The sequence below is a fragment of the Scyliorhinus canicula genome, chromosome 1 (genome assembly GCF_902713615.1).
Source record: "Scyliorhinus canicula chromosome 1, sScyCan1.1, whole genome shotgun sequence".
Lineage (NCBI taxonomy): Eukaryota > Metazoa > Chordata > Chondrichthyes > Carcharhiniformes > Scyliorhinidae > Scyliorhinus > Scyliorhinus canicula.
Genome location: NC_052146.1, coordinates 136,966,221 through 137,038,309, shown reverse-complemented (window position 1 = coordinate 137,038,309; position 72,089 = coordinate 136,966,221).

Here is a 72,089-nt window from a genome sequence, read left to right as displayed (position 1 = left end):
GGGTGGAGCTGGGCTGTGATTCTGTCTTTTACTTTCGTTTTGAGCTGGAAGCTGCTTTGTGGCTCTGAGTTTTTTGGTTTCGTTTTCAGTTGGAAGCTGCATTCAAACAAAGGTGTATTTTAGGTCTCTCTCTCTGCATGCTAAAGACTGTCTCCAGACCACTTGATAACTTCAAAGTAATTCCTGTTGTCTGTAACGAATTCAAACCTACTGTTTTCGTTAAATAAAAAATGGGTGTTTGGCTTATGGATGTTGTTAGGAAAGATTTTAAGAGTTACCTATCGAGTACTGTATCTTGGGGGGGGGGTGGTATTTGTGTTGGTCGTTGATAAGATGTTTACTGTGTGTTTATAAAATGTTAACTGGATTCATAGAATAAATATTGTTTTGTTTAAAAATACTTATGATCTCTGTTGGAAAGTTGGCCCTTGGGCTCATCATAACCAAAATCTATTAAAGGTTGTGGGTCAGGTGAACTCCAGGATATACTTTGGTGTTCTCTAAACCCTGGCCCATAATAACCGAGTATTGTATCAAGGAGCCTGACCAAAACTGGAGACAATGAGAATGAGGGGGGAAAACTCTGTAGCAGTTGGAATCATACCTGGCACAAAGGAAGATGGTTGCTGTTGTTGGAGGTCAATCGTCACAGTTGTGGGACATCACTGCAGGAGTTCCTCAGGGTAGTGTCCTAAGTCCAACCATCTTCAGCTGCTTCATCAATGACCTTTCTTGCATCATACGGTCAGTAGTATGGATGTTCATGGATGATGCACGATGTTCAACGCCACATGGCTGCTCAGATACTGAAGCCATCCATGTCCATATGCAGCAAGGCCTGGAAAACTAATTGAGCTAATAAGTGGAAAATAACATTCACACCACACGAGTGCCAGGCAATGCCCGTCCCCAACAAGAGAGAGTCCAAGCATCTCTTCTGGACATGTAATGGCATTACCATCGCTGAATCCCCCCGTATTCAATATCCTGAGGGCTGCCATTGTTCAGAAACTGAACTGGACTACCATATAAATACTGTAGTTACAAGAGCAGGTCAGAGGTTGGGAATTCTGTGGAGAGTAACTCATCTCCTGACTGCCTCAACCCTGTCCACCATCTAAAAGGCAGAGGTGTGATGGAATACTACCCACTTACCTGGATGAATGTAGCTCAACAACACTCAAGATGCTCAACAATATCCAGGACAAAGCCACCCATTTGATTGGTACCCAATGCATCGCCTTCAACATCCACTCCCTCAACCACTGATGCACAGTAGCAGCACTTTGTACCACCTACAAGATGCACTGCAGCAACTCTACTTCTGAAACCATGGCCTCTACCATCTAGAAGAACAATAGCAGCAGGCACATGGGGACACCACCACGGGAAGTTTCCCTCCAAGTCACACCGTCCTGACTTGGAAATATATCGCCGTTCCTTCACTATCGCTAAGTCAAAATACCGCAACATCCTTCCTCACAGTGCTGTGCAGTGGCTTGGGAAGGCAACTTATCACCACCTTCTCATGGTCAATTAGGGATGGGCAATAAAATGCTGGCCTGACCAGCGACGCCCACATCCCATAAATGAATTTTTAAAAATACCATCAGGAGGACAGAAGGGGTCCTACTTGGCCTATTGCTCTCAAGATTCATCCTCCTGCTACTGATTTCACCTAACTCTTTGTCAACTCTTCCCCTGCTCTGACAGCTAGACAATCATGTCTGGATAATGAATTGAGAATCCGCCACTGATTCTGTGGCATGCTTTTTGTAGTCAGCAGCGAAGGAACACCACTCACTATTTACTATTCTGACAGCTGTTCACAAAGTTCAGGAGACATGGAATCCGTGGCATGTGTAAACAGGGGGGGAAAAACATGGTTCTTTTGACAATCAGATTTCAAAATGCTCACTGAGACAAGCAAGGCAAGAAACTAGGTTTGGTAGTGACTTTATATTGGGTGCTGCAAGTGTCTCAATGTGATTGACCACTTCTGATACAACATGCACTGGACGCCATCATGGAAACATTTGTGTGTCGATAGTTAATGCCCATGGGAAGTACAAAAAGAAAGCAGACCATGGTATCAATCATCGTGCAATGCTAATTTGACACTATCACTGCTATTATGGAGCTCCACCTTCCACTAGCTCACACAGCTGAACATGTGTTAAGCAGCATGTAGAACAACCCTTCCTCTCCCCACACACACACACACACACACACACATATTCCAGCACTATTGAAAGGATCATCAATTACTTATCCGTAATTTGCTGGTTGATTTCTTCATGATGTTGTCACATTTTCACTGCTTTCTATAGTTATTTCAAATTTTAAAGTATACAGGGGACAGTCTGGCAGGTGCTGAAGTATCTCTCTTTGTGACTTCAAGGCTTCTGCACAAGCCAGTTGCTCCCAGATCTGAATGGAAAGGCACAGCTTCTTCTTGGAGCTGAGCTCAACTAGGAGAATGAGCTGTGGCCAAGAAGTGGCTGGTTGGGGGATGGTTTAGCACAGTGGGCTAAACAGCTGGCTTGTAATGCAGAACAAGGCCAGCAGCGCGGGTTCCATTCCTGTACCGGCCTCCCCGAACAGGAGGAGATGACTAGGGGCTTTTCACAATAACTTAATTGAAGCCTACTTGTGACAATGAATGATTATTATTATTATTATTATTATTATTATTATAAGTGCTTGGCAAGCTGCTGGAAGGTGTTGGAGAGGGGGGGATGAGTGGACAAAGGCTCAGGAGGGACACATCTGCCCAGGGAGCAATTCTGCTACCCAAACCTCACCGAGAAGGTTGCGCTTCAGTAAGGAGGTGTCACAATGTGCCAATTGCTGCAGCCACAGCTTCAAGCTTACAGCTGTGCACAGAGAATATTCTCAGTTACTAGGAAGGGGGGGGGGGGGGGGGGGATCACCATGAAGTTTTACCCATCTGTATGCTTCCAGGAATTTGCGGCAGATGCCAGCAGCATCTCACAGTTTGCAGTCCACTTTGCATAAAAGGGGTCAGTGAGGCTCTCTGTTCAAAGAGAGATAACTTTATCTAATTCCTTCTTGCCAGTGACAAATGGAGCGAACATGAGGTTTTGTAAGGTTTACAGGCTTCCCCATGGTACAGGCTGTTATATCTGTGCTGTTGGGTTGGAGTAGTTCCAATGAACACTCTTATAAGCTCCTGACCACTTCACTTCCTCTTTAGGCAGTTCCAAAGTCTCACATCACCTGAGTGTGTGTCACCTCCTTGGATGACATCACTGACTATTACAGTTAACCCTTTATGAGACTTGGTCTCACAGACTCCATGATACTGCAGGTGTCATTGACTGCATACACATTGTTTTGTCAACTCTGCCAGGCAATAAAATTGAAAGGGACTCCACTCCCTCAAAATGCAGCAGACAATTAGCAACTCCTCTTGCCAGTAGACGGCCGAGTGGCCGTCACCAAAAAGTCGAGTCCCTGCCGGCGCCGTTCTAACATCCTCTGAGCTGGCGGGACCTCAGCGTTGAAGGGTCCGGGGGTGGCCTGTGGGAGGGGGGAGGGATCGGGGGAGGGGAGGGTTCCGACCCGGGGGGGTCCTCCCTTGGGGCCCACCGATCGGCGGGCCGGCCTCTCTGTCGTGGGGCCTCCTTTTCTCCGCACCGGCTCCTGTAGCCCTGCACTATTTGACGTCAGGGCCGGCGCGGGGAGGAAGGGCACTGCGCATGTGCTAGTTGGCGCCGGCCCAACTGCGCATGCGCGGACGCCACGGTGCCGGGTTCATGCCGGGATCGGCAGCTGGAGTGGCGTGGGCACCCCACACCCCACTTTGGCCCGGAGAATTGGGTCTCGGAATGGGCACCTACGCCGGAGTAAAACACTCACGTTTTTATGTCGGCGTCGGCACTTAGCCGCCCGATGGGGGAATCCCAGCCAGAGCTAGAATCTCTGAGTCCTCTGGAATTTGTCCTAATTTTTCTGGTGGGCAGCAGCCACAGGAAAGTCTCAACTGCAACAGCACTGGGAGTGAGTCATACATACATGAATATCCACTATTTAAACACGCTTTACTTTCTGTCAGAGGCTTGGGAAAATCTTGGCCCAGTGAGGTTTTAAATGCATCTCACGCCTTGGCATGAATGTGCTCATCCTGTTGGTGACCAGAAAAAGGTGCTTGTTTCTTTCTCCAGGACACCAAAACAAAAGTAAAATACTGCAGATGCCGGAAATCTGAAAAAAAACAGGAAGTGCCGGGAAAAAAAAAATCACCAAACCTAAACATGACTTCTGGGTGACAAGGACTATTGGCTGACACCATGGCTTCAGATTCACAACCCATACAGCGTGCAGTGAGTCATGCTGTCACATCTAATAGGATACAGCAGAACGTTGATGTGTTAAAGCAGCGATTCTGCTACCTGAAGTATTCAGCTGAACAAGTCTCAAAGTTTCGGGTGGCATGGAGCACAACCTGAGATCATGAGGGGAATAAAAATCTCTTGCCACCATCCATCAGACGGGAAGGTGAAAAGCAGGAGCATGAGAAGGTGGAGGCATAGTAGGCAAGGATGAGCTGGAAGAGGGAAGGAGGGAGGGAGGTTACTGGCCAGACAACCCTTTCGACCTTGGCTGTAGATGAAGAACAAATTAGAGTGTTCTCCCAGTGGCCTCAGCACTTACCTCATTTCCAACACTGACCACCGTATCACGTATCCCCTTGGCCACAAGGCAAAAGTAAAAGCCAACACAAAATAAAATTCCAAAACAAATTTTACCAATGAAATCATGTCATACTGTGTCTAAACTAATTACCCCTGTGCATTCCCTCGATGCCCCACTTTCCTGTTTGCTTGCTTGCCCCGGGGCATCAGAGAGTGATGCCCCAGTGGCTGCAGCACGGCTGCAAGGAGGAGACTGCAGATGGCCTTGGGAATGACATCGAGTAGCTCTGGGCCCAGGAAGCCTATCTGCCGTCTGCACTACCTTGGCATGTGGCTGGCAGGCAGCCAGCAAGGACACTGGTAGAGTGGACAACAGTGGGAGGATGAATTTGATTCTTGAGAGAGGACAGCATGGACTTCTGGTGATAATGAAGGGGGAAGATCTGCCCGAGGTGGCTCCTGCTGGAGAACTGTACCCTTTGCCATTTTTCTTGGTGTCAGAGGTTGTTTACTCCCTGTAAGCCATGATAGCTATCGGGTTAGAGTTCTCTCTTTGGTGAAATGCCCCAAAAAAACAAACATCAGAAAGAAAAACAGGAAAAACTGGACAACCTCAGCAGGTCTGACAGCATCTGTGGAGCGAGAAGGGAGCTCACATTTTGAGCCTGGATGACTGCCTGTCAAAGCTTTGGAGATTTAAAAATGGCGTCCCGAGTTATAATCAAGGTATGTCATCACATTATAAACACTCACCAGTTTAGATGCTGCCACTATACATATCTTCGAGATAACATAAAAGATCGGATCAGCACGTGATGAGACACTGGGGACTGGATTCTCTGTTTCTGAGGCTATGTGTTGACGCCAGCGGAGGAAGTGTGGTGTTTTACGAAAGAAAAAACGGTGCAACAGTTGCACCGATTCAGCTACTTTAAATGGGCTAGCACCATCGCCACGTGGAACGCAATCAATCCCATGGAAAATGGTGCCGGATTCACCAGGCCTATGATTGGTGCTCATGAGGCTCACGCTGCAGCTTCACTTAAACGGTCCTTCCCCTGACACACACATCGTCCCAGCCAACAAGATGGCTGGAAGGAGAGCAGCGCCATGGTTCAGGTGCACTGAGCTGGAGACCCTCCTGGACGCCGTGAAGAAGAGGTGGATGACCCTATCACCGGCCCGGGAGGAAGGCCAGCAGGCATCGCCGTCCGCCGTGCCTGGGCGCAGGTGGGAGAGGCGGTCAGCTCCGTGGGCAATGTCGTCCGGACTGGCATGCAGTTCCAGAAGAAATTGCATGACCTCCTCAGGCCAGGGTGAGTTGGCAGCACTGTGCCCCCTGGCACTAACCCCGTCACCCTGCACACACCCATCCCCGGAGGATGGCTAATCCCCCATCCTGCCCACTTGCCAGAACCCATGTCAGCTGCCATAGCCAGGTGCCCTGGCCACTGAGGCCACTTTTACCCAACCCCTGGCTGCATGCGTCGGACCGTCGAACGGTTTCACTGTTTGTGTCTCCCTCCCACCACCCCAGGGGAAGACCGCGCACAACCGCTGGGAGTGGGAGATGACCTGAGGGGGACCAGGAGAGCTGCGATCCCACACCATGCCTGAGCGAAGGGCCCTGAACGTGGCCGATGGCCCAGAGAAAAGCTATGTCGCTGAGGTGGTGTACGGTCACGGGCGAGCAAGTGAGGCCCCACTGACATATGTTTGGGAACACCCCCACCTCACCCCCCCACCCCACCTCACAGCCCAACCCCCTCACCCTCCCGCCCCACAGCCCCCTCAACCCCCGCACCCGCTCACCCCCCACCCCCCTCACCCCCACACCTTCTCTGGCTGATGTGGCAGAGTCGCAGCATGATGTGGTGCAGTCCCAGACAGAGATGGTCCACTCCCTGAGCACCATAGCCGCGAGCAGGCAGACTCTGGTCGCGACCACAGTGGACCTCCAGGACTGGCAGCGCCAGGTGGAGGAGGGTCCTCAGAGGATTGCTCTGCTTGCATCCCCGTCCCGTGGAGTAGCTCAGGGGCATCGGGCATCCCGACGGAGGAGGAGATGCTGGAGCCTGTACCGGTGACCCCTGCAGGGGAGGTGCCGGAACTCCGCAGCACCTTGGATTCCCCCCCCCCCCCCCCCCCCCCCTCCCCCCCTATCGCTGGTGCATCTGGTGGGCAGCAGGCAGAACGGGGCGCACCACGCTGCCCAGGACACCCGAGCAGCAGCCGGGCCAATCCAGGCCGGGTCGCCTCAGGAGACACGCCAACGGGGACCCTTGTCACAGGGTAGGCGTCACAGCAGGCAGCCTCCACTCCTGCTGTACCGTCTGCGGAATCACCTGTGCGTAGTGTTGGGGTCCGTAAGGCCAGAAAGTTAGACACCAGTTAGGTTGGCACTGGTGCAGGTCATAGTTCAGTTATAGGGGTTAGGGCACAGACTATATTTCCACCCAATAAACACCTGTGAACACCGTTAAATCCTGCCTCGGTACTCTGTCTGATGGGTATGGGGGTGGGCTGGCCCGGGCTTGCCGGGGAGGGTGGGGGGCAGGGGACCAGTGCACGCACTGTAAGGGATCGTGCTCCTCCCACCTGCAACCCGATCATCCCCAGCACCCCTATCCCAGAGATTCGACGGGACCGTGTGATGGACTGGGCAGCCCGCATGCAGAATCACCTTGGTGGGCATGAGTCCAACATTGTCAAATGATGTTGAGCACAACAGCTCATCGCAGAGCGGGTTGTCATTATCCTCCATCCCATGGGCCAGACCCGCTGTTACTGCCAACCCAGGGCCCCCAGCTCGTAGCGCCGCAGGTATGTATAACAGAGGGGGGTGTGCATGTGGGAGGTCTGGTGGTGTGGGAAGTGAGTGGGTGTGGTTTGGGATGTGGTGTCTGTGCCCCTGGCCAGCAACCCCCCCCCTCCACCCGCTTCCTCCTAGTCGTTGAACCTGGAGGCAATCAGAGTGTCCCATGCGCGTTGGCCCTGGCGATAACCTTGTCCAGCCCGACCTGCCTGGGCTCCATATCCTGCTCTTCATCCCCCTCCCCCGCATCCTCCTCATCGGACGAGGCCTGCCCTTCCTCCTCATTGTCCTCTTCCAGCACATCGTCCTCTGCTGCGCGATGTTGTGGAGGATGCAGCAGGCCACCACGATGCGGCGACACTCTCAGCATCATACTGGAAGGCCCCTCCAGAGTGGTTCAGGCACCTGAACTACATCTTCAGGACGCCAAAGCACTGTTCGATCACACTCCTGTTCGCTGTATGGGTATCGTTGTAGCGGGTGTACGCCTCGGTATGTGTCCTCCGGATAGGTGTTCTTCAGCCATGGCCGCAGCAGGAAACCCCTGTCACCCAGGAGCCAACCTCTCAGCCGGGGGAGGGGGTGCCCCTCGATCATGTCAGGGATCCTTGAGTGTGCCAGGATGAAGACGTTGTGCACACTGCCCGGGTACCGGGCACAGAGCTGTCCGATGCTCAGCTGATAGTCACTGACCAGCTGGATGATCATTGAGAGATACCCCTTTCGGTTTGTGTACATCGGCCAGTTATCCGTAGGTGCCCGTAGGGTGACATCCATCCCGTCTATCGCCCCATGGACACGGGACATCCCAGCAATGGCGGCAAACCCCGCTGCCCGGGAATCCTGGTGGGCTCGGTCCACATGGAAATGGATGTACTGCTCCGCCCGGACATATAGGTACTCCGTGATGGCATGGATGCACCTACGCACCAAGGTCTGTGAGATCCTGGACAGGTCCTCACACGGCGACTGGAAGGACCCAGTTGCATAGATAGCTGATGGAAAATTAGGATGGTAATAGTAGGGGACTTTAACTTTAACTTGCCCAACATTAACTGGGACAGCCATAGCACTAAGGGTTTGGATGGAAAGAAATTTGTCAAGAGTATTCAGGAAGAATTCCTCATTCAATATGTGGATGACCCGACTAGAGAGGGGGCAAAACTTAACCTCCTCTTGGGGAATAAGGAACAGCAGGATGATGAAAGTGTTAGTGAGGGATCACTTTGGGACCAGTGACCATAATTCCATTAGTTTCAAGACAGTATGGAGAATGATAGTTCTAGCCCAAAAATTAAAATTCTAAATTGGTGCAAGGCCAAGTTTGAGGGTATTAGATGGGAACGTTCAATAGTTGATTGATGGAGCCTGTTTACAGGCAAGGGGACAGTTGATAAGTAGGAGACTTTCAAAAGTGTGTTAACCAGGGTTCAGAGTGAGCACATTCCTCTTAGAGTGAAGGGTAAGGCTGGTAGAAGTAGGGAATCCTGGATGACCCGGGATACTGAGGCCATGGTCAAAAGAAAGAAGGAGGCATATAACATGAATAGGCAGCTGGGATCAAGTGGATCTCGATAAGAGTATAGGGCTTGTCAGAATAGAGTTAAGAAAGCAATCAGGAGGGCAAAAGGGGACATGAGATTGTCTTGGCAGATAAAGCAAAGGAAAATCCAAAGAGCTTTTTCAGAAACATAAAGGGCAAAAGAGTGACAAGGTGGACTGTAGGGCCTCTTAAGGTCTGCTATGTGCGGATCCACAAGGGATGGGAGAGGTCTTAAATGAATATTTCTCATCAGTATTTACTCTTGATGAAGACACGAATGTTAGGAAAATTTGGGAAATAAAAAGTGATGTCTTGAGGAGTGTACATAATACAGAGAAGAGGTGCTGGAGATATTAAAGCGCATCAAGATAGATAAATCTCCGGGACCTGATGAAATGTATCCCAGGACGTTGTGGAAGGCGAGGAAGGAAATTGCCGGCCCCTAGCTGAGATATGTGAATCATCGACAGCCACAGGAGAGGAGCCTGAAGATTGGAGGGCAGCAAATGTTGTGCTCTTCTTCAGGATGGGCTGTAGGGATAACCCTGGGAACTACAGACCAGTGAGACTTACTTCTGTCGTGGGTAAGTTGTTAGAAGGTATTCTGAGGGGCAGGATCTACAGGCATTTAGACAGGCATGGGCTGATGAGGGAAAGTCAGCATGGCTTTGTAAGGGGAAAGTCATGTCTCACCAATTTGATTGAGTTTTATGAAGGGGTAACCAAGAAGGTCGATGCCAGTGCGGCCATGGACTTTATCAAGGCCTTTGACAAGGTACCGCATGGTAGGTTATTGCACACTGAGGTGACTCACACTAGTTAATCTTCAAACAGAAGAATGCAATTTACACCTTTGCCTCTAATGAGGCTTCAGGTGATTGACGATAACTGCCACTCAGCAATTAGGGTGGGGGCAGCTCCAGCTAACTAGACACTAAACATTTCACTGAAAAACAGGAAAATTATATTCACCCATTACCTCTTTAATTACCACACTGCTCCAAATTATCAAGTTTGAATTCTCACTCAGGGCGGCACGGTAGCACAGTGGTTAGCACTGTTGCTTCACAGCTCCAGAGTCCCAGGTTCGATTCCCGGCTTCGTTCACTGTCTGTGCGGAATCTGCATGTTCTCCCCGTGTCTGCGTGGGTTTCCTCCGGGTGCTCCGGTTTGCCCCCACAGTCCAAAGGTGTGCAGGTTAGGTGGATTGGTCATGCTAAATTGTCCCGTAAAATGGTTGCCGGGTTACGGGGATAGGGTGGAGGTGTGGGCTTAGGCATGGTGCTCTTTCAGGGCCGGTGTATACTCGATCGGCTGAATGTCCTCCCTCTGCACTGTAAATTCTATGAATCTGTAGAGGCCTATAAAATAATGAGGAGGATAGTTAAGGTAGATAGCCAACATCTTTTCCCAAAGGTAGGGGCATCCAAAACCAGAGGGCATAGGTTTAAGGTGAAAAGGGAGAGAAACAAAAGAGACCAGAGGGGAAATTTCTTCACACAGAAGGCGGTGAGCATCTGGAATGGCTGCTAGAGGCAGTGTTGGAAGTGGGTACAATTTTGTCTTTTAAAAATCAGTTAGAAAGTTACATGGGCAATGTGGGTATAGAGGGACATGGACCAGATGCGGGCAATTTAGACTAGCTTAGTGATAGAAATTTGGCGGCATGGACAAGCTGGGCCGAAGGGCCTGTTTCCATGCTGTTAACATGTCTGATTCTATGCTCTTTGCCTTTTCTTTTGGCTTCGGGGAGATTTTCTCTGTTGAGGCCGCACTTAGAGGAACTTCCTGCTGGCGAGATGAAGCCAGGGGACAAGGCAGGGAGACAGAAGGAATAGGGTGAGAAGAATGGCAGAGGGAAGGGGAGGGGAGAAGGGACGAAGTGGAGAGGAAGGGAGAGGGAGGGGAGGGAGGCGGGGGGAGGAAAGGAGGAAGGAATGATGGAAAGGAAGTGGAACAGTGGTGAGGGTGAAGGAGATGGAGGGGAAGCGGCAGCGAAGAAGGGGTAGAGGAAGAGGGGAGGGTGGAAACAAGGGAGGGGAGAAGGGGAGGGCAATTATTGGGGTTTGGGAAAGGAAATAAGTGGGGTGGTGGGAGGGAAGGGGGGAGAGAGAGGTTGTGGAGGTTTTGGGGGAGGAATGTGACCCTACAAACTGCAAACATAATAATTTGGGGCTTAAGCAAATTTCAGCCATAGTCACGATGGCGCGAAATGGGCACGGGGCGACCTATTCTGGACCCCACAGGTAGCAAGCTTGGCACTGGAGCAGTTCACGGCGCTCCAACCTCCCTTCCCAGCGCCAAATGGGCACCACGCCAACTCGTGCATGCGCAATTGGGCCGCGCCAACCTGCGCATGCCCGGGGGACTTCTTTAGCGTGCCAGCCCTGACTCAACATGGCATCGGTGTTCAGGGGTCGGCCGCGCCGGAAAGTAGGCCCGGGGGGGGAAGAGGCCGGCACACCGATCGGTGGACCCCGATCGTGGGCCAGACCCCCCCCCCACTGTTCGCGCAGAGTTCCTGCCAGCAGTGACCAGGGGTGAACGGTGCCGGCAGGACTCTGTCGTATCTGCGCGGCCGCTCAGCCCATCCGGGCCGGAGAATCGGCGGTCCCGCCGTTTCCACCGGCGCAAATGGCATTGATTCTCCACACTGCGCTGGCAAGGTCGCTTTACTGGACAGTTCAGGAATTGCTTTCCTTGACTTAGATTGCCCTTATGTCTTTGTGACCCGATGAGCTAGACTGAGGGCTGGCTTCTGCTCCATGTTGTATTTTCTCCCCTTACGAGTGTCCAGATCATACAGTTTAACTAGTTGGATTGTCTTGTCAAGGTAAGATCATCTTTAGCTTGGAGGAGGTCAGTGAGTGAACTGTCAGCAATTCCCACGATGATTAGGGTAGCATGGTAGCACAGTGGTTAGCACAATTGCTTCACAGCTCCAGGGTCCCAGGTTCGATTCCCTGCTGGGTCACTATCTGTGCGGAGTCTGCACGTTCTCCCCTTGTCTGCATGGGTTTCCTCCGGGTGCTCCGGTTTCCTCCCACAGTCCAAAGATGTGCGGGTTAGGTGGATTGGCCATGCTAAATTGCCCTTTGTGTCCAAGAAGGTTAAGTGGGGGTTACTGGGTTACGGGGATCGGGTAGAGACGAGAGCTTGAGTAGAGTACTCTTTGTTCGGGCCGGTGCAGACCCGGTGGGCCAAATGGCCTCCTTCTGCACTGTAAATTCTATGATTCGGTCTCGGATGAGCTCATAGTTTAAATCTCCACACACAAACCCGTCTGACACCCTGTAGAGAACATTTATGAAGGAATCAATAGGTTCTCAGGCAGTTGGACTCTCTTATTAAATTTAGCAGTCTAAATTGGCTGTCTGATGACTTGATTTATTCAGCGAAGTGCGTTGCAAGTAGCGAGGCATTTAAATTAATCGCAAGGTTGCTGTTTAAGGATTTTGATAGTCGTGAGGTTCCTGAGAGTTGAGTAAGTTAATTATTAAATTGCTTTTTTTATTCCTTTCACTTTGGAGGCCATGTGTTGAGGCTCGAAATGAAGGACCAGGATTAACGAGGGGTTTTGTTCAACTGACACTTCTTACTAAATTAGTTAAAGAGGATTCTCAGAACTGGATGTAGCCTAGTAGTTAAAAGGATTTAGCTTTGGATTTGGACTCTGCATTGCTGAAGCTGGACTTCTAAGAGTCTTCTGCTGCTGTAATACTTCTGCCTTCATCTTCCAGGCTCTTCTGTCCAGAGCTTTTACTGGCAAATCATCTCAGCATCTGTAGTTTCCATAAATTATAGATCTATGAAATTGAAATGTTCTCATGTTGTTGAGAACTTTTTTCAGTTAAGAATCCATTGAAGATTTCCTTTTACTTCATGTATCAGTATTCTTGTGAGGTTGAGAGCTTTTGATCCCGAGCGGACACCTGGGGCGGGATCCTATGATCCTGAGGCTAAGTGTTGACGCCGCCGGAAATGCCGTTGCATTTCTCGATGGCGTCAACATGGCCTCAGGATCAGCAATTCAGGCCCCTACAGGAGGCCAGCATGGCACTGGAGCGACCCATGCCAGTCCAGCTACTGATCCTGGCATCACCTGGGCGCCACGGGGTCCGTGCATGTGCAGTGGCACCGGTGCCAACGCGTGCATGTGCAGTAGCTCCCTACTCCGTGCCAGCCCTGCCGCCAAATGGCGTAGGGCTAAAGGGGCCAGCACGGAAAAAAGGAGGCCTCAAGCTCGAGAGGCTGGCCCGCCGATCGGTGGGCCTCGATCGCGAGCTAGGCCACAATGGAGGCCCCCCCGGGGTCGATCCCTCCCCCCCCCCCCCACCTCCCAGGCCACCCCGGACTCTTCCACGCCGAGGTCCCACCGGCTGAGAGCAGGTTAGAACACGCCGGCGGGTCTCGGTACTTTTGTGACGGCCGCTCGGCCCATCCCAGGTCGGGAATCTGCCGGGGGGGGGGGGCCACGTAAAGTGGAGAATCGTGTCCCGGCATCGAGGCGGCGTGGCGCGATTCGCGCCGGTCGTGGGGATTCTCCGGCCCAGCCCTGGGCTGAGAGAATTCTGTCCCACGTTGTAATGGTGCTAGTTACATAACGTGACAAATCCAGAACTCTGCATGGTCTTCTGTACATTCACAGCAGTTTTTTATTGACTACTTGTAAAAATTATTTCTTAAATTTAGAGTACCCAATTCATCTTTTTCCAATGAAGGGACAATTTAGCATGGCCAAGACACCTACCCTGCACATCTTTGGGTTGTGGGGGCAAAACCCACACAAACACGGGGAGAATATGCAAACTCCACAAGGACAGTGACCTACAGCCGGGAGCGAACCTGGGACCTCGGCACCGTGAGACAGCTGTGCTAGCCACTGCACCACTGTGCTGCCCTACTTGTAAAAATATACAAATATTGGGGGTGGCACGGTGGAACCACAGTGATTAGCACTGCTGCCTCAGGGCGCCAGGGATGTGGGTTTAATTCTAGCTTTAGGTTGAGTTTGAACGTTCTCCCCGAGTCTGAGTTAGTTTGCTCCGGGCGCTGCGGTTTCCTCCCACAGTCCAAAGATGTACAGGTTAGGTGACTTAGACATGCTACCATTTGCCCCGTAGTGTCCTAAGATGTGCAGGTTAGATGGGATTGCAGGGACAGGGCGGGGGAGTGGGCCTAGTAGAGTGTTCTTTCAGAGGGTCAGTGCAGACTCAATGGGCCAAATGGCCTCCTTCTGCACTGTAGGGGTTCTACGATTCTATCAATAAAGGCTACAAGCAAGAGGCTATCTCCATGTCTAGGTCTCAACACACCTTTTGCCAACACCACTCTGACACGAAGTCTGTGTTATGTGCCTTCTTACATCACTGTGTGGCCAGTACTGTACTCAGACTCACATTCACCCTGTATACACCAGACCCTTTTAGTACAAATTTTCCCGAATTACAGACCCGTCAGTCAATCATTGAATTAACATTTGCCGCTGACTTGTTGCAGTGAGGCAAGAGGTGAGTCTGAGAGTTGAAGGACTGGGTGATAAAAAGTTCCAATCAACTGATGTTTTTGGATTTCAGAGTTCCAGATTGGAGAGGTTGCACGGCATGTTTAATTAGAATTTTCCATGTGGCTTATATCTGGGCTAGTTTTTCCACAAAATGCGCACATAAAATCTGACTCTCTGTTCTCCGAAAGTTTTATCGCCTTGTCCTTGGTTGTGGTGAGGTGAGTTGGGGGTAGGTGGTAGCGCATGCTTCTGCTGATTAGAGTTTCTGACTCAGAAGGGATTGTGGGAATGAGGGAAGAGAGCGTTGTGAGAAGGGAAATTGGTATGAGGGTTTTCTCATCTTCAGTGGAATCAGGCCCTCCATTAACCACAGCTTCCACAGTGGCCAGGACTGCACTCCTCCATGGAGAGGAGACCAGATAAAAGGTTCTCTCCCCCTCTGTTAGCCCCTGCAGCCTCCAAGGTTGCACCACAGAGAGGGGGAAAATGTGCAAGTGAGTATGCAAAAGGTTTGGCAGAATTGGCTGTCATGATTGAATGGCTAGCAGTGTGTACAAGCTGTGTGGGATGTGGGTGTCAGACTTGCAACAGTTCTAAGAGTGAACCGTTTGAATGTTAGGTATGATTCCTGATTGATGGAGATCCCTACCTCCAGGTAGGAAGCTGCTGTGTAATCTACTCCATAATAACTGTCAGTGTTAATGGGCTCACTGTTACCTTTAGCACAAGATCCGAACCGTTGAAAAGTTCACGTCAAATGATGTTGTACGTAACGTTTCTTACATAATCAATCTCTTTTTCTCACCAACTACCTGACCTCACTGATTCTATTCAGGGGATCTTGGCTATCTCTCACTGATTTGGAAAAGACAGGCGAGGAAATACTTTCAGACTGGACCCAAACTGAATTTAAATAACTGCTTGAATGGAATAAGAGCTGGCAAACAAGCTATTCCTCCAGCAAAGCAAACTGATGTTTTGTATTTGATTTGAAATGGCAGTCTCTTGGACACCTACCCTCAAACAAACTAAAAAAGACCTGCAACAAAATGTTTCAAAAATGAGCTGGAATATTCCTCAATGAATGCTGCTACTTTTTTAAAACTCCGTTTGTACAGTAGGATTTTAAAACATTATATCAAGCAAACCTTAGACAAAAATGCTTAATTTTGCTACACGCGGTCTTTCTAAAACTGTGTTGCATTCTCATTTCTAAACATGATACCGAGCCCGGACTGAATATTTGTTCTTTGTTAATACAAATCTTTTGTGAAATAGGTAAGAGAAATCAAATTAAAATGTAAGGCAATATGTGATTGCACCCATTAAATCAAACAGAAAGCCTTATGGCGCTGAGGACCCGGGTTCGATTCCGGCCTCGGGTCACTGCCTGTGTGGAGTTTGCACATTGATGCACTATCAATTACGACGAGACGAGAGTAGAGAGTAATCGAGGCTTTATTAATCAGAGCTGTGTAGCCTCCTGCAGCTGCTGCCGAAATGGCTGCAGCTCGGAGAGCCCACACATTTATACTCCGCCTACTGGGCGGAGCCAGAAGGCAGGGATCTACCCCCGTACCTGTAGTACAGGGGCCTTACCGTATGCCCTCATATGCCCTCACACCGCTCATATGTGCGGTGACTACCACACATATTCTCCCCATGTCTGCTTGCGTCTCACCCCCACAAGCCAGAGATGTGCAGGGTAAGTGGATTGGCCACCCTAAATTGCCCCGTAATTGGGAAAAAAAGAATCGGGCACATTAAATTTTTTAAAAGATCAAACAGAAAATGTTGCAAATGCCCAGCAGTACAAGCAGCATCTTTGTGGAGAGGAATAAACTGTTAACATTTGATTTTAACTCTGTTTTTCTCCATTGATGCTGTCTGATCTGCAGAGTATTGTCTGTTTATATCAGTCAGATTTCCAGCATCCATAATAAATCATTTTTCAAAGACAGTATGGAAGCTCTCATGCTATAAACATTAGCAGACAATCTGTCATGCATGCCCCTTCTTTAAGAAAGTACAGCTGTGCAGCATCGAATTCCTGCAGTGCAGGAAGAGACCATTCAGTCCAATGAGTCTGCACCGACCCCTCTCAAAAAGCACCTGACCTAGGTCCACTCCCCCACCTGTCCCCATCACACTGTTGTGTTATTCACCCTGGGATAACGCGGACTGCAACACGATACAGTTGAATGATAAAGCATACATCAAACGTAGGCGTTGGTTCAATAAGGTTCATTGAACTCCAGTAACGAAACACACAGCTGCCTGTGGGTTGACTCTCTACTCCTCTAAGTAAACTAACACTAACTATCTCATCCAGGCTGATCCACGTGTAGAAGGTGTTGAATGATTTGTACACCCTGGCTGTCACTACAGTTGTCGCCAGTGGAAAGAGGCAGAGTGCTGATGCCTCATGTGTTTTATAGTTGGAATCCCCCCACCCCCCTCCCCCTCTCCCCCCCCCCTCCCCCCCCCCCCCCCCCCCCACCCCCTGGTGTTCTGACTTGTGATTGGAAGTGTTATGTTCTGTACATTGATTGGCTCACCTGGGTGTCTGTCACTGCCTGCTTTTACCTCATGATGTGCATGGGTGCATATTATGACATCCCCCCTTTTTAAAAATACTTTGTCGGCTGCTTATAGCATATACAACATATTTACAAAAGTAACTATTTACAGCAAGTGGTGAGTGACTGGATATGTACATGTAAGGTGACTAGCGTGCAGAAACATAACAGCATATATACAAAGGAACTATTTATAAGTCCAGTCATTGGGGCTGTCATCGGATTCTTGTGGACTGACTGAGAGGTGGAAGCGGGGACGATGGTGTCGTCTTGACAGGTTGGCATGCAGCCAGATTGGTGGCCTCGTGGAGCGAGGTGTCCGGATATGAAGAACGACATCTGGGAATGTGAGATCCGGTGGGCAGGCAAGTTTGTGTAGTGCCCTTCTGTTGCGCCTGATGATGGATCCATCAGCCATGTGAACCACAAACGATCTGGGAGCAGCCTGTCGAACATCGACAGCTGGAGCTGACCAGCCTCCACCAGGCAACTTGACGTGAACAGCGTCCTTCGGAGAGAGCACGGACAGATCAGTAGCATCAGCATCATATGTCAGCTTTTGCCGGGTTCTGCATCTTTTGCAGCACAGAAAGGTGATCCAGGTCAGGTACATGAATGGACGGAACAATCGTCCGCAGGTTATGATTCATAAGGATCTGTGCCGGAGACATACCGCTGGACAGAGGGGTTGCCCTGTACGCCAGAAGAGCAAGATTAAAGTCCGAAGCTGAGTCCTCAGCCTGACAGAGCATCTGCTTCACGATATAAACCCCTTTATCGACCTTCCCATTAGATTGCGGGTAATGCGGGCTCGAGGTGATGTGCTGGAAGTGATATTGCTTTGCGAAGGCGGACCATTCTTGACTATCGAATTAGGGACCGCTGTCGCTCAAAACCGTGAGCGGGATGCCATGCCTGGCAAATGCCTCCTTGCAGGCCTTTATGACAGTCCTGGATGTTAGGTCAGACAGTTTCACTACCTCGGGGTAACTGGAGAAGTAATCAATTATCAGGACGTAGTCATGCCTGTTGCCGTGAAAAAGGTCCACTCCTACCTTAGACCATGGAGCGGTCACGGTCTCGTGCTGCTGGAGCGTTTCTTTGGGCTGGGCAGGCTGGAAGTGCTGGCAGGCCACGCAAATGAGGACCATGTTTGATATATCCTCAATGATGCTGGGCCAATCAACAGCCTGCCAGGCCCTGCACCTGCGCTTCGCAATACCGGGTACCCCTCATGTATCTGCATGAGCACCAAGCTCTGGAGGCTGCGTGGAATGACGATGCGATCCAATTTCAGGAGGATCCCCTCGACAACAGTGAGGTCATCCATTACATTATAGTATTGGGGGCATTGCCCTTTCTGCCAGCCATTCATGAGGTGATGTATGGCCCACTGCAGAAAAGGGTCCTTGGCGGTCTCTTCTCGAATCATGACGAGTCATTCGTCAGATGTTGGGAGGGTGCTGGCACACAGTTGCACCTGTGCCTCAATGTCGTGTATGAGGTCTACCTGCTCACATGGTGAAGTGATGGCACGCGACAGTACACCGCGATGATTAGCTCCTTTCCAGGTGCGTAAACCAGTTCAAAATCATACCTGCAGAGATGAAGGATAATGCGCTGGAGCCTGGGTGTCATGTAATTTAAGTCCTTGTGTATAATGTGCACTCGGGGTGTGTGGTCCAGCTCTACTGTAAAGGTCAGAGACCATAGACATAATTGTGGAATTTCACAGTGCCAGTGAGAAGGCTCAGGCATTCTTTCTCTATTTGAGCATATCGCTGCTCAGTGGGGGTCATGGCCCTTGACGTGTAGGCCACTGGAGCCCAGGACGAGGCATCGTTCTTCTGGAGGAGCACCGCCCCAATGTCGTCCTGGCTGGCGTCTGTGGAGATTTTAGTCTCCCTCGATGTGTCAAAAAAAGCTAAACAGGAGCGGTGGTTAGTTTAGCTTTCAACTCAAGCCACTTGATGTGTGGGTAGCCACTGGAAAGTGGTGGACGTCTTCACCAGGTGCCTGAGGGCCGTGGTGTGTGACGCGAGGTTGGGAATGAACTTCCCCAAAAAATTTACCATCCCCAGGAAGCGAAGGACCGCCTTCTTGTCCTCTGGGGTCTTCATTGTGTTGATGGCCCTGACTTTGTCCGAGTCTGGTTGCACGCCCTGCTGGGAGATCTGATCACCCATAAACTTAATTGACGACATGCCAAAGGAGCATTTGGTTTTATTTAATTTCAGGCCATTGGCATGTATGCGTCTGAAGACTTGTTGCAAACGCGACATATGTTCCTCCGGGTCGTGGACCAGATGATGACATCGTCAACATAAACCCGCACACCGTCAATGCCCTCTAGCATTTGCTCCATTATTCGATGGAAGATTTCGGAGGCAAACAGCATGCGGTTGTAGCAATAGCTTCCGAAGGGTGTATTAAACATGCAGAGCTTCCTGCTGGACTCATCCAGTTGTATCTGCCAGAAGCCACGCGATGCATTCAGCTTTGTAAAGAATTTGGCGTGTGCCCATCTCACTCGTCAGCTCCGGGATCGGGTAGTATTCCCTCATAATGTTACGATTAAGATCCTTGGGATCGATACAAATGCGCAGTTCTCCAGAGGGCTTCGTGACCCAGACCATCGAGCTGACCCAGTCAGTTGGTTCCGTCACCTTGGATATTATTCCTTGATCCTGGAGCTCCTGCAGCTGTGCCTTTAGACGGTCCTTGGGGGGGGCGCCAGCAGCTGGCGTGGCGCATGGATGACAGACGTGGCATCAGACCTGAGCAGAATTTTATAGTGGTAGGGCAACATACCCATCCCACTGAACACATCCGGGTATTGCAATAGTAGCTCCTCAATGTCGGCCTGAAGAGTGCTGTTGGCAGAGGACATGGCATGTACACGTTGGACGAGATGGAGCAGCTTGCATGCAAGGGCACCAAGCAGAGAAGCTTTGCCGGGCTTGACGATCTCATACCGCAAAGTGGCCTTGATGGCCTTGTTGGATACATGTAGGTGACAGGACCCTAACGCAGTGATGGCATTTCCATTGTAGTCAAGCAGCTGGCAGGCCGGCGGAAGATTTGTTGGCTGCCTTTGGATACGAGTGAGATCTGCTTGGGATATTAGATTGGCCGAAGCACCGGTGTCCAGCTTGAACCGGATGCTACAATCGTTGACTTGTACTGTGGCATGCCACTCGTCCGCATAATCCACATTGAGGATGGGTGTGTGCCTTGCTGAATGCGAGAAGGCCTTGTCATGCATGGTGATGATGCCCACTCGATATGGAGGCAGTCGTCCTCTGGATCCGTGAGGGGATCAGGCTCCAAATGCAGCAGCCCTTGCTGCACACTTCGAACGCTTCTGCGCTGTACCTGGGATCGATGGCCCCCCCATCGGAAGTGTAGTCTCAACCTCTTACAGTTGAGACATCGCCTGCCTCTTGCAGGGCATAGCAACTTTAAATGGGCGGTGCCCCAGTTGGGGCACGTCATTAGGTCGACGTTGTGACGCTCGGTGCGTCGTCGCACATGCGCAGTGTAGTCTTCGGCCGCTTCTGCGCTGGACCTGGGATCGATGGCCCCCCATCGGAAGTGTAGTCTCAACTTCTTGCAGCTGAGACATCGCCTGCCTCTTGCAGGGCATAGCCACTTTAAATGGGCAGGGATAGCGACTTTTTGCCTGTTCGTGGACCTTGCACGTCTCAATGGCTACTGGCAGGGTCATATTTTTTATTTTTAGGAGCTGCTCTCGCAGGCCGTTGGAGTGGACGCCAAACACGATCTGATCTCTGATGAGGGAGTCAGCGCTGTCACCGTAGTTGCAGGATTGCGCTAGAATGCGAAGATGAGTGAGAAAAGACTGGAAAGGCTCATCCTTACCCAGAAGGTGCTCCTGGAAGACATAACGCTCAAAGCTTTCATTCATTTCGACCTCACAGTGACTGTCGAATTTGGCTAAGACGGTTTGCAACTTGGTCTTGTCCTCACCGTCGGCAAACGTGAGTGAATTGAAGACTTGAATGGCCTGGTCGCCCGCAATCAACAGTAGCAGCGCGATTATTTTGGGCATCGGATGCACTTTTGAGGCCCAAGGCCTCAATGTATAGACTGAATTTCTGCTTGAAGACCCGCCAGTTGGCGCCACGGTTCCCCGAGATCCGAAGCTGTGGAGGTGCCTCGATCGTTTCCATGCCGCTAGAAGGCAGTTGCTGGTCGTCAGTGAATTTTCGAAGGTAAATTACTGAGAAGCAGTAGTCACTCCTGTTATCATGTCATGTTATTCACCCGGGGGTAACGCGGACTGCAACACGATACAATTAAATGATCAAGCATACACCAAATGTAGGCGTTGGTTCAATAAGGTTTATTGAACTCCTGTCATTAAACACACAGCTGCCTGTGGGTTGACTCTCTACTCCTCTAAGTAAACTAACACTAACTATCTCATCCAGGCTGATCCACGTGTAGAAGGTGTTGAATGATTTGTACACCCTGACTGTCACTACAGTTGTCACCAATGGAAAGAGGCACAGTGCTGATGCCTCGTGTGTTTTATAGTTGGAAGCTCCCCCCGGTGTTCTGACTTGTGATTGGTCGTGTTATGTTCTGTACATTGATTGGCTCACCTGGGTGTCTGTCACTGCCTGCTTTTACCTCATGATGTACATGGGTGCATATTATGATACATACCACCTAAACTGCACATCTTTGGGCTGTGAGAGGAAACCGGAGTACCCAGAGGAAACCCATGCAGACACGGTGAGAAAGTAGAGACTCCAGACGAGAGTGACCCAAGGCTGGAATCGAACCCGGGTCCCTGGTGCTGTGAGACAGCAGTGCTAATCACTGTGCAACCGTACCACCCATGTAGCTTGAGAATTAGTGAAATCAAGTTGTTAAGGAACGATTATGTAGAAGGAAGTCTTTAATGTCCTTGAAGTCCAGTGTGTGCGTGTGGTGTGTTTATTTTCTCAAGCATTTCATATCATGAACATGCAGACTTTTTAATACATGTGGGTGGTTGTACACCTGTGATACAAAAGATCTGGAGTACTATCAATATTATCAGAAAATATCAACTCACATTTCAGCTCATGCCCAAGAAAAATGTTCACAGCTTTTAGAAACCTCATAACATTTCTGATGGATAAAACATAGTAATATGGGTTCGCACATACCCGTGCATTATAGCCAAAGGTGGTCAATTGGCAGAAAGATCAGTTTATACATACTTAGCAATTTCTATTCACCAAGTACCAAGACTCAAATGAATGGAACTGTTTAAATTAGCATCAGTAAAATGCCTGCAGTAATCTTTACAACATTTATGGGCACCTCTCAGAAAGAAAGTGTTAACGACGAAAATAAAATGAAAGGCAGAGCCAAATTTCCGACAAAGAGGTGTCACACAGCCAGTAGCTACAAGAAGTCTGGCACTTTTTCACAGATCAACTGGAAAGCCTACTGGCAATTTTGGCATCGCGATTGGAACAGTCGTGGGAGCAGATTAAATAAGGCCAAAGACTCTGCCCTTGCGGGGAAGCTGTATGTGCAATATGTGCGCAGTCCTTAGTGGATACAAAAGGTAAAAGGGAAACTTGGAATGAAAGCCAAATTGAATACTAAATTGGTCGAACAAAAGTATTGTTGTGTCTTTGGCCTTCTGGCTCTTTTGTGAATGCAAACAAGAGAGGAATACATGCAGGGAGATCTTTTTATAATGAAGAGCTTTGGGTCAATATTATTTCCATGTTGTTTAAACTCCAATATGGTCCTTGTTACAATCGAGGCTTCTCAGCTCTTTAAAAAAAAGCACAAAACAGCTCATCCACCTTATTCAGTATCAAGCAGAGGAATCTTAAAAATGTTTACTGCTTAAAAGAAAGAAATCCCACTTATCTAGCACAATACCACATTCTCAGGTTAACTGAAAAGCATTTCACATATCATTGAATATTTTGAAGTGCTGCCACTGTTATTATAAACGCAAAAATATGAGTACAATCCACATGACAAGGTGTCACAAGGTGTTTTTGTTTTGTTAAAGGGAGCCTTTGTCAGACATTTATTCCAAGAAGACCTGTGTTTAACAGAAATAAGAACATCTTTTAGCACTGGAGAAGATTTTTTTTTCTGTACTCAATGTGAAACAAAACTGTGAACCCATTCTTTACATAATGGTTTACAGGATACAGGCAGCTTCAAGGAGTTTATAGATAGAATGAAAGAAAGCCAGAGAAGACAGCTTTGAAATAGCCAAATCCTGAGCTGGCAGTCAAAGAAGAGAAATTACCTAGCTTTCAGGGATAATACAAGCATTCTCGAGAACATCGGGTCTAAGGGCTCACTTGGGAAATTATTCTGAGACAAATAAATTAAAAATAAAGAAAGAGAACCTCAAATTAAAAATACAGCTACTATAGGGGTTGGCAACCTTCCTAACTAGAAGAGCCACTTTAAAAAAAAATTTGTCAAAAAATGCTGTTGCTTAAATGGGGGAAAGAGAAGAAAACTGGGGCAGCAACACATTTTAATAACATTTTAAAGTTTTCTTTTACAAAGTGCTGTTAATTGAGCGATACTTTTTCGCAAGTACAAAGTTTATTCAATGAAACGAGCCATTTAATTATCATCAAAATGGACTTGATCGATCAAGGTCAGCAGTTGCACACGAGTCCTTAATGAGCTGCAGGTTGTCAATCGCTGCTGTCCTGAACTGAAAAACATGCTGAGGTGACTTGGTATTGGAATCATATAAGCCTTTTTAAATTGTGATGCAAAGGAAACTATTGCAAATTTGTGTCTTGCCTTGTCGGGATACTAGTCACTTCTTGAAATGGTCTGAGCATCATCTTTTAGGGAGCACCCAAATACCTGTGCAATTCCATGAAACAGGGGCGCTGCAGTTGTAACTCTTTATAACCTTAACTGGATACTCATGCTTTCCACATCTATGTTTCTTCAGTCACTTTGAAGGTAAAGTGGGAATACAATTGATAAGATGCGGAAAAGTGTGAATCATGAATAATCTGTGCCTCATCCTATATGAACAGCGTGAATAACTTCACTTATTTCTACTTGGGTCAGCTGATGGCTCTGGCTGGAAAGAAGAAAAGAATCGACAACCAGAATACAGAGTTTATGGTGAGAGGTTGAAGGTCATGGCTTTCGTCTTTCCAATGCACAGCCGGAGGAAACTGCATCTCACAAATGACTAGACGTTAACGGACATTCTGACAACACAGAAGAAGTGATAGAATAGAGAGAGCTGGTAGTGTTCCTCAGCATTCTTGTGGAAGCAGACCCCATGGGTTGAATCATAGGCCCCAATGGGATCAGGCAGGAACGAGGACTGTCATGGAATTTTGTGCTTCTGGTAAATGTGCCATTTTCCCAGAGGCATGATGTAGAGATGGCTAATTAGCAGTGAGGAGCCTAATTAATCTTGTGAATGGTCTATCAAGACTTATCATCAGAGGGGACAGGAATGTTTGAGTTAGTCTCCATATCCCCAGAGGCATTGGGGAACAATTTAGTTGCCTGGAGGCATCTTAGAACATAGAACATAGAACAGTACAGCACAGAACAGGCCCTTCGGCCCTCAATGTTGTGCCGAGCAATGATCACCCTACTCAAACCCACGTATCCACCCTATACCCGTAACCCAACAACCCACCCCCCTTAACCTTACTTTTTAGGACACTACGGGCAATTTAGCATGGCCAATCCACCTAACCCGCACATCTTTGGACTGTGGGAGGAAACCAGAGCACCTGGAGGAAACCCACGCACACACGGGGAGGAGGTGCAGACTCCGCACAGACAGTGACCCAGCCGGGAATCGAACCTGGGACCCTGGAGCTGTGAAGCATTTATGCTAACCAGCATGCTACCGTGCTGCCCACCTTCTGATGGGAGACTGGGGGCCAGCTCCTCAGACAGGCTTAGGGTTCCCCCCCACCTCATTCCTGCTTGGCCTCAGCTGCAGCCACAGGTTCCACCCTGTGAAGTGGCTCCCCCTTGACAATGGTGTTCCTGTTGAAAACAACTTTATTTATTTGAAAATTTAAGAAGCTAAAATGAGAATCCCTCAGTCTTGGTGCATCCTCTCCCTCACTTACTTTGAAAGAGTCGTTTGTTTCCTCAGTATTGACGAGCCCCCTATTGCTCTCCAGCTTTGAGAGACCCCTTCCCACCATCCTGAATTGGGTGGTGACCCCTCCCCCACCCTCTCTAATCACTAATTGGCAAATTCAGGGAAAATCACAGGTTGTTCCTCACATCGTACGGAATTCTGACCCTCCTATTGACCCTGAAAGTGAGGGTCCTGAAGCCGGTGTGGAAAATCCTGCCCCATATCTTCATTGATGTGGCTAGCAGCTTGTTGATAAGGAAGAAGAGACGGAGGCATGGATAAATCTTTGATCGATTCTGGAGGCAATGGTACAGGTGCATGTTGAAAAGATATTAATGAGAATGCTTTGGTTACGATTGGATTGAGTAGAACCAGGAAGGGGCAGTCTTATTCAGCTGGATAATGGAGGAGGAATTTTGGAGGATAACCGTGTGGTTGACCATGTCACAGCCTGGAGGTTGGGTGAAGAAGCGGAAACGTGTATCATGGCCTCAGTCACAAAGAATGACATTTCTGATTTTGTTTCGGCCATTTTGTTGCCGAGGCAAGAGTGGAAGCAAGGTTGGGCAAGATTCTAACAAAGTTGTAGGGAAGATGAACACGGATTTGTGAAACAACAATATGTGAAAAGACTTTGGCGAAGTAAAGAAAATTGAAGAAGATGTGATTGTTTACAAGTCCTGAGGGTCCAAGTGTGGATTTTAAAGGAGGAAGTGTAATGATGGCAGTTTTGATAGAGAGGGGGGACAATACATGAGTAGGGGGAACCATTCACAATGTAAATTAGCACTGGGACCAGGAAGGATATGGGATATCAATAGTTTAGTGGGAAGGGGGTAATGGGAGCAAGATGTAGATCTCATAGGCCAGAGGGAGCTTGCAAAGGGCAGAAGTAGAGAAATGAAAATGAAATGAAATGAAAATCGCTTATTGTCACGAGTAGGCTTCATATGAAGTTACTGTGAAAAGCCCCTAGTCGCCACATTCCGGCGCCTGTTTGGGGAGGCTGTTACGGGAATTGAACCGTGCTGCTGGCCTGCTTGGTCTGCTTTCAAAGCCAGCGATTTAGTCCTGTGCTAAACAGCCCCTAGTGGAGAAGTGGAGAAACTAGAGAGATGTACAGGAACAGTGCTAGGGCAAGGCAAGATTTTGACAAGAGTTTGCTTTGATGGGCAAGAGAAAGTAGATCAAGGAGGAAAGGCAACTGAGCAAATCTCTTCACTATTAGTGCCAAAGAGATTCTTAAGCTTCTCACATGTTGTTGGAGGCAAGAAAAGGCAGGATATGGGTCTCCATCATGGGAAGGACCATGCTCGTTGGCTGCTAAGCTTCAAGGGGATTCCAGTGGCTTGTTTCTTCGTGTTCTGGTGGATGAAGTAGCTCAACAACTGACTCCACCATATCTACTGCTGTTCCTGCCCACTTTCTGACACTTCTGCTGTCACTCCAACAGGGATTTTAGATTGTGAAGATGTGGGGTACCACTGAGAAACAGAACCTTCATCTAAAACTATCTCGGCTGCTCGGCACGCCCTGGACATGTGTACTCACCAGCAGTTGATTGCTTTGACCCGGAAGCAGTAATAGTAATTAAATATTGTAAGTGTTTGGGGAGTCAAATTGTTTTTAAATATGTTTGAAAAGGACTTTTCGGAGTGTATTTCACTTGTATCGGTATGAATAATAAATTTATGGATAATAAGAAATATTGGCCCATATGATTTGCCAAACATGGACCTAGAAGCAGCACTCACAGGAGGGAAGTTAAAATACAGTGACCGTGCGGTGAACACAAAGTTAGAGAAGCCATGAGAAAAGAGGAGCTGAAAATTGATAAGGCTCTGGAAAAAAATGTGCCACCATTTGGAAGATTTCACGTGGATTCTGCTCCCTGCTGAGAATTGATCAAATCCCTGAAGAAAAAGACTGAAATTATGCTTGGAAGAACTCTGTGGCTGAAAGTGGGGCCTTACAGGTGGCGTGGACTGTCTAGTACCTCCATGAGGTAGTCTTTATTGAGTCTGCTCTTCCATGTGGAATTTAGAGTTCGTTCGTACCCACTCTGCCTGTTCATTAATGTTTAATTTACACTGATTCTGATTCATGTTCAAGCAAATGTTACAAAAAAGTGAAATCTTATTTGGTAAATTTCTTAATTTGGGGGATGTCCCATAAATTTGGTTCTTTGGTTTACAGATCCGCAAGGGGATTTTAACAACATTTAATAAATAGTGAAAGCAGCATTGAAATAAACGAATTCAAAAATGTTGAAAGCTAATTTTTTAAAAAGCTATTGCTCCCCAAAGAGGATTGTCAATCATGAACATTTGTTTATCTCTAATTGTTGTCTAAGGATGCTTTTCTGTTCCCGATTCTGATGAAGCGAAAGTTGGAGAAAACCAACATTTTATTTTGCTTAACACAATAAATCATCAGCAGTTGTCCCCAAATTGGATTTGTGCTGCAATCTCTGTAGATGAAAGGCAATTACCGTCCTTAAGGTGTCTTGTCAGAAAAGCCTAAAGGATTACATTAAATTACCATCTTCTTCCTGTTACACTTGTTAGGGTGGTTTTCTAGACTTCAAATTATTTAAATAAAAACATTCAGTATATTTGATGCACTAATTACATGCTTGATTTATTATGTGTTGAATGTAGGTCACTTAGAATGCATTTAATAGTATTACATATCACTCAAAATCTATTTTACACTAGGCCATGGTTTAGTATTCAACAAGTGAATAGCACAATCCCATTTATAATCACAGGATAAAAGCATAATTCTTTACTTACAGCAGAAGGTTTTCTTTCAAAGCAGAATTTTGATGTGTACCTACCTGCAGGGTTTTAGTCTGTAGTTAACACAGAGCAATCCAAACACGTTCCACTCAGGACATTGAACTTGTTTTTTGACAAGGGTAATTGACTTGCACTCTGGGCATTACGTCCTCATTTAAGAAAAACATTTAAAAGAATTGCACTAAGGTATTCTTATGTCTTTTCGACAGTCGAGCCTGGACCTGGAAATCAGTGAGAAACCTAGCCAGCAAGAAATGTCCGGGGCCACCCACCCAGGAATCTCCACTCTGTAGCCATCTAAGATGGACACTGGGCTACAAAATAGAGAACCGCAAGGATCACAGGGAAAAACAGTCATAGTGAGGACACACAGCTTGAAAAAGACTGTTTTGCATTTTGCACGTACAGAAACCAGTTTCCAAAGAGTTGCAGAGTTTCAGCCAAAGGTGCAAATGGGAAACAGATCTGCATATTAATGAGGTGATCCCGGCCCAGGCCCAGGTACAATAGAAACATTTAAGTATCGATGGATACTTTTCCATAGACGCACAGACAGAATGGCGCCAAAGCAACCAAAACAAAGAGCCGTAGGGACCACCCCAAACATCGAGAAACGACCCTAGGATTGGGGAGTTTGAAAGATATCGATTGGGAAAGACCCAATAGATGAGGGAACCACCCCAAGGGGGCCTGAACCTCCTGGGACCTATAAAAAGAAGGTCAAGCACATGACTCGGTCTGTTGCTTCCAGACTCCGGCCCAGACCTGTTACATCGCATCTTGACTCCAGTTTCATCACCGGCCATTGAGCATCAGCCATCGAGCTGTAAGTGCCAACACAACGATCGCTACGTGATCCAGACCTTGCTAGCTCTTGACAACTTTGCCAATCAGAAAGTTACAGACCAAGAACGGGACGAAGGCCTTGCTCCCTGACCTTGCCTGTTCCTGTTTAGATAAGTATTTAGTTGTTTAGTATTAGAAGTAAGTTAGTCTCTTTAGCGTATGCATGAGTATTTATTATATTTGTTATAATAAACGGCAATCGTTTGGACTTACTAATCGGTGTATGGATTTATTACTTTGAACATGACCTTGATATACTTGTGATGGTGTCTCAATACGACACCTGGTGACTCCGAGCATAATTACACATACAGAGCCATAGTATTGTTAAGCACATGGCCTTTAAACGGAGGCGTGTTAATCACACTCCAGTAAAACGAGCAACATTTAGTGGCGACATCCTGACGGGACGCGGTTACAAGTGGCACCCCCACTCCGTCGAGGACCCAGAAATTTGATTTAGAAATCCAATTGAGAAAAAGGAAAAATCACAAGTAATCAAGGTGTTCAAACCAATAAAGATAATTCGGAAGTGTTTTGTGCATGCGTACTAACAGGGTTGTAAGGTTAACCTGAGAGCTTTTTGTCGCGACGAACTGTCGGGAGTTTTTAAGCGGAACATAGCGAAAGCCTTACCCGTCTTGTAAAACATTACCTCAACACCCCCTGTCCTAAATTAAGAGAGAAAGAGAAAATGGCCATGCAGGAAATGGAACGCCTCATGAACCCAGAACGGTTTGTGGTCGCAGCGACCAGCAGTAGCCGAGTAGGTCAGTGTCCCGTGTGGGAGCTGGAACTCCGCAAGTATCTGAAAGGAAAGGGATGGCCCCTTTGGAATGAGTTCTGTATGAATGAGGAGACAGGTCCCGGAGGTATAGGACATACTTGGTGGGAGAACCTCTCTCAAATTCATAAGAAAAATCTTAGTAAATCACGCAAGCCGATGGCAATCGTGTCCTGTTTGGCACAGTTGCGAGGCACTGAGGAGGTCGTTCAGACGCTCCGAGCAGAGTTAGAAGAGAGAAATAGGATGAGCAAAGTTGATGTCAGGGACATAGAAAAGGAAAACATGGAAGAGGGAAGCTGGCAGAGAAGGGTAGAGAGGTGGATGATGCCAAGAGGGCACATCAGTCATGTCTAGCCCATCTGAGCAGTTCCCAGACCAAGTATGAAAAAGCCTATCAAGACGTGCAACGTGCCGTCCTGATAAGAGAGGAATCGGAAAAACAGGTAGAGGCATTGCAGCGGCAATGCTCTGACCTTAAGGCAGCGTTAAGAGCACTCCATGCTGCCACTACTGAGCAAAGACAAAGCACAGTGGATCATGCCAAGTGTAGGAAGCAGATTGCGGAGCTGCAATCGCTGCTTTCAGTGCAGAATGGGTTCCAAAGCACCTTTGGAACGCAGTTAGATGAGGAGAATGCCCCAGACTGGCAGGAACTGAGTGAGACAGCGCAGCGCTATGTTCAAGGAACATGTGCGCCAGCAGCGCAACAGAAAAGGCAAGCACCCCAACCCCCCACAGATCAGATAGCATCCGCACCCATGAATCCAGTCACCACCCAAAGGAAAGCGACCACAGAAGGCGCACCCGATATCACCTACACCACCCCCTTAACTGTAACCCAACTCAGGGACGCGTGTGAGAAAATCACTCCGTTTCTCCCCACCGCAGACCCCCACCAATTTTTCGCGAAAGTGAAACAACAGGCGACCATGTACGGCCTGGACGAGAGAGAGCAGGTTAAGCTCACGGTTCTGAGCTTAGACCCGTCTGTAGTAGCAGCCCTCCCCGACCCGCAGAACGTTAGCAGAGGCACCCTAGAAGAAATGAACACCGCCATTTTAGATGCAATAGGATACAATAGAGGAGACCCAGTCGAAGGACTAAATAAGTGCCGACAAAAGAGGACAGAGCATCCCACAGCATTTGCAGGAAGCCTGTGGATCCATTTCACCGCAGTTTTCGGCGAGTTAGATAGAGCACATTTGAACCGTGACAATATGGTCAAATGGACGCGCACCATAATCTCCCATGCCACAGATGGAGGACAGAATGCTTGCAATAACTATGACCCCTCAGAAGAGGCCCATAACGAGAAATGGGTTCTGAAAAGATTGTCCCGCGCTTGGGAACAATCGGTTTAGGGCAAAATTAAAATAAAGACCCCAGAGGAAGCTCAGGCTGCAGCGGACATTCAAGCAGTAAAAGCGCACCAAAGCCCCGCATGGGTAAATGAAGGGAAGAACAGCCCTCCACAGAAGTCGCTCGAATGCTACAACTGTGGCCAATTAGGACATTTTGCTAAGGAATGCAATGCACCCCAAAGATCACAGAGAGGCCAGCAGACAGGTACTCTGAACAGAAATAGAGCGAAGCCTATCCATAGTATAGGAATACAGTCAGGACAGACCAATGTGGACGGAACGGACTGACGGTGTTCGGGCTCCCCCACTTGGGTCTGTGACACTCTTTGTGATCAATCCGGAAGGCCGGTAGTCACAGCAAAGGTCAGAGGGAAGCCCATAGAGTTACTTTGGGACACAGGAGGGTCCCGCACCACAATTAATTCCACCACCACGGCACAGGCAGACACGTGGCCGACCACCTCCACCATCACACTTAGCGGCTTTACAGGACACTCGCAGCAGGGACACATTACAGCACCCGTAGCAATCCAGCTAGGGAACATTTCCACCAAACACCCCGTTGTTCTAGTAAATCTTCCCCGTACAGCAGAACACATATTGGGAATAGACTTCATGAATGCCCATAGCCTGTCGTTCGACCCAGTAAACCAGTGTGTCTGGCGAATGGCAAGGTCAGACCAAGCACCCGCTACCCTCACAGTAGGAGAGTTAACGCAGTAGGCGACTATTCTTTCGACCTGACTACACTAAGCACGGACAAACAAGTGAGAGCAGTTTTAAATAAACACAGGACAGCAGTTGCCAGCCACCGGCACGACTGTGGCAGAAGGACTGGACAAGTTCAAGTTACCGGACCTGACCCCCGACCACAGAAACAGTACAGATTTCCCCTAGAAGCAGAGGGAGAAATAGGGAAAGTAATAGATAGCTTATTGGAGCAAGGTGTACTTAGGACAGTAGCCTCGACCAATAATGCTCCTATTTGGCCAGTGAGAAAGCCCGACGGATCATGGCGTCTGACCATTGATTATCGGGAGCTCAACAAAGTAACCCCAGCAGTAGCCCCCACGGTAGCAACAAGTCCCGAGACCATGCTCAAACAGGGACTCCACTCCAAATATTTCACGGTATTGGACATTAGCAATGGCTTCTGGTCAATCCCATTGGCAAAGGCGTGCCAGTACAAATTTGCCTTCACATTCAAAGGACAGCAGTATACGTGGACATGCCTCCCACAAGGATTCCACAATTCCCCCTCCATTTTCCACCGACAGCTGGCAAATGGTTTAGTAAAGTTTTCCCGCCCCGAATGTCTGGTACAGTATGTGGACGACCTATTACTGCAGACAGACACAAAGGCAGAGCACATTACGCTTCTGGCCGAGCTCCTGGAACTTTTAACCTCGATTGGATGTAAAGTTAACCCCAGAAAGGCCCAGATATTAGAAAACAAAGTGATGTATTTGGGTACAGTCATCACGCACGGCAAACGCGAGATCGAATTCAAAAGGATTGATTCGATTGTCAAATTGCCCCTTCCCCAGAATGTTTCAGCCCTCCGGTCGTTCTTAGGACTGGTTGGTTATTGTCGGAACCATATCGATGGCTTCGCGACAAAGGTAGCCCCACTCTCAGACCTCCTTAAGAAAGGAGCCCCATGGGAATGGCTTCCGCAGCATACAGAGGCTGTGGAAGATTTAAAGAAAGCCCTTAGCGCAGCACCCGCGCTACAAGTCCCAGACCAACTCTCTCCCTATGCAATAGAGGTAGCGAGCACAGATCTGACCCTCTTGGCCGTGCTACTCCAGGAACGGCACGAGCAGCTACGACCCGTGGCTTATGCCTCAAGACTTTTAGACCCAGTAGAACAAGGATTCTCAGCCTGAGAGAGGCACCTCCTAGCAGTTTTCTGGGCAGTTCAATACTTTTCCTACATTACCGGACTCAACCCCATCACCATTTTGACCGAGCACACCCCCACACAGTTACTCCTAGACGGTCGACTGAAGGACGGTTCAGTTAGCCAGATTAGGGCAGCTAGGTGGACATTACTTTTACAAGGATGGGACATTACGGTAAAACGGACCCGGACACACACATTTTTAGCCGACAACCTCCAATATCCAGGACAGCCCCATGAATAATTGTAGCACCCCTACACAACACAGGACCCTTCATAGCGAAGACACCCCCCAGGAAGATAGGGAACCCAAGACAAAGCCCCCAACACACAGACACGTGTGGACCACTGAAAATATACGTGGACGGTTCATCCACAGTTTTAGATGGTGAGCGTATCACTGGATGCGGCATCTATGTCGAGGACGCGCAGGGTCGCGCTTTAGAGGAGATTGCATTAAAATTGCCAGGTCACTTAGGCGCGCAGGCAGCAGAGCTCGCGGCCATAGCTTACATAGTGGACCACCCCGATTCTTTCCCCAGCCCGGCAGACATATATTCGGACAGTCTATATGTCTGCAACAGTTTAACAGATTTTCTACCCCTGTGGAGGACACGAGGTTTTGTCTCCGCAGACGGGAAACCCCTTCCATCAGCCCCTTTACTCCGCCACATCCTAGACAAAGCGAAGGATAGGACCTTTTGCATTATCAAAGTTAGAAGTCACCATAGGTCATCCCCCCTGGAAATGTAAAAGCCAACGCACTGGCAAAAGCAGGTTCCAGGCGAGGACACTTTTGGACACCCCCAGCTAGCGCACCAGCTAGCGCCCCTGTGAGTGCAGTTCAAGTCTCACAGACGGACATTAAAGATTTAGCCGAGGCACAGAAGCAGGATGGAGATCTCAGGGAGATTTTTAAAGGGACTTTTGTGCCACAGTACGATAAGTTCCGACACGCTCTGACCACACATGAGGGTGTGATCATCAAGGACCAGCTTTATGTGGTCCCGCAACAGGATAGAAATCAAATGATTGCCTTGTTCCATGACGGTCATGGACATCAAGGGATCGACCCAACCACGAGGCATCTCAGGCAACTCTGTTGGTGGCCTAATTTAAGGACTGATGTTACCCATTACATCGAGAATTGCCTTATTTGCGCCCAGAATAACCCAGAGAGGTATTCCAAAAAGGCACAGCTTCGGCATACTCGACCAGTTAATGGCCCCTGGACAAACCTCCAGATCGACTTTATAGGACCATTGCCCCCTTGTAGGAATGGCTATAAATACGTGCTGGTTGTAATTGATACCTTTACCAAATGGGTAGAGGCATTCCCCTCAAGAACCAATACAGTTAAGACAGCTGCGAACATCCTGACCCACCACATCTTCACGAGATGGGGTTTACCCAGAAGTATAGATTCAGACCAGGGATCTCACTTCACAGGACGTGTCATGAAGAACGTCCTGACCATATTCGGCATTAAACAAAATTTTCACATTATGTATCACCCACAGTCAAGCGGGATTGTAGAGCGCATGAATCGGACCCTAAAATCGACCCTCAGAAAAATGGTTCAGGAAAACAATTCAACATGGGATTCAGTACTCCCATTCGCACTCATGTTTATCCGCAACACGGTTTCAACATCCACAGGTTTCACCCCACACACACTCATGACCGGACGCCCTATGAAAGGTACAGAATTCCTTTTAGGACTGGACATGACTAGCCCCGAAGTGATGGCTCTCATGCATGAGAAAGCTGTTAAAGACCTAGTTGAGACTGTGAGGTCTGCACAGATCGCAGCCGCAGTTCAACTGGGAAAACGACGAAAACAGAGCACAGCTTGTTTTAACAAAAATGTACACCCCACAGAATTTCAGGTTGGGCAACAGGTAATGCTATCTGTGTATAACCCCAGCAGTTTTTTGGCACCAAAATATTCCGGCCCGTACTCAATTTCGGACAAAATTAGCCCCTCAGTTTACAGGATAAAATACCCCAATGGAAAGACTGCGTGGTTTCATATCAACCAGCTAAAGGCATATGGAACACAGTCTAACCACGCACACCATGTCTTACTGGACGCAGCAGAACATCTCGCCCCGCCCACTAGAGACACGTTTCCACCATCCCCCTCACAGACCAGTTCCTCATCGGACTCGCCCACGACTCCGCCCACTGACCACAACAGACCACGCCCCAGAATGCCCACGAGCTGCCACAGCAGAGACAGCGAAACTGACACTGACTTTCAGGACAGCCACAGCACACAACCCTACAGCCCCCACTGTAGCGACTACGACCCCGACTCCAGTGACCCCATGGAGGTCACCTACGTTAAATACCCAGACCCACCACCCGACCCCGACGACCCTGACAATGCCCCTTCAAGTTTAGACCCCACACTTTGGCACAGGGACAATTCATGGAGACTTGTCCGTAATGATGAAAGTGACCCCCGGTCACATAACTCTAAGATTGCATGCCTGATCCACACAAGGGTGTGGGATCCGGGAGAGCAGGACGACACAGTGTCTGACTCCCGATACGGCAACCCCTTTGTGACCCTGTTCACAGAGGCAGAGGAAAAGTGAGGTGTCCAGATGATGTAAAATAGGAACCGCTTGAGGGAAGCGATATCCTTTCTGATGGAACCTGCACGTATGTTTTGTTTGTTTGTGTTTGTTTGCTTGTTGATATGTTAAGGGTTTGATTGGAGATCAGATCACTTTGTTGTTTGTTAAAGGTTTGATTGGAGGTTGGCCATCTTCTTTTCAGCTGAAAAGCTTGTGACTGCCTCGCACGCACGTTAGCTTGTCCGCAGATACCTCTGAGAACTTCTGTTAGGTATCCTCTGGTGAACCGACAAAGTTCACGACTTGTCCCCTGTTTTCAGATGTTGGAGCATCTTAGCTCCTCCCTTGTTTTTCAGCTGCCCCTCTATTCTGTGAATAGAGGCTGCAATCCCACGATGAATACATCCCTACCCGTTCATCTCAGGTTGCTCAGGCAGTGGAGAAACGGCATTGAGGACCCATCCTGTCTGAGAACCCCTTTGGTCGGGTACGGCACAGCACGCCTTACCCGGGGATTCCATCCAAATCTTACCCGTAGCGGCACATACGCAACTCATTCGACCTTTTCTTTCCAAACTTTGGTTTAATTTTTCTTTAGGTAGCCCTTCGGCAGCCATCCCACATGCTATTTACATCCAGGAACATTCGGATGGTAAATTGCAAAGCCTGCGAGACGGCTCGCAGAGGTAAAGTTGTTAGGTGTATTTCTGCTCCTAAATTCGCTTTTGAGAAAAAAAATGAGGGGAGTCACAGGGAGTGACTTGGCCATTCATTTAAGGGTCAATTGGAATGAGAGGACAGATACACTAACAGTACAGATATTAATCTGTGTATTGACAGATACTGTGCTTGATCCCATAGCTTTCGAAAAGTCGAAGGAGGGTTCACGGCAAGGATCGGCCATACAGAAGGAAGAGGACAAAGAGAACGAAGAGAAGACCATGATGGAAGCCTACCTATTAGTTTTAAACGTTGTTGTATTTGTACATGTGGAAGCAAGTCACGCTTCCCCCATAAGCCCCGCCGTTAATGTTTCCCTCACACCAACTTCCTCGTGCTCAGCACTGATCAGCGAAGTTCAGACCTGGTGCACAAAATTCATGACATGGTACTCAATGTCGTATGTGATTGAATCACTGTTGGTAATTGCAATTCTCTGCATCATAGTACAGACCCTCAGGTTGAGGAAATGGAAAAGGAGAGCCTCCCGTTCCTGCCCCTCAACCATTTACAGAGTTCAATCCCCTATTTTCGGTTTCCACCAATCCCCCCAACCCCTTGATGCCTAGGAAATGAATAAAGCAATATGTGAATAAAGAAGATACTAATGTATTATATGGTTCTGAACTCGACTGCCGAGTCAGAAAGTGATATGTACTGTGGTATGAATGGATAAGGTTTTTAGACGGTAATGAAATGTTTAAAGTAAGATAAGGATAGTAGTTATGATAGGTAGAGATTCCCGGTTATTGGTAATGCATGTCCCCTTTGACATAGGGCCAAGTAGAAAATGTGAGTTAAAATTTTCTTGCCATAGTTAAAGACAGAGTAGACGCCCAGGAACTTGCTAAGGTCAGGGAACCCAAAGAGGGCACCCAAAGGCACTCGAAGAAACATGCATAGGTGATCCTTCACAATTTCTCGTGAGGATCACAAGGAGGGAATGTAGCCATCTAAGATGGACACTGGGCTACAAAATGGAGAACCGCAAGGAACACAGGAAAAAACAGTCATAGTGAGGACACACAGCTTGCAAAAGACTGTTTTGCATTTTGCACGTACAGAAACCAGTTTCCAAAGAGTTGCAGAGTTTCAGCCAAAGGTGCAAATGGGAAACAGATCTGCATATTAATGAGGTGATCCCGGCCCAGGCCCAGGTACAATAGAAACATTTAAGTATCGATGGATACTTTTCCATAGACGCCCAGACAGAATGGCGCCAAAGCAACCAAAACAAAGAGCCGTAGGGACCGCCCCAAACATCAAGAAACGACCCTAGGATTGGGGAGTTTGAAATATATCGATTGGGAAAGACCCAATCGATGAGGGAACCACTCCAAGGGGGCCTGAACCTCCTGGGACCTATAAAAAGGTCAAGCACATGACTCGGTCTATTGCTTCCAGACTCCGGCCCAGACCTGTTGCATCGCATCCTGACTCCAGTTTCATCACCGGCCGTTGAGCATCAGCCATCGAACTGTAAGTGCCAACACAATGATCGCTACGTGATCCAGACCTTGCTAGCTCTTGACAACTTTTCCAATCAGAAAGTTACAGACCAAGAACGGGACGAAGGCCTTGCTCCCTGACCTTGCCTGTTCCTGTCTAGATAAGTATTTAGTTGTTTAGCATTAGAAGTAAGTTAGTCTCTTTAGCGTATGCATGAGTATTTATTATATTTGTTATAATAAACGCCAATCGTTTGGACTTGCTAATCGGTGTATGGATTTATTACTTTGAACCTGACCTTGATATACTTGTGACGGTGTCTCAATACGACACCTGGCGACTCCGAGCATAATTACACATACAGAGCCATAGTAGTGTTAAGCACACGGCCTTTAAACGGAGGCGTGTTAATCACACTCCAGTAAAACGAGCAACAACTCCCGGCCTTATTAAAGTACCTGAGGGCGGGAAGAAGTTTGCTTACCTTCATGTTATCAAGGGACACCTGTGCTCCTAACCCACCCCTGCCCTCTCAGACACCAGGGTCAGGCAACAATGCCAATGCATTTGACTCTAAGCCTAGGGTCTACCAGGCAATCTTGCCCTAGCCCACCGGCTGGGAAATGTATGAGTTTGGGTTCACTGCTGGTTAAACACTCCACCCAATTTTATTCTCCATTTAAGTGAATGCGAGGTAATATTGGGCAAGGTGAAGAACCAGCTTCTACCCAATCCAAATCTATTAGTTTCACACTCTTCCTGGTCAGGTTAAAATCACCCCCCCCCCCCCCCCCCCACCTCACCTTCCCCTCCCGAACCTCAAGGTTTATTTTGTTTTAAGAGTTATGAATCATAAAGGAAATGAAATAAGAAACAAGAAAGAAATAGGAGAGATGATTTTGCCTCTCCAAAGATCTCTCTCCCTGAATATTTATTTTGAATAACCCCAATATTTTTCTTTACGAACATAGATCAGAAATATTTGAAAACCTTTTCCTAAAATTATTGGCCGCAAGATTATTACGCAAAAATATTACGCAAGCCGCAAGATTTCCCAATGTCGCGATCCCACCTCCTGCCTGGCAGTGCCAACCCATGATACTTTCTTGGTGGGGGCAGTCTGGGGCCAGGGCCACCGTCTCCCTCCGCAGGCCCAGGGCGGGGCCATTGGAAATTTTAAAAGGTCTATCAACTGCCTTTGGAAGAACCTTCAGATTTACTCCACTTATTCTGCTGGGTGGAGAACTTGCAGCTTTGTTTTTATTCATTGAATGTGGGCTTAGCTGGCTGGGCTAGCAGCTATTTCCCTCCCGTCATTGCTCTTAAACTGAGTGGCTTGCCGTGCCATTTCAGCCGGCATTGGGGTTACATGTAGGCCACATGAGGTAAGGACGGGAGAACAATTAGTGAACCAGGTGAGTTTCTTTTGAATTTCAAATCCAGATATTAACATTGAATTCAAATTCCATCTACCGTGGTGGTTTCGAACCCCGGTCCTCAGATCAGTATCCTGGATCTCTGAGCTATTAGTCCAGTGACAATACCACTACACCACCGTCTCTCCCCATGCTTGGCATGCGACAGACCTGGGATAAGGAAATTCCCGACCTGGAAATTCACACCCCAGCCTGCCAGCAAGTGTCTGCCCAATCCATACAAATACTAACCTTAGAAAGATGTACAGGGTCTGGGGAATAACCAGTGGGCAGGGAGATGCTGCATTTTCTGCCGCTCAAAAGGCCACGCCAGGATGCTCCCTGTCGTTTCTTAGGGTGAAAAATTAACAAAAGATGTTCATAATCAGACACCATTGGGGTTAATTGGTAAAACAATTTTTAAGGTACAAATGAAATACTTTAATTAGATAAAAATTTCCAAGTTTCTTCTCTCAAAATATAATGTTATAAAGGTTATATATATCATTAGCTGCATCCTCAGCACCACACGACCTTTAATGAACTTCAGTCTGCCATCTCTGCATAATGCAGGTGACTCAGTTGTGTATATAATGTCAATTGTGTCTATCAGCCCAAGAACAGGATGAAATAGCCCCTGTACCAAGAGTGACTGCATGCAGTACAGCACAAGAGCAGTATGCTATAATCAAAATCAACAGGTTTTACCCCTGAAATCTGGAGGTTTAATCATTTGGTCTTGAACCAAAAAGGTTAATCCAATTTCTATTTTTTTACCCTCCTGATAGACAATCCCCCCCCCCCATGGAATCAGGTAGAGAATGATCCTTTCTTCCATTGAACATTGATTAAATATGGTAACCAACTGATTTGTTCCAAGAACCCGGTTTGATCTCAGGGCACCATCTTCCAAGACATTCTTCTTCACGCCATCTTCTAAGAATGACCTTCTGATCTTCCTCTGGCCTGTGCCATTACCATGCTGAGATTAGCACTGCTTTTTTCTCCTGGACTGCCACTTTTCAAAACCCTCTTCAGGTGTTTCATGTTATTCTCCTTCGTGTTTCGGTATCAGAAATCTCATTAGGAACTCCTGCCGAGTTTTTAATGATTTCTGAGCTATCTGCCCATCCAGCTCTGATGTATGACGTTGTGCTGTTGCTGCCCAAACGTTTTTTAACCATGAAAAATCTGACATACAGAATTCCCTCCCATGACTAAACACTAATCTTCCTCGCTCCTGTATGCAGCAGATGGCTGTGTGCACCAGCAGACAATAAAGTAAAAGGAAAAAGCTGTTGAGCATTGAAGATGGAAAATAAAATTAACACTTCAGTGTTGGAGAGCTTGCCTGTTCCCTGATTATAGCACCTATGACATCTGAATAATTATTTAACTGCAGTCAACCTCACAGATTAGCATATAAAATATCTGTTACTTCCACACAATTTAAATGTCATACTTTTAGTATTAATACTTAACATTTCTTTTAATTGCATTCTTCACAAATGGTGAAATCCATATACCACGGATTCTGCCCACATATTGGTTTAATTGCTTTTGTTGCAAATTAAGTCAAATGAAAATAACAGCTCACAGGTATCACTGAGAGCATAATGTATTGTGTAGAGTCTCATAATCACCTGTCAATAGGAGGTGGTGGCATGTCAGAATCAGAGAATCTTACAGCACAGAGGCCATTCGACCCATAATGTCTATGCTGGCTCTTTGAAAGAGCTATCCAATTAGTCACACTTCCCTCTCCCGCAGCCATAGACCCGCATATCATTCCTTTGAAGATACGTATCCAATTGTATCTGCTTCCACCATCATTTCAGTTAGTGCATTCCAGATCACAACAACTCATTGCATATTTTCTTCTTAGACAGAATCAATATTTGGATGCACAAAAATAGACGTGAGGTGGCAATTTTCAACTTAATGGAGCGGGGAGCTGGTGAGCATTTCTACATATTAAAAATTTCCTATGAAGCACATCTAAATGATAAACAAACAAACGCCTTCATTAATGTCAGTTTTGCTATTTTGAGTTTCTGATGTTACAATTCGGACAGTTTTCACATTGTCCCACCAACATCAAGTAGCTAAGTGACTGTGAGCTGAATAAGGTGATGGGGAGGGGGTCACAGATGGACATCTCACGACATGCTCCACGCTCACCTGCCCCATCACCATGAAATGCTGTGGGGTCGAGGTGGAGTAGAGTAGCTAATCATCTGAAGTTGTTGAATTCGATGTTGAGACCAGAAGGTTATAGCGTGCCTAACTGGAAGATGAGCTGCTGTTCCTCCAGTTTGCGTTGAGCTTCACTGGAACATTGCAGCAGGCCAAGGACAGACATGTGGGTATGGAACAGGGTCTTACATTAACATGGCAAGCAACAGAGTGCACACAGACCAAAGGTGCTCAGCAAAGCGAGTTTACACTTGGTCTCTCCAATACAGAGGAGACCACATGAAAGCAGCGAATGCAGTAGACCAAATTGAAAGAGATGCAAGTGAAAAGCTGCTTCACCTGGAATGAGTGTTTTGGGTCTGGGATGTTAAACATGGAAGAGATAAAGGTGTTACACATTTTGCAATTGCATGGGAAGGTGCCATGGGCGATGGGAGGGGTGTTGGGTATGGTGGAGGAGTGGACTAGATTATCCTGGAGGGAATGATTTCTGCGGAATGCTGACAGAGGGAGTGAAGGGAAGATGTGTTTGGTGGTGGCATCTGGAGTTGGCAAAAATGGCGGAGGATTATGCTTTGCATACGGAGGCTGGTGGGGTGAAATGTGAAAAATATCAGGGATCAGTTGGCTTGATAAGAAGCCTAATTGAGCAATAATAACTTGTTATAAGTTGGTGAGCAGGCTGTCGATCTTGGTTCCAGCCCACTGCCCATATTACGGGGGTGAGCTCTGGGTTGGGTAGGAAGCTGGTGCGGTAGGCACCCGCCCAAACGTACTAGGTGGGAGCATGTAAAATACAGCCCATGGATGTAATTGTCAATTCACCACAATTGAAAAGGAAGGTAGGGCAGTTTGTACATCAAGTGCTGCATCGACATGCCACTTACACCTCTTATTAGTTAATACAGCGCTGCAAGTATCTTTCTTTGTCAAAGTAACCAAATCTGTTACGTAATCGCTGATACCGCAATCAAAATGATCACTAGTCTAAGGGCAGCACGGTGGCGCAGTGGTTAGCACTACGGCCTTCCGGCACCGAGATCCCAGGTTTGATCCCGGTTCTGGGTCACTGTCCGTGTGGAGTTTGCACATTCCGTGTTTGCATGAGGTTTCGCCCCACAAGCAAAAGGATGTGCAGGGAAGGTGGATTGGCCACGCTAAATTATCCCTTAATTGGAAAAAATTGAATTGGATATTCTACATTTTTTTTTAAATGATCACTAGTCTTATTCCAATGACCTTATGTCACATCAATTTGTCCATTGTACAAAAGGTCAACCGTTGCACTTCATAAAATGGCAGACGATCACATAACAGAGTTGCATTGAAAGTATATGAAGCAATAAATTCCTTCTTCTTTCACATGCCTCAAACAAATTATCTTCCCCAAATGGATAATTGTGAATGTGCTTCTTTATTTATTGACAACAAGTATGGTATGTCAGTTTCATTGGGAAGAAACAAAATGATTATTTTGCTGATATTATTGAATATCACAGCAGATTGTTAAAAATATACTGCCAGAATGTTCACAGGCCTGCAATAACTCCAATTATATTGCTTCCTGCAGTCAGCTATTATCCCAGGTAATGCAGGAGCAGTGATCTACAAAGGAGCTGGGAAAGACCCAAGTCGAGGTACCAAAATGTATTTTCAACAGAGTCTGAAATTGTGGACGTGATCTCCCTTAAAAATAAGCGTCCATTCTGGGCGGGATTAGCGGGGTCATTCCCGGTGCTTGTTTCCCAGCGGGCAACACTGGTACCTTGGCAGTGCCAGGTGGGCACCTGCATGCCTCTGCCAGGGTGCCAGTCAGGCAGTGCCAACATGCCCAGATGGCATCAGCAGGTGCCAGTGTGCCAAACTGCACAGAGGCCGACCACGCGTGCGCCGCCGATCACCTGGAAGAGTCCCACGGGTATCGATCCACCTGGTGCCCTTTTGTGGGGACCAGTACACGACCGGTGCCTGAGTGGGTTCTCCTCAGCGAGGCAGATGGATGCCTGGTGGCCATTAGATCCGGCATCAGCACAGCTGAGTGGGTTCTTAAAGTCTGGTTAGAAATCATGAGGCATAACGGATGTCGGGAATCCCGGAGGAGGCCCCTCCCCGGATCTACCGCCCGCGTTGCCCCTCAGTTCTGGCGGGACACGGTCAGTAGATCAGGCCCTGTAAACCAGGTTCCAAACATTTGTCAACCAATGCATTCATAATCTTTCTTTAAACATGTATGGAGGGAGATATGTAATGTATCTTTCCAACCATTTTATTTTCACATGATGTAACTGAACATACGTCATTCATTTTATGTTTAGATGTACAGATACGTGAAATGCATTGCACAAGTGCACACCTACAGAGAATTATGAATGCCTAACTATAAAGACTGAATAATGCATAGCCCCATATATTAATGCTTGCCAGCTTAATGGAAACCGTTGTTTCCTTTTAGCTGATTCCCAGATCGCTTTTTGCCTCCCCATCCACAAAAGAATAAGGGCCCATTTTATAATGTCTAGCCACCAAAGTACACAAGGTTTTGTTACGCAATGGGGTAGTGTCCCCTGCTCTGAGCCAGACACTCTGGGTTTGTGTCCCACTCCAGGACTTGCTGGCCAAGAAAGGTGCATTCATAACACAGATTGTTAAAAAGTACTGATAGAATTCTCATATACAAATAGCAGAGGGTATATAATCAGAAAGGTGATGCAAGGTGGAAATGCAGATGAACTTTTACCCTGTAACTGGCAGTAAAGGCTGTACGAAACCTGGCTGGGGGCACTGACAGTGGGTATTCAAAACAGGACCTGTTTCCAACATTGATCTTTTCTTCAATTTGATCAACAATTAGGGTTACCCAAATAATTAAAGGTAACACAATATATTCTGACCCTCTTATGGACTGAAATTATCTCTTCACACACCTTCTCTACTGAGTAGGACTACACTCCGTATGCTTCACCCATTTTGGCACAAAGATTAAAATTCCCTTTGACCGACATAAGCAGAGCAGGTATTAGGAGGACCCACTGCACAGCAACACAACAACTGCATGCGTTTGGTCAGGGCTGCAGCACTGAAAATGTCTCCGATCTGCCCGTGTATCTCCCAAGGCCCCACACTGGCAGCGAAAGTTCCTAGACTGAGAAATTTCCTAATGTAGTGCTGCTTTAAAGCAGTGTACCACTCTACTCGCTGGGCAAGATCCAGGTTAACATATTTCAATGAGCCATTCAGCTCATGTAAATAAATCTGCGCCTGATTCCCCCAGGGCCTGGGAATGAACACTCGTGCCTGGGAGACCTCGCCATTGCACCATTTAGTACTGGTCCACAAAAACAGGTACCAGGTATAAAGGCACCTGGGGGTGTCTCCCAGGCCAATGGGGACTCCCTGGGTAGTCAGGGGCAGGGCAGTGTGTCACACTGGTCTCTGGCACCCAGGCATCTTGGCAGTCTCAAACTGACACCTTGGTATTTCTACCCTGGCGTTGCCAAGGTGGTTGGGTGGCAGTACCAGGATGCCCAGGTGCTTTGGTGGCACTACCAAGGGTCAGGGCCTGAGAGGGGCCATGCCCATGAAAGGGAGAGGAGGGGGGATATGAAGGGTCGTGGTGGCGGTGAAAGGTGGATATGAAGGAGCCTCAAAAAGGTTATGGGGGGGTGAAGCGTTAGAGTGTTAGAGGCCTGAAATGGGGGGGGCGGAAAGAAGGGGTACGCCTCAAAAGGGTGGGCCCTCAGCGACCCCATAGTTGGGAATCCTCACATTGGGGGTGTGTGGTTGTACCCATGTGTGCAGTCCCCCAATCTTGGCCACGTACCGTTCATTGGCAACGAGATTCTATCCACCCGCTGCCTGTCAATTGAAACCACCCCACCCTGCCACCACGGGGGTGCACTGTCAACGGGGAAAATGAATCCTGACAACCAGAGAATTCCGGCCTGTGTTTTTCATGGAAACGTATTGTTAAAATCTACAGATGGTATCTTCAAAAAAGTACTTGTAGTAATTTCACTGCTTCCACTAACTTTGATGCAAAATGTGTCACCCTTCAGGGTCAAATATCACATTGTGATAAAGTACCAGATTTTTCATGGGATGACATACCATTGCCATGCCATGTCACTTTCATGAAGGATTACCTAAGCTGACAATCTTTTATGGTACCATTCTTGTCCAGGTGGGTGGGCTTCTTGTAGAAGCCATTCTATTCTCAGAGGTTGTTCTGCCTTTTTTGTTGTTATTGCTGGCAATCCTGTTTAAAATCGAAACCACCCACCCGAACAGAGATGAGAGCACTGGCATCACGCCACAAACTTTGCAAACGCCCTGGAATCACAAGGTTTCCTTCTTTGTATGTGTGGTGACTGTTACAACTTGCACAGTCACGACAAGAGGGAATAAAGAGGAAGTAATATTAATTAATGTTCACTTTTGATTGTTCCTAAAGCTACAAAAGTCACTGCAAGTTGGACGAAAATGTTTATTCATGCAAAAAAAAGTCGCAGAACTTAATTCATCTACTCCTATTGACAGCTGTCTGCCAAATTTAAAAGGAGTAATTTTGACAAGTCTCCGTTCCTGGTGTGATTCCTTGCAAATTGGGAGCATGGGCCAGATATAGGGTGAGAACACAACGGGGTCAATTCTGTGACCTGTGTTAGTCTCCTGTCTCGTGAGGCTCTACATTTGCAACTTACTGAAATTACTGAAACACGTTTGCAGAAGTGGGCTTTCGCTACTCCCCAGAAGCAATGCACTGAACTCTGAACATTTCCATTTTCCCATGTGTGATAACCCTCATGAGGACCACGGGGCATCACTGACTGATCTCCCCTTGGGCTTCCTAGAATACGAGCTCCCATGGTGATCGGGTGGAGGCCAAACTAGATGGGACTTGTTAACGGGACCTTTAAGTGTAGCTCCCAACCCAGACTGGCAGTATTTGATAGTCCTGGCTGGGATGTTTGTTTTATGTGCTGCGATAGTAGCTTTATTTTCAGTTTAAAATAAACCAGTTTGGCCTTTCACTCCCTGCCTCCTGGCAAAGATTTATATGGCCTTTGATGCCCTCCCCAAATATTGTAGGAAAATGACCATGCGCTTCACTTGCCAAAGAAGAGACCAAACTCAAGCGGCTAGAGAGTCTTGACATAATATGCCCGTGCAGTTTGCAGAGTGGGCTGCACCAGTAGTCCCCGTCCTCAAGCCTGACAAGTCAATCCACTTTTGCCAGGACTATACATTAAGGACTGTATGCTAACAGTTAATAAAGCCTCACGTTGACTTCCGGTGTCGGTTATTGTGTGAGTGGCCGCACATTTGGTAACTCCCGCTCAAAGTGGAGCATGGTCCTTTTCACGTTTTCATGGTTGTTGGTGCAAAGTGCATGAACAGTTAGAAACAGGAATTTTCCTCCGGTGGGGTCAGTTCATGTCTTACCAAATGAGGAGTGTAACAAGCAAGGGGCAGCAGTCTGGTTGGGAGAACTTTCAGAGTACAACAGAGAGAAAGATAGTGGAGGGCTCTGGGGTGTCGTTGTCTGCCCAGTGGTCTACTGATCAATTGATGGACTTTTTGAATGGCAAGTTCCAGCAGAGGTAAGAGGCCTTGGAGGACCTGGCTAAGGTGACGGAGCTGATCAGGATAGCCATTAAGAGAGTGGGGCAAAGACTGGAGACGCAGTGTTCGGCACTCCAGAAGGTGGAGGAGTCAGTGGTGGATTATGAGGACCGGTTGGCCTTGTTGGATGCAGAGATGGTGCTTGTGGCAGAGAGACAGAAGCTGTTGAGGGAAAAGGTGGTGGACCTAGAGAATCACTCCAGGAGGCAGAATCGCCAGATTGCGGGACTGCCTGAGGGGATTGAAGGAACGGAGACCACAAAGTATGTGGCAAAGATGTTTGAAAAGTTGGTGGAGGGGGGGTCTTGGACCGCCCTCCCGAGGTGGATCGAAAATGCAGGGCGTTCAGGAGAAAATTGAAGGCCAGGAGCAGCCAAGGGTTATGGTGGTGCGGTTGCATCTTTTACTGGACAAAGAGGAGATTCTGCGGTGGGCAAAGGAGACAAGAACATAGAACATAGAGCATACAGTGCAGAAGGAGGCCATTCGGCACATTGAGCCTGCACCGACCCACTTAAGCCCTCACTTCCACCCTATCCCCATAACCAAATAACCCCTCCTAACCTTTTTGGTCACTAAGGCCAATTTATCATGGCGGATCCAGCTAACCTGCATGTCTTTGGACTGTAGGAGGAAACCGGTGCACCTGGAGGAAACCCACGCAGACACGGGGGAAACGTGCAGACTCCGCACGGACAGTGACCCAGCAGGGAAACGAACATGGGACCCTGGCGCTGTGAAGCCACAGTGCTAATCATTTGTGCTACCGTGATGCCCCAAGAGAATGTACCTGGAAAAGAAACTTGGTGCGGTTCTTCCATGACCTGGCTGCAGAGTTGGATAAGCAGCGGGCTGGGCTCAACAGTCAAGGCAGCTCTCTACAAGAATGGAGTGAAGTTCGGGGTGCTGTATCCTGCCTGTCTGTTGGTCATACACCAGAATCAGGAATTTTATTTTGATATGCCAGAGGAGGCGAGAGTTGTATGAGAGACCGTGGACTGGGAGGCTTGTGAAGACACTGAACTATGGAGATGCCTGTATGGGGAATGCGGATCTGTATGCCGGGTGGATTTTTGCATTCACTGGTTGTGGGTGTGGATTGGGTATTCAAATGTTTTGGTGAAATTGCGAGTGAGGGATGGTAGAGGGGAAGGAGGGGGTTAGATGGATGCCTCACGTGGGGGCCACCATGCCAGGAGGCAGCCTAGTTAAAGGGAGTGCAGTGAGGAGCTGATCATGGAGAGTGTAGGGGAGGGGAAATGGGGTGGGTTGGTTTCTGGTTCTTTGTTCATGGGGGAGATGGTTAGGGAGTTGATGTGGCGTAGTTGGTCAAGGGAAGATGACGGCGGACATCTAGGGGAGACCCAGAGGGTGAGCAAGGCGTGGACTTGGGGGAGGTGGGTAAAGAGGGGCTATGGCTGATCCAGAGGTTCGGGGGGGTGGGAGCCTCTCCCCCCCCCAACCCCCCTGCCCACATCCCCCCACCCGGTCGATTACTTGGAACGTCCGGGAGTTGAATGGACCGATTAAGAGGTCTTGCAGTTTTGCTCATGAAGGGGTATCAAGGCGAACGTGAAGTTTCTTCAGGAGAGGCATTCGAAAGTGGAGGACCAGACGAGGTTAAGGAAGGGTTGGGGCAGCAGGTATCCCATTTGGGATTGGATATGAAGACGAGGGAGAGCAGTGTTGATAATAATCTTTATTAGCGTCACAAGTAGGCTTGCATTAACACTGCAATGAAGATACTGTGAAAATCCCTTAGTCGCCACTCTCCAGCACCAGTGTGGGTACACTGAGAGAGAATTCAGAATGTCCAATTCAACCTAACTGGCACGTCTTTCAGAACTTGCGGGAGGAAACTGGAGGACCCGAAGGAAACCCATGCAGACACGGGGAACGTGCAGACTCCGCAGACAGTGACCCAAGATGGGAGTTGAACTCAGATCCCAGATGCTATGAAGCAACAGTGCTAACCAGTGCAGATCAATAAGAGGGTGGCTCTTGAGGTGGGAAGTATAGTGACAGATCCTGGGGGTAGATTTGTGACTCACACATCCACCGGGTGTACTGCCGGATTGACTTTTTTGCCCAAGACAAGGCGCTGTTGGCTGGGGTGGTTGGATCGGAGTATTCGACGATCGTGGTGTCTGACTATGTGCCGCATTGAGTGGATATGCAGGTGGCAACGGGGAGTACAACGGTTGGAATGGAGGTTGGATATGGGGTAATTGGTGGATATGGAGGTTTGCGAGAAGGTAGAGGTGGATATCCGGAACTATGTGGAGCAGAATTAGACAAAGGAGGTATCTGCCTCCACCTTGTGGGAGGTGCTGAAGATAAGACCATAAGACCATAAGACATAGGAGTGGAAGTAAGGCCATTCGGCCCATCGAGTCCACTCCGCCATTCAATCATGGCTGATGGGCATTTCAACTCCACCTCCCAGCATTCTCCCCATAGCCCTTAATTCCTCACGACATCAAGAATTTATCTATCTCTGCCTTGAAGCCATTTAGCGTCCCGGCCTCCACTGCACTCTGCGGCAATGAATTCCACAGGCCCACCACTCTCTGGCTGAAGAAATGTCTCCGCATTTCTATTTTGAATTTACCCCCTCTAATTCTAAGGCTGTGCCCACGGGTCCTCGACTCCTCGCCTAACGGAAACAGTTTCTTTGCGTCCATCCTTTCTAAGCCATGTATTATCTTGTAAGTTTCTATTAGATCTCCCCTTAACCTTCTGAACTCCAATGAATACAATCCCAGGAACGCCAGCCGTTCCTCATATGCTAGACCCGCCATTCCAGGGATCATCCGTGTGAATCTCCGCTGGACACGCTCCAGTGCCAGTATGTCCTTCCTGAGATGTGGGGCCCAAAACTGGACACAGTACTCCAAATGGGGCCTAACCAGAGCCTTATAAAGGCTCAGTAGCACATCGCTGCTTTTATATTCCAACCCTCTTGAGATAAATGACAACATAGCATTCGCTTTCTTAATCACGGATTCAACCTGCATGTTTACCTTTAGGGAATCCTCGACTAGCACTCCCAGATCCCTTTGTACTTTGGCATTATGAATTTTCTCACCGTTTAGAAAGTAGTCTATGCTTGGATTCTTTTTTCCAAAGTGCAAGACCTCACATTTTCTCACGTTGAAATGCATCAGCCATTTCCTGCACCACTCTCCCAAACTGTCTAGATCCTTCTGCAGCCTCCCCACTTCCTCAGCACTACCTGCCTGACCACCTAACTTCGTATCATCAGCAAACTTCGCTAGAATGCCCCCAGTCCCTTCATCCAGATCATTAATATATATGGTGAACAGCTGCGGCCCCAACACTGAACCCTGTGGGACACCGCTGGTCACCGGCTGCCATTCCGAAAAAGAACCTTTTATCCCAACTCTCTGCCTTCTGTCAGACAGCCAATCCTCAACCCATGCCAGTAGCTCACCTCGAACACCATGGGCCCTCACCTTACTCAGCAGCCTCCTGTGTGGCACCTTATCAAAGGCCTTTTGGAAATCCAGATAGACCACATCCACTGGGTTTCCCTGGTCTAACCTACTTGTCACCTCCTCAAAGAATTCTAACAGGTTCGTCAGGCACGACCTCCCCTTACTAAATCCATGTTGACTTGTTCTAATCCGACCCTGCTCTTCCAAGAAATTAGAAATCTCATCCTTAACGATCGATTCTAGAATTTTACCAACAACCGAGGTTAGGCTAATTGGCCTATAATTTTCCATCTTTTGTCTTGATCCTTTCTTGAACAAGGGGGTTACAACAGCGATCTTCCAATCGTCCGGGACTTTCCCTGACTCCAGTGATTTTTGAAAGATCTCAACCAACGCTTCCGCTATTTCTTCAGCCACCTCCCTCAGAACTCTAGGATGTAGCCCATCGGGGCCAGGAGATTTGTCAATTTTAAGACCTTTTAGCTTTTTTAGCACCATCTCTTTTGTAATGGCAACCATACTCAACTCAGCCCCCTGACCCTTTATAATTTTTGGGATATTACTAACGTCTTCCACTGTGAAGACAGACGCAAAGTACTTATTAAGTTCTCCAGCTATTTCCTCATCTCCCATCACTAGCCTTCCAGAATCAGTTTGAATTGGCCCAATGTCTACTTTGGCCTGACGTTTGTTTCTTATGTATTGAAAGAAACTTTTACTATCATTTCTTATATTACTGGCTAGCCTGCCTTCATATTTGATCCTCTCCTTCCTTATTTGTCTCTTTGTTAACCTCTGTTTGTTTTTGTAGCCTTCCCAATCTTCTGATTTCCCGGTGCTTTTGGCCACTTTATAGGATCTCTCTTTTTCTTTGATACATTTCCTGACCTCCTTTGTCAGCCATGGCTGTCTAATCCCTCCCTGGATAATCTTTCTTTTCTTGGGGATGAACCTCTGTACAGTGTCCTCAATTATGCATACAAACTCCTGCCATTTTTGCTCTACTGTCTTCCCTGCTAGGGTCTGCTTCCAGTTGATTTTCACCAGTTCCTCTCTCATGCCCTCGTAATTACCTTTATTTAACTGTAACACCATTACATCCGATTTTGCCTTCTCTCTTTCAAACTGCAGACTGAACTCAACCATATTATGATCGCTGCTTCCTAAGTGTTCCCTTACTTTAAGATCTTTAATAAAGTCTGGTTCATTACATAGCACTAGGTCCAGAATAGCCTGCTCCCTTGTGGGCTCCATGACAAGCTGTTCCAAAAAGCCATCTTGTAAGCATTCCATGAATTCCTTTTCTTTGGATCCACTGGCTACATTATTTACCCAATCCACCTGCATATTGAAGTCCCCCATGATCACTGTGACCTTGCCTTTCTGACATGCCTTTTCTATTTCCCGGTACATGTTGCGCCCCTGGTCCTGACCACTGTTAGGCGGTCTGTACATAACTCCCATTATGGTTTTTTTGCCTTTGTGGTTCCTCAATTCTACCCACACAGACTCCACATCATCCGACCCTATGTCGTTTAGTGCCATAGATTTAATTTTGTTCTTAACTAACAAGGCAACCCCACCCCCTCGGCCCACCTCCCTGTCTTTTCGATAGGTTGTATATCCTTGGATGTTTAACTGCCAGTCCTGAACCCCCTGCAGCCATGTCTCTGTGATGCCTACCACATCATAATCATTCACGATGATCTGTGCCATTAGTTCATCTACTTTGTTACAAATGCTACGAGCATTCAGGTAAAGTGCCTTAATGTTAACTTTCTTATCAGTACAGATATTGGAAGTCCTAAGATGTCCAAAGTTATCCTTCCTTTTTGTTGCATTCCTAGTCTGCCTCAAGCTTAAATCCACCTGCCTACATGTTATCCTCCTGCGTATCTTGCCATTTAACTCCCTGCTCCCTGTCGCTTTCACTTTCCCTTCCCCCCAACTCAGAAGTTTAAAGTCCTACTGACCACCCTATTTATCCTCTTCGCTAGAACACTGGTTCCAGATCGGTTCAGGTGGAGACCGTCCCAACGGTACAGATCCCCCCGGTTCCAAAACTGATGCCAATGTCCCATGAAGTGGAATCCCTCTTTCCCACACCAATCCCTTAGCCACGTGTTTACTTCCCTAATTTTCCTATCCCTATGCCAATTGGCACGTGGCTCGGGCAGTAATCCAGAGATTATGACCCTTGAGGACCTGTACTTCAATTTTCTTCCTAGTGCTTGATAGTCCCCGAACAGGTCCTCCACCCTAGCTTTACCTATGTTGTTAGTCCCAACGTGGACCACAACAACTGGATCCTCCCCCTCCCGCTCCAGTATCCTTTCAAGCCGGTCAGAGATGTCCCGCACCCTGGCACCGGGCAGGCAACACACCATGCGAGACTCCCGATCCGGCTTGCATAGGATACTATCTGTCCCCCTAATTATAGAATCCCCTATAACAACTACTTGTCTTTTTACTCCCACCTCTTGAATGGCCTTCTGCACCATGGTACCGTGGTCAGTTGGCTCATCCTGTCCAGAGCCCCTTTCCTCATCCATACAGGGAGCAAGAGTCTCATACCTGTTGGACAAGGTCAAGGGCTGAGGCTCCTGCACTCCTGAACTCAGGTTCCCTCTGCCTGCCTCACTTACAGTCACACTCTGATGTCCCTGATCAGTTACTGAATGTGAATTACTTAATCTCCCAGGTGTGACTGCCTCCTGAAACAAAGTGTCCAGGTAACTCTCCCCCTCCCGGATGTGCCGCAGTGTTTGAAGCTCAGACTCCAGATCATCAATTCTGAGCCGGAGTTCTTCCAGCAACCAACACTTGCTGCAGATGTGGTCATTGCCATTCACAAGGGGAACAGCCAGCTCCCACATCATACAGCTACAGCACATCACCTGCCCAGCCATCTCTGATTAGTTAATTAATTTATTACTTTGTATAAATTTCAGTTAAAAAAACTTGGAGACCTCTGCTATAGACCTCTCCACCAGAATTTATTAACTAGGGAGGGGTAAACCTTCCCAGAAGTCCACGGGACAAACTTCCTGTTCCCTGCAAAGGTAAGTAATTTAAACTTACCACTCACCTCCCGATAGGCTCAGCCCCTGCCGGTATCCAATGGCTGGCTGCTGCAATTGAAATTGACAAATCTACTCACCAGCTGAAGTATCCCAGCTCCCGCCGAAATCCAACTGACTGCAACCCCTGCAAAGGTAAGTAATTTAAACTTACCACTCACCTCCCGATAGGCTCAGCCCCTGCCGGTATCCAATGGCTGGCTGCTGCAATTGAAATTGACAAATCTACTCACCAGCTGAAGTATCCCAGCTCCCGCCGAAATCCAACTGACTGCAACCCCTGCAAAGGTAAGTAATTTAAACTTACCACTCACCTCCCGATAGGCTCAGCCCCTGCCGGTATCCAATGGCTGGCTGCTGCAATTGAAATTGACAAATCTACTCACCAGCTGAAGTATCCCAGCTCCCGCCGAAATCCAACTGACTGCAACCCCTGCAAAGGTAAGTAATTTAAACTTACCACTCACCTCCCGATAGGCTCAGCCCCTGCCGGTATCCAATGGCTGGCTGCTGCAATTGAAATTGACAAATCTACTCACCAGCTGAAGTATCCCAGCTCCCGCCGAAATCCAACTGACTGCAACCCCTGCAAAGGTAAGTAATTTAAACTTACCACTCACCTCCCGATAGGCTCAGCCCCTGCCGGTATCCAATGGCTGGCTGCTGCAATTGAAATTGACAAATCTACTCACCAGCTGAAGTATCCCAGCTCCCGCCGAAATCCAACTGACTGCAACCCCTGCAAAGGTAAGTAATTTAAACTTACCACTCACCTCCCGATAGGCTCAGCCCCTGCCGGTATCCAATGGCTGGCTGCTGCAATTGAAATTGACAAATCTACTCACCAGCTGAAGTATCCCAGCTCCCGCCGAAATCCAACTGACTGCAACCCCTGCAACGGTAAGTAATTTAAACTTACCACTCACCTCCCGATAGGCTCAGCCCCTGCCGGTATCCAATGGCTGGCTGCTGCAATTGAAATTGACAAATCTACTCACCAGCTGAAGTATCCCAGCTCCCGCCGAAATCCAACTGACTGCAACCCCTGCAAAGGTAAGTAATTTAAACTTACCACTCACCTCCGGATGGTGGGAAGGGGACGTTTACCTTGAATCGGGCACACAAGGATAGGGTGGAGGTTAAGGTTGGTGGAGGTCATTCTAAGGGTTTGCCAGAGGTATTCATAGCACCTGAGGGAATGCTGTTGAAGGAGAGACAAAAGCTCCAGAACAAGTTTGGGGCTTGTATCCATGGGAAATGCAGTAAGGCAGCAGCGTAGTGCCAGGGGAGCAATATATGAATATGGGGAGAAAGCCAGAAGGTGCATGCATATCAGTTGAGGAGGCGGGCGGGTGGCGAAGAAAATTGGGAGGATGAGAAATGGTGGGAGTACGCTGGTAACAGAGCCAGAGGAGATGCATGGGGTGTTTGAGGCTTTTTACTGGAAATTGCATAGCTCGGTGCCTCGGGTGGGGGAGGAGGGTATAAGCCGTTTTTTGGATGGGCTGGAGTTCCCAAGAATGGCAGAGGTGAAGGTGCAGGGATTGGGGGCCCCAATTGGGCTGAGGGAGGTAATGGGTGCGTAGGTTCGAAGCAGACGGGGAAGGCCCCAGGTGCGGATGAGTTTCCAGCTGAGTTCTGTAAGAAGTTTGAGTTGGAGCTGTGGCCCCTGGTACTCGAGATATATAATGAGTCGATGATGAGGGGGGAGCTCCCCCTCACATTGTCTCAGGCTTCGATTTCATTCATTTTAAGGAAAGAAAAGGATCCGGAGCAGTGTGGGTCGTACCGCCCAATTTTGATGTTGAATGTTGGTGCGATGTTGATGGCGAAGTTACTGGTGACACGATAGAGGATTGTGTGCCGGGGATGATAGGTGAGGACAGATGGGATTTGTGAAGTGGTGGCAGCTGTGAACGATTGTCCGGAGGTTATTGAATGTCATTATGATGCTCTTGAAAGGCAGACAAGTGGCAATGGACGTGGAGAACGTTCTTGATCGGATGGAGTGGGCTTAGTTATTTGAGGCGCTGGGGCAGTTTGGGTTTGGGCTGGAGTTTATGGACTGGGTTCAGCTGTTGTATAAGGCGTTGTAATAAGGTGCCTAAGGCAAGTGTTTGGACTAATAGGGTCAGCTCGGATTACTTTGGGTTGCACCAGGGAATGAGACAGGGTTGTCCGTTATCCCCGCTGCTCTTTGCCCTGGCGATTGAGCCCTTGGAATGGTGCTCAGTGTCTCGAGGGGGTGGAGGGGTATTGAGTGGCCGTGGATGGAGCACAAGTTTCTTTGTGTGCAGATGACCTCCTGCTGTATACTGCGGACCTGGTCAGGAGCTTTGACAGGATCATGGAGATTTTGGGGGAGTTTGGTCTGTTTTCGGGGTATAAGCTCAACATGGGGAAAAGTCAGATAGTCTCAATTAATATCCGGGAACAGGGAAGAGGATTGGGGGGACTGCGGCTTTGTTTGGTAGGGCCGAGTTATTGTTATCTTGAGATTCAAGTGGTGCGGAGTTGGGCTCAGCTGCATAAGCTACATAAGTTGAATTTGGCGCAGTTGGTGGAGGGAATGAATGCTGACTTTATGAGGTGGAATCTGCTGCCATTGTCGTTGGCTGGTCAGGTCCAGAGGGCAAAGATGACGGTGTTGCCAAAGTTTTGTTTGTGTTTCAGAACCTCTCAGCCTTTGTGCTCAAGCCCTTTTATAAGAAGGTTAATCGTATGATTTTGAGATTCGCGTGGGCGGTCAAGTCTCTGCGGGCTAGGCGAGTGTTCTTGGAGAGGGATCAGCAGGAGGGTGGAGTTAGCATTGCCAAATTTGCAAAACTATTATTCGACAGCAAACATTGCTACGGTTAGGAATTGGGCAGAGGAGGAGCGGTCGATGTGGGGGCGGATAGAAGCAGTCTTGTGCAAAGAGATGAAATTGAGAGCACTATTGTTGGCTCTTCTTCCATTCTCACTGGCCAGGTACTCTACCAGCCCACTGGTGGTATCAACGATGACGGTGTGGAACCAGTGCCCGCAGCATTTTAGAATGGGAGCATGTCCCTGTGGGCGCTGCTCCGTGACAATCATAAATTTACTCCTGCGGGGCTAGATGGGAGGTTCCGGGTGTGGTGGCAGTTGGGGATAGAGTATTTTTGGGATTTATTTGTTGGTGTGAAGTTTGCCGAGGGACAACAGACGTGAGAGGGCCCATTGGGCGGCAGGGTGCCAGACATAGATTCCACAGCCCTTACATCATGCGGAGGTAGGAACGTCGAAGGTGGAAAGTAGTTGGAGGTCTACTGCGTGGTGAGAGGACATAGAACATAGAACATAGAACAGTACAGCATAGAACAGGCCCTTCGGCCCTCAATGTTGTGCCGAGCCATGATCACCCTACTCAAACCCACGTATCCACCCTATACCCGTAACCCAACAACCCCCCCTAACCTTACTTTTATTAGGACACTACGGGCAATTTAGCATGCCCAATCCGCCAACCCTATCCACCTAAGAGGAGTGAGATGACGGATGAATTCATGTCCAATGTGAAGCGGGCGAGGATGAGGGCCTCCCTGACCCTCCAGGCATTCCAGACACTCACTGCCGCCACCTGTCCTCCATCCTCCAGCTGCACCCGCATGTCGACCCTGGGCCCGTGCTCCGGCCCCTCCTGGTCTGACTCATCCTCAACCGTCTCCTCTGATGTGGCTGCATATTCCTGCGCTTGCATTCCAGCACGTCCCCCACTGCTGTGCAAGGCTATGAAGGCCGCTACAAAGCATGCAACCCTCTGGGGATGTACTGCAGTGCATTACCAGAGCGGCCAAGGCATCGGAACCGCATTTTGAGCAGTCTGATGCACCGCTCGATGACAGTTCCGATGGCCACATGGGCCTCATTGCATCGGTTCTCTGCATTGGTTACCAGCCTCCGCAATGGCATCATTAGCCAGGACCTTATCTCCCTAGAGCCATCCGGTCATCCTAGGGTGTCCCCTGAATATGGGCCAATCCGACTGTCCCATGATGTAGGTGTCATTCACACTCCCTGGGGAGCATGCACACGTGCATGATCTGGAGGTGGTGGTCGCACATGTCATGCTCGTTTTGGTATCCCGTGCCTTCCTTCCGGATCCCAGTTCCCGGCCCCCCCCCCAAACTCGCTGGTTCTCCTCTCTTCCCCCCCCCCCCCCCCAAACGGTTCACCTTGCTTTCCTCAGGTGTAGCTGCCTCCACAACCCCCCCCCCCCCCCCCACCCCCCCCCCCCCCCCCCCCCCCCCCCCCCCCCCCCCCCCCCCCCGTGGTTCACCTTTCTTTCCTCAGGTTTAGCTGTCTCCCTCCCCCCTCCCCCTCTCTCCCTCCCAGTCTATCTTTCCCTTTCATGCCTTGGCTACTTTCCCCTGATTCTTGACCACCCGACTATTCTTCCTCATGTTCGTTGGCCACAAACAGGTCCTGGAACAGTCGGGAGAATGGCTCCCACATTCTGTGGAAGCTGTCGTCTGACCCTCGGATGGTGAATTTGATTTTCTCCATTTGGAGAGATTCTGAGAGGTCGGACAGCCAGTCTGCAGCTCTGGGCGGTGCTGCTGACCGCCAGCCAAACAGGATTCTACGGCGGGCGATCAGGGAGGCAAAGGCAAGGGCATCCACCCTCCTCCCCAGGAATAGATCTGTCTGGTCCGAGACCCCGAAGACCGGCACTTTCGGGCATGGCTCCACCCTCACCCCCACCATTTTGGACATTGCCTCGAAGAAGGCTGTCCAGTACTCCACAAGTCTGGGGCAAGACCAGAACATGTGGGCGTGGTTGGCCGGGCCTCTTTGGCACCGCTCACATCTGTCCTCCACCTCCGGGAAGAACCTACTCATACGGTTTCTCGTTAAGTGGGCTCTATGTACCACTTTTAGCTGCGTCAGGCTGAGCCTTGTGCACGTGGCGGTGGAGTTCACCCTAGGCAGTGCTTCGCTCCAGAGTCCCCACCCTATCTCAATCCCCAGGTCCTCCTCCCATTTCTTTCTTGTTGCGTCCAGTATGGTGTAGGCCCTTTCTATCAGTCGGTCATACATGTCACTACAGTTTCCTTTCTCTAGTATACTTGCATCCAGTAGTTCTTCCAGTAGTGTCTGTCGTGGCGGTTGCGGGTACGTCCTTGTCTCCTTTCGGAAGAAGTTTTTAAGCTGCAGATACCTTAGCTCGTTCCCCCTGGCTAGCTGAAATTTCTCTGTCAGTTCGTCCAGTGTTGCGATCCTGCCGTCCGTGTATAGGTCCCTGACTGTCAGTGTCTCTCCGTCCTGCCCCCACCTTTTGAAGGTGGCGTCAGTCAGTGCTGGTGTGAACCTATGGTTGTTGCAGATGGGAGCTTTGTCCGACATTTTGGTCAGGCCAAATTGCAGCCACAGTTGGTTCCAGGATTGGAGGGTGGCTATCACCACCGGGCTGCTGGAGTGTTTTTTGGGTGGGGATGGGAGTGCTGCCGTGGCGAGGGCCCGGAGGGAGGTCCCCAGCTGTCGTGCGTATGATTGTTGGCTGCTGGCCTTGCAGCTGTGCAGTCTCCAGTGATCAGGCAATGTGTATGGGCTGCAAATTCTGATTGGGTTGACAGGCAGTAACATCCACCTGCGTCGTAGCACGTCTACCCAAGGGTATCCACTTGGGCGCTGTGAAGTTCTCCCAATACTGGCATTGCCAGTTCCCTGTTCGTGATAGCCTTCAGCTGTGTGGCCACGTACCACCAGAGTCTGTGGAGGCTAAAGTGACCTGCATTATATTACCACGAATGGGGCTCTGTCCTGGGGGTGTTCGGTGGGATGGATATGCAGAAGCTCTAGTCGTCCCTGGTATTAGTATACACGGGGCGGGGGTTTGCATGTCAGATCTGCAGGCGCTAGGCGCCCCACCCTGCCCAGCCCTGGGGTGACCCCCCACCAGTGACACCTGCTACCCCTGACCGAGCCTGACCCCCACACCAAACCCCTCACTTCCCCCATGCCTGAGAAAACTGGCCATTTACCAAGATGGCTACTCACCTCCCCCGATCCCATAGCAGCCATTTTGTTAGCTTAACATTTTTAAACAGGTGTGCTAAACGGTGCCGGATGACCACTTGCTGAGGATCCGGTGAATCACAGGAGATCGTTCGATAGGGGCTCCTTCCCGTTAATGGCTTTAATAGCTGATTATTGGTTTCTTGCCATGCCACCGTGGGATCCTGATCTCACTAACGGGAGCAGGCCAGTTAGATCGGAAACCGAGACGCCTGGTGCAATCCCCTGAGATCTAACCGGCACGCTTGGATTCACACCCGACGTGGCATGGACGTTTGATCATGCCCTCGGTGTCCAAAATGGAGACTGAGGAGATCGATCCTCCACTGGAGATCAGCACTGAACATGAGCCTCCATCTGAGGCCCTTTGGCACCCAACATGGAACCAACACTCCCCGGTCCACTTCACACACCCCAATCCGGCTCGTCTGCCACCGGCTCGAGGCCTTGTGCCAAGTGACGAAAGAGGCCTCATCACTGTGGGAGCGAGGGGGCTAATTCGGACTCGAGGGGGAACAAATGTGATATCTCTCATGAGGACCATGGGAGGTCTCTGATTGATCTCACTGTGGGCTTCGCGGGCAGAGGTCCACCACCTGGCCTCGTTAGCAGGACCTTTAAATGTAGCTCCCAGACCAGCAGTTCCCGATAGTTCTGGGCTGGGGTGTTTGTTTTGTGTGCCCTGGTAGTAGATTTATTTTCAGTTTAAAATAAACCAGTTTGGCCTTTCACTCCGTGCGTCCTTGAATTATTACACTTTGTTCACACGCTCAGACTCTGCAGCCTGTGCAACATGCGATCTGTGCTTCCTGTTTCAAACCAGTTAGTCAATGCGATACAGTAAATAAAAGCAATATTTTTAACAACCAAGGCTTGGTATTTACACTATTGACTGCCAGCCAATTCCTGGGTGAGAACCTATTCAAAAAGAACTTCAACTCTCATCCTAACCACTTGACACATTTTAGAGTTCATCGTTCCAGCTCCACTTCTTATTTGGGTGAGTGATAAACCCTGAACAGTCGATATGCTGGCAATCTAAAGGTTTAAAGAGGACTTGTAATGCCACCTTTCAGACAATGCCATGTATCCATCAGTCAGTTTGAGTCATTTTTTAAAGTAATGAATACACTTTAACTAGGCAGCATAGGGTGCATTAAATATAACAGGCCAATGGCCAAATATATGTTGTACTTCAGTCAAGGGATTCTGGTGACATTTCTAATCTGCTCTTGCTGGCTATCGAGGTTTATTACATTTTCAGAACTCTTCTTTTGTCAGCATCGTTCATTTATTGTCTTAATTGCCGAGTGTGCAAAGTATTATTTTCTGAACCATTTCAATATCTTGAAATCGTAATCAGAGACAAACGCAAGCCTGAAATATCTCTGATTGTTTTTCTTGGCCTGTTAGGAAGGAACAGAACTAAACAACATGTGCCTTCAAATTACAGGTAGCCTTTTTAATTTGGAACTTCATAAATCAGCTGCAAATTACAGACCCTTTGGCTGACTTGGCTAAGGTCCCAGAATCCCTGCCAAGCCCTTGTGGCTGTCAAATGCTCCAGATCATGCCCCAGTGATCCATTTTCACGCTCAGACCCTGGAGCGCCAATGTGAAAGACCCCAGCCACATTCAGCAGATGGCCAGCACACAATAAGCAGACAGAATGCCAGAGCTGCATCATTAACAACACAAACAACATAACAATGGCAGAGCAGAGGTCCAGTCACCCTTCAGAGCAGTCCGCCCTCAGCTCAGTGTTTTGTTACTCGTATATTTAAAAGATAAATCAGCTCTCCCCTGATAACATTTTATTCGGGGGTCTAAGCAGCAAAAACAAAAAATAAAGATTTCTTTGTTGATATTTTATCCAAAACACATTGATCAAAACTGTTGGCAAGGGAGGGGTGAAACAGCACTAACATTCTATTGATTCCTCGAGCAATTTGTTTGGTTAACAGGGAAAGAAAATAAACATGAGCAATACCTTGCGATATCGACTGCCGATCCTGTTCACGTAAACTGCAGTTCTGTCTTTTAAAGAGCAATGCTAGTTCCTTGCACTTTCTATTGTATTTCTGAGGTCGTGAGGCTGCATTTTGCAAATAACTTGCAAAAGATTGGCCTGATGATATCTTTCCATTGCTGGGGAGAATGTGAGTTCTCAAGAGCCGATGGCAGTTCAGAGTGGGGGGGGGGGGGGGCAAAATGTTGCAAATTTCAGCAATTTCAAAGCTCTGGCGACTTTCCAATGGCTTCATTTTTAGAGAATAATTTACTACAGTTTGAAACCTTTGCACATGAATATGGCTATTAGTGGATTAGCTGCCAACCTGCGTGTTATGGTAATCACCCGGGAGGTCTCTAGTGCCTGAAATGGGAGAGTCTCAGTTTCCACATATTATGTTGTTTTGGTTGGAACTGTTTACATGGTAATATTTACATCTTACCTTCATGCCCTTTCCCCTAGGAATGGATGTGGTTGTGTTACTTCACAGTCAAAGGAGGAAGGGCAGCAATTGCATGGCAATCATCGCAAGCCTTCTCCACAAATGGAGATGGCAAAAATGGTCATCTTCATTGCAGCACAACAAGAAGTGTGACAAAGTTGTGACCTGTCAGAACTCCTGGAAACTTTGGTCCAGTCTGGCCAGGAGGGGCCCTGGATAAACGACCTCTCACAGCAGTTTTCCTCCTTGGACGTTACAGAGCAAGCCTGCCAACGATTTTGGCACCAATGCTCCGTCCTGTTCATTCATAATATCTGAGTGAATCATAAGATATGGAGCAGAATTAGGCCATTCATCCCATCGGGTCCCCTCCACCATTCAATCGTGGCTGGTGTTTCTCATCCCCATTCTCTTTCCCTGATCTCCTTATTAATCAAGAACCTATCTATCTCTGTTTTAAAGTCACTCCAGAGCCTGCTGCGGCAAAGAGTTCCACAGATTCACCACTCTCTGGCTGAAGGAATTCCTCCTCATCTCTGTTTTAAAAGATCTGAAGCTGTGCTCTCGGGTTCTAGTTTCTCCTACTAATGGAAACATCCTCTCCACGTTCACTCTATTTAGGGCTCTCAGTAATCTGTAAGTTTCAATGAGATCCCCCCTCATCCTTCTAAACTCCATCGAGTACAGACCCAGAGTCCTCAACTGCTCCTAATATAACAAGTCCTTAATTCCAGAGATAATTTTTGTGTACCTCCTCTGGACCCTCTCCGAGGCTGGCACATCCTTCCTTAGGTACTGGACCCAAAACTGTGTACAATATTCCAAATGGGGTCTGCCCAGTTCGTTCATGGGTTTACTCTGGTGAGCTCCTCCTCACCGCCCCGGAGGAGTTCACATGTAGTCTTTTCAATGGCAGCTCACCTCATCTTTCTTATATCAGCTGCCACTGATAAACCAGGTCAGGGGTAGTGATTCAGGGTCGGGGTAGTGATTCCCGGCTTAATGAGTCCAACCCCTGAGTCTTCCTAAGTCCCATCATTTTCTTCTAAAGGACACATGGAAGCTCCACTCTTCACAAGTTAAAGTGACATGAAAATGGCAGAGACATGACAAAATCTAGTAATGTTAATCTCTGGTGTGGGGGGAGAGCTGTCAGTCTCAACCTGGCAACCTCACCCACCTTCAATAGAAACAAGTATGGTTTCATAAAATGCAGCCAAAGTGATGCCACCAGGTTTACTGCTCCCACTGAAGTTGAACATTACTCCCTGGGCCTCTCCTATTTATTTGGGGGCTACACAGATCTCTTCAAGTAAAGAAACCAGTAGAGGGACAGCACGGTGGCCTAGTGGTTAGCACAACCGCCTCACGGCGCTGAGGTCCCAGGTTCGATCCCGGCTCTGGGTCACTGTCCGTGTGGAGTTTGCACATTCTCCCCGTGTCTGCGTGGGTTTCGCCCCCACAACCCAAAAATGTGCAGAGTAGGTGGATTGAACACGCTAAATTGCCCCTTAATTGGAAAAAATAATTGGGTAATCTAAATTTATTAAAAAAAAATTAAAAAGAAAAAAAAAAGAAAAAAAGAAACCAGTAGAGCACATTTCCAATTTTGGGGTCATTATCTTCTCACCCGCAAGATGCAGAGCTGGGCTGAGAAGTGGCAGATGGATTTTAACCCTGAAAAGTGTGAGGTTGTCCATTTTGGAAGGACAAATATGAATGCAGAATACAGGGTTAACTGTAGGGTTCTTGGCAATGTGGAGGAGCAGAGATATCTTGCGGTCTATGTTCATAGATCTTTGAAAGTTGCCACTCAAGTGGATAGAGCTGTGAAGAAGGCCTATGGTGTGTGCTAGCGTTCATTAGCAGAGGGATTGAATTTAAGAGCCGTGAGGTGATGATGCAGCTGTACAAAACCTTGGTACGGCCACATTTGGAGTACTGTGTGCAGTTCTGGTCGCCTCATTTTAGGAAGGATGTGGAAGCTTTGGAAAAGGTGCAAAGGAGATTTACCAGGATGTTGCCGGGAATGGAGAGTAGATCTTACACTGCCTGTGGAAGTAGTTGAGTGGGAAACATTAGGGACCTTCAAGCGGCTGTTGGATAGGTACATGGATTACAGTAGAACGATGGGGTTTAGATTAATTTGTTCTTAATCTTGGACAAAAGTTCGGCACAACATCGTGGGCCGAAGGGCCTGTTCTGTGCTTTATTTTTCTATGTTCTATGTTCTAAGATGGATACTGTCATAAACCCCACGAGACCAAGGGGAACCCATCATCGATCTCCCTGTAGGACTCCTGGAGTACGCGCTCCCCAAACAGGGGCAGAATACACCTACCTGGGGCTCGTTATGATCTAAGATAAAAGCCAGCCCAAAGCAGGGCCTGGTGCGGTTAGTTCTCCAGCAAGGACTGTTTTGGGAATGATATGCTGCCTTGAGCCGGACATTGTAAACAGCTAAATAAACCTATGTTCATGCCAGCTTCCTCAAGTTATTAAAGATACTCAGATTTAAATATGAAAGAATGATTACACCCCGGGTTACAACTAAGAGAAGAAATTACACAAACTGAAGTTGCATCGTTGGGACTTTAGAAGGTTAAGGGGTGATTTAATTGAAATTTTCATGATATTAATGAGAATTGATAACGTCGGAAGGGAGAAACTATTTCTGCTGGTTGAGGAGCTTAGGACTAAAAATTTGATCCACGTCCTGGCTTGTAAAGCAGACCAAGGCAGGCCAGCAGCACGGTTCAATCCCCGTTCCAGCCTCCCCGAACAGGCGCCGGAATGTGGCGATTAGGGGCTTTTCACAGTAACTTCATTTGAAGCCTACTTATGACAATAAGCAATTTTCATTTCATTTCATTTCATTTCAGGAGTAAAGTTAAGAACTTTTAGAAACTGGATGGCAAAATAAAGGAAGCGCAGAACTGAAAAGGCTTTCTTGGAATCAGTACAATGGACTCACATTGAGACTCGTAATCACTAGTCTGGCTGACCCACTCCTACCATGTGACTTTGGCATATGTTGGAAGGATTTACATATTAACATTCAATCTGTTTGGCCATGTTATGAACTTACTTTCCTTCTTTAAAATATTTTTATTGGCATTTTCCACTTTTAACAGTTTAACAAGTAGACATATGAAACACATAATATTTACAGAATAAGATGTTTCTTATGTACAATTTTACATGTACCCCTTTTCTTGCTGCCCTTCCCTTGCTCGCCAACCCCCCCCCCCCCCCCCCTCTCCTGTTGATAGTCGGGCTCCATCGTGGCCCCATTTTTCGTCCTGTGTGTTGTATCATTATAATTCTATCTTCATTTAGTGGTTTTTGCTATTATCCCTGTGGCTTCACTGTGTGTTGGGTCTGCAGCTGTGGGTGGTGCTGCTGATCACCAGCCGAGCAGGATTCTCCGGCATGCGATTAAGGAAGCAAAAGCAAGGGCATCGGCCCTCTTCCTGAACGTACTTTCCTTGACCATTAAGGCCTGGTGTGGAACATAAACCTCTGCCTTCTGGCTCAGAGACATTGTGCCACAAGCATTGTTTGCTTTTATACTAGAAAATTAATAAATGGTCCACAACCTCCATACACAACTATGGGTGGGATTTTCCAGCAACCATCCTCTCCCCCAACCCCCCACACCCTCTTTCTGGAGCAGTGCTGAGCATTGAAGATCGCTGACTGGCTGGCAGCTCTTGACAGGTGGGCCCACTGCCCTTGGCATCCTTGATTTAGAGAAAGGCCCACTGCCGCTCTTATCTGGTGGCGGAGGCAGCTTACTGTAGGCTGCCTGTGAGATCTTCCAGTCCTGCCGATGCCTAAGGCATTTTATTTATTTTTTCAAATAAATTTAGTGTACCCAATTATTTTGTTTCCAATTAATGGGCAATTTAGCGTGGCCAATCCACCTAACCTGCTCATCTTTGAGGTGCGGGGGTGGAACACATGCAGACACCGGTAGAATGTGCAAACTCCATACAGACAGTGACCTAGGGCCGGGATTTGAACCCAGGTCCTCAGCGCCGTAGTCCCAGTTCTAACATCTGAGCCATGTGCCACCCCTACCTGTGTCATTTTACATGGCTCTCCCGCTGCTGGGGAACCTGCCACACTGGGTGGGGGGGTGTCACCTTCGGCAGGACCGAAAATACTACCTGTGGGAAAGGCCGGAAAATGGTGCCCTATGTGTTCCAATTAGTTTCTGTTCCTGTTTTAGTTGTGTCTGCCTGGATGTTTTTAATATTTTTACAAAACACGTTTTTTCTTTGGTTGTCTAATATTTTGATAGTTTCAGACAGATTAATTCTTCAGTTTGCTGGAAGTCTCTTTCTTGGGCAAAATCCTGAGATCAATGCAAAAAGAAACAAGTTACTAGGTACGTCAGATTTACATAACTTTACAACTAGGTTTCCAACACTTTCTAGTGTTCGTTTCCATCAAAACTACACGAGATCAATGTCAGATCGTCCACAAATCTTCAGAAACATTATCATGAGATGATTTTTTGGCAAATCATCATCGGAGCCAATATGAATTGAGACAAAAATGTTTCATTTTTGTTCATCTGTACCCCAGTGATTTGAGACATGTTGTACAATAAGTAATTACCATGCGTTTGCACTTTCTGAACGAATTTAATGCAGGCAACTGGTGTCCCGCCCATCAGCGGGAGTGGCGGCACGAGGTCTGCATTGCCTCTTTTCGGGAAGGCACACTGCATTGTACCAAATATGCTCTTAACTGAGCCACATCTCTAAATCAAGGATGCCGAGGGCAGAGGGCACACCTGCTGAGAGCTGCCAGCCAGTCAGCGATCTTCAATACTCAGCGCTGCTCCAGAAAGAGGGTGGCTGCTGCTGGTAGTGCACCCACCAGAGACTCAGGATCGCTGACGCACCCTGGCCACAGGCGAATGTTGGCACAAAGAGGATCAAGGGTTGGAAGTCATGGTCACAGGGAAGGTGGGTCAGAGGTCTTAGCAGCAAGGGAAAGGCAGTGGCCCTCTGGCATATGTCCCCTTGACAGGTCCCTGGATCAGGAACTGAGGACCTTTGAATGAGAGACTCCCTGGAAGCCGATATGCAAACCCAACTGGGTCTCATTTGTGGGCACCCTGCACGGTAGCTTCCCACTTGTAGGTGGTTAAATACCAGCAGCAGCAGGATGAAGCTCTTATGGGGGCACTAATTTTGAACTCAATGGCCTCAACTGGCAGCAGGATGGGAAGGGAGTCTATGAGCCTTCCCAGTATGGACTTAATTGGGGAAGAGGCAAGGCACCAGGGTCCCTACCTGCCTCCCTCACACCAGGTTGAATTCTCCCATCAACAAACCTCGGCCATGAGGGAGAGCACTACATTCCGCCACTACCTCTGTCACTTGCAGACATTCTGATACCCAGTTTTCCTCTCGATATGTTTTTTGAAAAACCGTTCAGAAGTTACATAACAATATGTAAGAGATTGATGTGCCAACATTTGGTTACTTTCCTTTGAAGTACTACTTTTAACAAATTTTCAATTATTGTGTAATCTTACACAATTCTTTTAGAATTTGGGAGGTCTATCAGAATCACGGTCAGAGGGGGCACCATTGTAAAAGTTGATTGATTCTTTATAGAGCTTTTACCGCAAAATTGTTCATTCCTGTGGTGTTTCGGAAGAGGATCTCCCTCGACTAATCTTCAATTATTTCCCTCAACTTCCATAACGCCAGTCTGCATCACATGTGTGATATTTGAGGGCTTAATATGAACTGAGCAGCTTTTATGTGTGGCAGGAACATCACTTCATACTAAAAGCACTGTAGTAACATCATGTATATAGTTTGGCAGCTAAGGTTACAAAACTAAATATAAGTTCAGTGGCAAAGGCATTGCCTGAGGTCATTTGATGCAGTAGGGATCAATTCTGGATGAAAAAAGAAGGAAAGCGCATAACTGAGAAGGCTAATCTTGGAATTAGAAACCATTGTAATGTCTCACATCGTACTAGTAATCACTAGTCTAGCTGTAGCAAAAACCTGTCGTGCAAGGAATCCTGAATCTCATTAAGTGATTTGAAGGTTCAAAGCAAACTAGCCATGAACTGCAATAAAAGAAAACACTCAAAGCAAGCTTTTGGCTTTTGAAGCTTGCACATTTTCGATCTGAGAAATGTATAGTTTTCTGGTTCCAATTCTACCTGTATATGACTGTAAATTATTTCACCAACAATAATGTTTGTCCTGTGCTGAGGGTTTGCTCCTTTAACCATGCATAACTGCTTGCCTTCCCAATTTTTTTGCTGTCCTTAATTTACCATTTTATTGAATGTTTAATTCAGTCAAGATAATTATCTATTCCGCTGCTAGCTCCTCATGGTATTTCCTTTATATTTTTAATTACCTTGGAGTGAGGGGCTTTGAAACAGCAATACAAAATCAGCAGTAGGTTAGGAAAAATGATGCATGAGACAAATAGCCTTTTCTCATCCTAGGTACGTAAACACCTACAATACCATGATGCATTATTGTGTAGGGGTCAGGAGCAAAAACCACGCTTGGATTTCCCTTCACTTGGCAATAAGGCAAACTGTAACTTTCCTGATTGAGGTCAACCAACTCTTCACAGATCATAGGATTTAAAGCCTGATTATATGTGGGCTCACCTTGCAACAGGATCTCAGAACTTTGTCCAAAATATCGATGGATCTGCAATTTTAGCACTTATACCCGGATCTGCCCGTGGAGAATCTCCATCTCTGACTCTAGCAGAATATCAGGGACAGCCTGGGTGTGGGGAAGTTAATTCACTACAGCTCCAGGGTCCCAGGTTCGGTTCCCGGCTGGGTCACTGTCTGTGCGGAGTCTGCACGTCCTCCCCGTGTGTGCGTGGGTTTCCTCCGGGTGCTCCGGTTTCCTCCCACAGTCCAAAGATGTGCGGGTTAGGTGGATTGGCCATGCTAAATTGCCCGTAGTGTCCTAAAAATTAAGGTTGGGGGTGTTGTTGGGTTACGGGTATAGGGTGGATACGTGGGTTTGAGTAGGGTGATCATTGCTCGGCACAACATCGAGGGCCGAAGGGCCTGTTCAGTGCTGTACTGTTCTATGTCTATGTTTTGTGACCCAGTATGGGTACATCAGAGATGCTTGCAGACCTGGGAAGGGTGGAAGGAGGTTAAAGCTAAGCTGGTCAGCCAATTGCAGCAGCCCAACACCATGAACAGTTAACGAAGGATTACAGTCATGTGGATGCTCCGTTCCTGTGAGATGGTACCAGAGGGGTTCAACTCGGGCCCCTTGTGCGTACAGGAAAATCAACGTTTTTACAAAAATGCCACAGAAAATTATGTTGGGACTAATACAATATTCATAATTTGGGGAGATACTTTGAACAAAATGCATTGCATTAAACCTTTCTTTCTTGTTAAATAAATACAATGTCAGAGAATATCAGAATAACACAGCAGATTTATTTATATATTCCATACATTTTTCTTTTTGGGCGATATGCTCATCAGTGGCACATTAAAGTACAAAAAAGCTGGAATTTTCAGCAATTTGTGATATTCTCAATAGATCTATGTCACTTCTGGCTTGTCACGACTACATGGCTAACCATGAGAGTTCTGAAAACAGATTCAAATTGTGCATCTGTGAAAGCCAGGATCTAAATTCTTAACACTGTTGAGTTCAAGGAGTATCCCATAACGACCACATTCTAAATAAATCGCCAAACTCTGAGAATAATATTGGACTTGTCACATACTAAGTTATTTAATAATAGACATCTTTGGATTGACACCCAGGAACAAAAGGGAAGCTGATCTCTGCTGTTCAATGGAGGTGGACGGCAGATGTCAGCTGAGGACAAATCAGGCTCCTACTCAACCAGAAATGTTGAATCTGCTCAAGGGTGCAGTGCACTATCATTGATAATGATTTTCTTTCCTAGCAGGTAGAAAATTATTGATAAATGATAAAGCTGAGATATAGAAGGGGAAAGGACTCTTTACACCGAGGGCACTATCTTTGCCCTTTGCTGTAGATTCCGAGTGAAAATCCGTCAATTAGCAGGATAAAACTGAGTGGGTGAGAGGGAGAAAATGGGTTTGGGATTTTCAGTCTTGTATACTTAGTGTGTGCTCACTTGCATTGGCTGAACAAGACAAAGTAAATAATTAGTAAACTTCCAGAGCAACAATCTCACGGTGGTTGCCGCTCGGTGTTTAGCATCAGTTTTTTTGGGAAATTGTGTGGACATGTGCGTTGCTTCCTTGCTAATTCCAGTAGGTTTGAGAGCAGCATTCTGGAGTGGGGGGGAGGGGGGGGGGGGGGGGGGGGGGAGTAGGAGCTTATATGGTGGGACTGTGTGCCAGGACTTATTTATAAATAACTCCTCACTCCAAGCCCATATGACCAGCTGTGCCAAGACTTGTTTACAACACCCCACTCTGGGATCATGTTACAGGCCCAGTAGCACTCCTTGGCTTGCATCGATTCTGGCATGCAAGCCAAGATATCAATATTAATTATGTAGAGATTGTAATTAATTGAAAACTAATTGAATCAAATTTCCCCAACCCAAATGGATAATGGGTATATGTAGATACTAAAATTATTTTGCACAGCTTTAATTTTCTTGATCAATGCTGATTAAAAATAAAAATATGATTTTGTAGGGGTATGATTAAATTCTTAACGGGAGATGCTAGTCAAAAAGAATAAAAATTAGATTAATGGGGATACTCTGACATTCGTAGCAACAATTTCCGAGTCTGTAATAATAACAGTTGTTTTTGTTCATTGGTTGCTGTGACATATGGTTGCATTGCGTGGCATTCTGTGCCTGCCCTATGGTGTGACTGCCAAAGCTATTGCCCTTACTGCAACAGCCTGAAATAGGGACTGACGATATGCAGGCCAACGTTTACGCCTGGAAACACAGGCAGTCACTGGAACTCAGGGGGCTAATCAATCTTTCAGGGTACTGAAGGGGACGGTTCAGGCATTACACACTGTCAGCTGGGAGAGTCACTGGAGCATTGAAAACAGCACAATGCTGTGTAGTGGCAGGTTGGGTGTGATTGGGATATTATGCTAACAGCTAGAAAAATATCATAAATAATGCTTAACGATCATTTAAAAAAATATTCACTCACAACGTGTGTAACATAATTGTACGTATGATCTTGAAGATTCTCTGATCATTAGTACGATTGGCAAATCCTGAAAACTCCCCAACTTTCAACAATTGAAGGCACAGGCGCTGAAATCATAGTCATGGTGAGCTAACACGTGGAGGATGTATTATTTCCAGTCCTGGGCTAAGTCACAAGAGTAGGTTTGCTAGAGAGAACTCTACAATAGCATATGAATGCTGACAGGACGCTGTCACTGAATTGACGATCGCATGTTCCAATCTTAATATAATTGAAGTAAGATGCTGTGATAAGCTGCATTGCAAATATTCACACTCCAGTAGCTATCACTTGCATTTTCGCGCAAAATGGTTTGCCTGCTAACCAAGTTTTATTGGAGCTCAAGTATTCCGAGAAAATGTTCAAGACATCAATTTTCCCTCCAAACCTCCCTAATAGTACGAGAGCACATTTTTAAGATCAAATTTTAATCTGTTTCCTTGCTTTTAAAAGTACAGTTAAGGTAGTAAACTCCAAATTGTGACTCTTTAGTACTTACTAAATAAATAAGTGCAGAACAGAAAATTGTTTGACTTGGATATGCATGAACTTCTGATGTTTTTATCCAATAATTCCAGTCTTAAGGAGGTTCCTCTGACCTGTCCAATGTGTAAGGTGTGGGTTAATGATACAGCATTTACGAGCTGCGTTTTTGCCAGTTGAGGGAGTACCCCATAATTGCCTTAATGTTTCCTCAGTTGAAATGTGAAGATTGAAAAGATATCACTGATTTCCGTACAGGATTTTGTAATGAAGATTTTTTTGTAATGTAATATATATGAGAAACGTTGACGTCTGATGTGATCAGAGCAGCCAGACTACAATTCATCGCAGCGACTTCCACCATCCTCATGCTAAGTACTATTATTGTGTCCAAATCCAGGCATTCGACTATCATTAATAGAGCACTGCTCTCTTCTCCAATCTTGGGTCCTGCTTC